We start from the raw sequence: 64,427 nt of genomic DNA on the forward strand, positions 1-64,427 counted from the left end.
AGTGAGAACATGTAAGAGAAGCCTGTGGACACCAAGGTCAGTGAAGAAGGAGGGGGAGGAGATGCTCCAGGCACCGGAGTGAAGATTCCCCTGCAGCCCGTGGTGAAGACCCTGGTGAGGCAGGCTGTCCCCCTGCAGCCCAGGGAGGTCCACGGTGGAGCAGATATCCACCTGTAGCCCATGGAGGACCCCACGCCGGAGCAGGTGGGTTCCCAAAGGAGGCTGTGACCCTGTGGGAACCCTGCGCTGGAGCAGGTTCCTGGCAGGACCTGCGGATCTGTGGAGAGAGGAGCCCACGCTGGAGCAGGTTTTCTGGCAGGACTTGTGACCCCATGGGGGACTCACGGTGGAGCAGTGTGCTGCTGAAGGACTGCACACCGTGGAATGGACCCATGCTGGAGCAGTTCGTGAAGAACTGCAGCCCGTGGGAATGGCCCACGTTGGAGGAGTTCGTGGAGGACTGTCTCCCGTGGGTGGGACCCCACACTGGAGCAGGGGAAGAGTGTGATCAGCCTTCGCCCTGAGGAGGTGAAGTGGCAGAAAATAACGTGTGATGACCATAAACCCCCATCCCTGTCCCCCTGTGCCGCTGGGGGGGCTTGGTGGTGAAATCCGGGACTGTAGTTGTGCCCGGGAAGAAGGGAGGGGTGGTGGGAAGGTGTTCTGAGATTTCGTTTTATTTCTCATTACCTTGCTCTGGTTGATTCGTAATAAATTGAGTTAATTTTCCCAAATTGAGTCTGTTTTGCCCGTGACGGTAATAGTGAATGATCTCTCCTGTCCTTATCTCGACCCGCAAGCCTTTTGTTATATTTTCTCTCCCCTGTCCAGCTGAGGATGGGGAAGTGATAGAACAGCTTTGGTGGGCACCTGGTGTTCAGCCAGGGTTAACCCATCACAATGTCCAAAGTCTTCTGACTATAGAATCATAAAATGGTTGGAGTTGGAAAGGACCTCTGGAGGTCATCTGGTCCAACACCTATGTTCAACCAGGACCACCTGACTTTGTGTGGCTTTAGACAAGTTATTCATTCTCTATGCATCACATACTCCACATCTTTTGCTTAGAAAGCACTCTGAGGTCTAGGTGAGAAGGTATAGTATGAATGTAAACTCTGATGCCCTGTCTCCTCTAGCAAGTCCTCCTCTACACATCTATGCTTCCTCTCCATTTAATTTCTCACCCCTCAATTCAGCTTTATTCTTGTTATTCCCTGCATTTAAGGTACTATCCCTTCTTTCTAGCACAGATGCAACACAGGCAACAGGAGAGCCCATTTTTTTCTCGCCACCATACCTGGTCAGACCTCTCCACTCCTAGTCCATGCTCTGCCGGGCTGGTAATGAGCCACCACGGCCCCTTGGCTGAGGCACACTGGCCTGCCTGAGGCAACTATTGGCAGCTCCAACCATCTCCTGTGGCCTGCCCTGCCCCTTTGGGGAAGCAGAGCCGCGGCCCCCCCCATCAGAGCAAACCCAAGGGCTGTCGGCTCTGCCTCCTTTCACCCCTTGGACAGACAGTCTTGCCTCAATGGCTTCAGTCACCATGGAGCTGATGCTCACCTGCATTTCACTTCTGACCCTGTGAAGACCAGCAGTAGCAATTTGTGTTTTCCCTTTAGCAGTTTAAAAAGGTTGATAACCAGAGCTGCCTGCTGCCAACCTCTCCTCCAGGGGGTCACTTTATCGTGCAAACAATTAGATGTGTGCTCACAGCCAGCTGAATGGAGGAGTCGGCAACATCTGAAGTAGCCCTCACACATCTGCTTGCAATCACCTGATCATACTGTTAATTGGTATGAGCTACATTATTTCCTCTGACGGGCTTATGACAGATTTCTTATACTCCAGACCAGACATGGTAAAGAACAAAATCTAAAGAGAATAGCTAATGCCCCTAGTTTTTAAAGATGCCATTTCTTTTATAAGTGTCCATATTTATCCTTCTATGGACAGTGAGTAAAGATCGCAGCATCAATCAACTCTGAATGCTTAGCGTTTTCTCCCCTCTCTAACAGAACACAGAGAGAGCCAAGCATGAATGCAAGTTACTGTGCCATTAACAGCTGTGCAGCAATATACTGCTGACATGACTGTAGGCAGTTCTAACAACTGGCCAAACACAAAACCACAGTAAAGCCTTATTCACAGGTGATGGTATGAGCATATCTAAATTTCTCCTCTACTCTCTTCTCTCTTTGAAGTTGCAAAGAGCTTCAAATATGGGGTGATAAAACTGGCAAACAACTGATCATCCATGGCAAACGTCCACTGGAGTAAACTGCAAAATGAGGATTTCAACAGGTGGAAGCAGACACTGACTGAAGCAATAAAAACAGTAGTGACACCACTGCCCTACATAGCCTATATATGCCCTCTGCATACTAATGTATACCTATACATACAGACAAATATAGATATTTATAAAACCTCAGAACAGCCCCTTAAATCAATAGGCCTACGAAAGTGACAACAGCAGTAAGCCTTTTACAGTCTAACTTGTCACAATATACACATTAGAACAACATCTATATATTACAATGCTCAGGTCATAGAATTAATAGTAATTGCAAGTAGCACTTGCAAAGATGTTAAAGTGTTTTACAAATGCCAGCAAGCTGAGTTCCAACGTGCCTGAGATGCAGACAGGTACGGTCACACAGCAGATGGTGAAAATAAGATATGGTGCTGAAAACTATTGTCCCTAACTCACATAAAAATGTCTGTGACATAGCCAGGAAAAGACTTTTGATCTCAGAATTTCAATTTGTGATATCCAACACTGATCCAAAGCGCACTGTAATCCGTACAAAGATTTTTATGTATTACAGAAGCTGTTGGGTCAGTCTCTCAAAAATAAGACCACGTTGTCATTATGATACCAGTATATTATGAGTGTAATGGTTGCCAAACATTGTGTTGCAAAAGCCATGACAAGCCAGTGAAATACAATGATTAAAATAAACAGTGGAAAATTGTATTTAGTAAGGAAAATTACCATTTAAAACAACAGAAAAAAATATTTGAAGAGAAAGGATATTTTAAGAGAAAAAAAATTGGAAATAGAGGAAGCTTTTATATTAAAGAGAATTGTAATTCAAAGGAAAGAAATCACTAGGTATAATAAAATTCTGCCAAGTTCAGTTCTCACCAGAAAGTCAATCACGAAAAAAAACCAACAATCACTGGGAAGGATAAAGAAGGTCATAGTGCAGTCCACACTGCCAAACTTATTTCTCTTAGCCTCAAGGAAGCTGTGAGAGCTTTCCAAATACTTACTGTAAATAGCACACTCACTTCCCATCACAGAATATCTAAAGGTCAGTGGTGTCCCCCAGTCTAATCTCCATAAGTTTCCATAAACTAGTTTTGGCTGACTTTTATTTTCTAAATTTCTTTCTGCTACTGGGTGCTCTCTTTACATTCCTCAGGCCTGAACTCTTTAGCAGTAGAAGTGCAGGCTAAGAACAATATATAATTCTCCCTTGATCCTAGTCCAAAGGATCTGCTGCTGAAAGAAAAAATGCTTTATAGTAGTTGGTATCTGTGATAGAGCAATGAGTTCTTATGTTGCTGTAGGTTTTTAAGAAGTGCAGATTTGTTCACTGTAAAATGGATAATGGCCAGCAAGTGTATTTCATATAATCAGATACAAAGATGTAATTGGTAATCACTGTTCTATGCTTGTTCAGGACTGGTGGTCTAACAGTGAAATGTTGATCACTCATCATCAATCTCATCAGCTATCCAGCCCCCTACCCTATTTGCTAAACATGGATGACATCTGTAATAATTAAGGCATATGTGTTTTAAGAAGGCTTTGGCTTTCTCTCAACATACTTTTTCATCATACTTGACCCTGCAGTAAATCTGTAGCAGCAAATCTCATTTTGCAAACATAGAAGACAGGATCACTAAGGAGATACATTTCTATTCAAATACACTTGGCTCCAGAATTTTCAGAGGCAACATGGAAATTGCTTGGCTGAGTGCATCCATTTAAAAAGAATTTTTTTCTGAAGTTCATTCTAGTGCTAATACATGTCTCTCAACTAATGGTGGAATGTCAATCATTAAACGGGGGATAGAATACTTTCAGGATGTCCCAGACAAACTACATTGGCAGTTATGTTAAAACTGAAGAATTTTTTTGCAGTGAAGTCTTTGAAATTTATGAACCTTCAAACTGTTCGTTGGGAACAGCAGGAAATGGCAGAATACTACTAACTTTTATCTTAGATTGTAAGTTTTCTGAGAGAGGTATTGCCTTTTGTGTGTGTGTCTTTGGCTGAATCTTGGCAGAACAGAGGCCTGCTCCCTACCTGGCCCTCATCTGTGGCCACTGGGTCAGTCAAGGGAGAATTTGCCATTGGCTTCAATGGACAATGAACCAGACTCCTCAATAATATATGATAAGAATAATAATGCTCAGGGAGTAATAACTGAAGTGAGGGTCTCATAGGTTCTACATGTTTATTGCAAGGATAAAAATGATTGAAAGTGTCTCTCTTGCCAATCTAGATCCTAGAAGGATGGAGAGGTCAATCAGCCAACCCAGAAACCTGCTGTTTTGCACTTGTGTATGTGAACTGTTGGAAGCACAGGCCTGTCATTTTTCCTTTTCAAGTAACAGGGAAACTCAATTTTTTTCAGCAAATGAAATGGCATAACCAAGCCATATTTTTAAACTGAACTTTTCTTGGACAGTATAAGTGAAAAGTAATACCATCCTGACAGTACATTTTGTAACCTTAAATTGAGAGAATTCCTTTTCAAGGAAGATCAGGAATTCATTCTGCCAAGTAGTATCAGCAATAGGGTGGAAGGCAAGGCACTGTTTTCACAGCCTTCTTGGCTAATGGGGTGAGTCTGATCTAGACTAACGCAGTCTGTCTGTGTATCTCTTCTAGGAAGGTAAGCTGGGCTGGTAAGGAAAAACACTTCACAGCCTCTGTCCATTCTGAGGTGGGTCAGAGTTGTGGTAAAATCTGTATGTTTCCAGCTCATCAGACAAAAGCATCAGATGGCTCCTTACTTCAGTATGCTCCTTACCAAAGAATCTCTGAACACCATAAATCCAGTTCTGTGAATTATGAATCAAAAGAGGCTCCCTGCTAGCAGCTTATTCATACCTTCTGCAATGAAGAAAGCAGCAGGTTCCCTCACCTGACTGAAGACAGCAACATGTGCTGAAATTGCCAAACCAATTTGAGAAGACATATTTCCCTTCAAATCAGTTAGTTATAAGAGGATATAGGGCTACTTCCTTACCTACTGGAATTGCTTTTGTTGATCTACAACTCCCTAATAGTGGTTCTCTCTGGTTTCAAATTTGGCAGCACCTAAAGCGGTGCCTGTAAGATTCAGAGGAGTTCCTCACTTAAGAGGCTGCAGCTAATGAGCAATTTGGTGTGTCTACACAGCCCAGTGCTGCTCAGCACCAGTGTGAGACATCAGCTCAGATCCCAGGGAGACACATAACCCCTGTGAGCGTGGAGGTGGGTTAAACTGTCCTGCTGCACTGCGCGTTTCTGTGGCGATACCTGGTCCTGGCACCGCAGAACGGCATCGGCACCGGGACGTCCGTACAGCCGGCTGCGCAGAGCTCCGCAGATACCAGTACGGCTCCTACCCCGTTTTCAGATGATCCGTTTACGAGACGGAGCTGGTTGGACTAAGTCAAACGCATTGCTCTCCGTGTTTACTTTTTCCCCCTAAAAAGGAAGGAAGAGCTGAGGAGCTCGGGAAGAGCGTGGGAGAAGGCTCGGGCGGTGCTGATGTGCGAGCGTGAGTGTGCGAGCACAGGGACGGAGCCGGGGCTGAGGAAGGGGGCGGTTAGTTGCACTTCGAACTGACCAAAACGGAGGGGAGGGCGGGAATTAAATCTCCCGATTTATCAGAGGTCTGCCATGTGGTTTTCGGGCAGTTCTCCACAGTAGCCACTGCGTGGCAGAAGAGATCAAGATTCTGATTTTCGGAAGGCAGCGGCAGGGGCAGGGGCAGCGTGCAGCCTGCGGCCGCCGGCGTCAGGCAGGCGCCATCTTGTCTGCCTGCTGTGGGCGGGCGGCTTGTGGGGACCTACGGGGCCGGGGGCAGGCACCGCTGGAGGAATAACAAGCGCTAGCCGAGCAAGTGTGCCATTAGCTGGCAGTTAATTACTTGTAAAGGTGCGAAGGAACCCAGGTGAAGGCGGTTCGTTCCGCTGATGGGCAGAGCCAATGGCTGGCGGGCGTTTTACTGCCGAGGAGAGTGCGCCGCGGCCTGGGCTGCCCGTCGCAGGCCGGTTTGGAGGAGGGGCGGTTTCCGGAGGAGCCGCCGAGGTGGCGGGTGTGAGGGGCGGCTGTGGGCCCTGGTGGAGCTGGTTCTGAGCAGAAGGAGCTGCCGGGACGTGGATGGGCAGGACAGCCAGGCAAAAGAATCAAAACTGAATTTAAAAATAATCCCCTCAACAGACGACAATAAGTAGAACTCCAGGGAGTTCCTGTTGGCGCGACGAGAAAAATTAGATGGCTTTTCCCCTCTTAGAATCCAGCGTTCCTTAAAAGAAACAGAAAACTTGTTGACCCATATTCACAGCATAGTAGGGAGCCCTATTTTTAGCAAAAACTAGATTTTCTGAAAAACATGCTTTCGGAACATCACAATTAGTAACAAAAGTCAGATGCCACCTAATAAAGTTTTTTCAAGACCTGAAAATAATAGAGAAAGTTCAATGCGTTTTGTTGCTGCAAACTCTGGACAAAATTATAGTCTTAAAATTACATTTTCATTTTAAATTTGATTTTCCAGGCGACGCATAACAAGAAATCAAAATAAACCCTTTTGTTTTGGGTTGACTAAAATGTTTTCAGTTCTACCCAAACCAAAATCATTTTCCATTTGCTTAGTTTGGCCACCAAACTGAGAAGCTGGTATGTCATTATCCACACATAACAGCAAAAAAGACATCTTAAGGACAACCAGGCTTTTAATTAGCTCCTCTTCAGTATTTAAGATCAGTGCTGAATGGAACTACTGGCAGAATATATATATCCTTATCGGGAGTTTAAATTAAAAATGCAAATTTTTTTTTCATGTTAATTTTGAATTGGCTACTAAAAGCTTCAGAAGTCGGGGCCTCTTTCAAGTAATCATCACATACATAAAGAGAAAAGATGGCGCAGGCTCAGTGTGCTTGTGGACAACAGAAACAGATTTGGGTAATACAAAATAGAGACGAGTATGATTGTCTATGATGTACTGTGCATAATAAGCTACAGTCGCAGCACATTTGCTTAAGTATTGACAAACTAAAAGGCAAAACCAAACCAAAACAATCCAACCTACATCTCTTAATTAAAGACATCATTGTGTCAAAACACACTTCAGGCGATACCAGACTGTGTTTAGAGAACAGTGTTGAACATAACCATGGGAACAGTTAATGTTGAAATCCAAGACTACAAAAAAAAGCAAAAGCACAAAACCACCCATATGGATTTGCGAAAGTTTCAGGAAACATGATCCAAATTTTAGGCAAATGTTTTTGATAGAAACTCATGAAAATTAAAAATTTAAAGAATGCAAATATAACTATTCACTTCTTATTTGCTCATTGTGGGAATGTTTAGGAATTCTGTAGTGGATCTGTGCCTTATACCTTGTTTGGAGAAGACCTCTCTGTCTTACAAACCTGTGCTACATTTCAGTGGCTGAAACGTTTGTCTTCCATTTCTCATTGTACAGTGTTTTACTGAATATTAGTTCTGAAAGGCAATAGGCACACAGCCTGGCTTTTATAAAACATGTAGAATGTATTTCTAGCAGATGAATGTGAGCATTAGTCTCAATGGGGCTACTTGCTAAAAAATTTGATTAAGCGGGCCTGATAGGATGACTGCCTGCATAAGACTGTAAGTCCCTCACTTCTACAGGCAACAACTTTGCACTGGTTACAGGTTAAACAGGTTTGCAACTAAACAGGAAAGAAGAACTGTGAGAAAGCTTAAATGTTGGTCAACTGAAGACACTATTGCTGCAAAAAATAACTATGACAAGACTGATCCTGCTTCTTGGACATATGATCGATCCTCTGGCTAAACTTCAAGAGAGAATTTTGGGTGTACATGGAATGAGGAACCAGAATCCATCTGTCAGTGGCCAAAGAAGTCATAAACAGCCAAATGGAACAAACAAAAAGATCCTAGAGTAAGAAAAAACCCTGAAGTTATTCAAATTTACTGAGTTCACAAAGACCTATTCATTCATGTGATCTTTTTACATGGTCCTATTAAATTGCTAGTCCTTTGAGACTGGTTTTCATTGTGCACTGCAAAGTGAAAAACAGAGAAGCTCTTGATACAGTCATCGGTCTGTACCAAACTTCTGCTATTCAGCTATCTCTCAATTTTGATGCAGTAGAATTTGACACAGAATCTATGAACTACTGTAAGATCTACTAGGGTTTTAAAAAAAAAAAGGGGGGGGTGGGGTGGAATAAATGCTATTTTTAAGTCTGCAAAGACAATAATGGAAATATGAACCAAGTGTGTCAGCTTCCTGAGTCCATAGCCCGCCAAAACCAGTACCACTAGGAAGGTGAACTTTACCTCTGTATCTCAGTGGATTGTTTACACTTTTCCCTCTGGGTTTCAAAGTCAGTATTCATTGCTTGTCTGTCTCCACTGTTGGGTCATTCAAAGAGATGTGTCTTTCAGGATTTGGCATCCCAGGTCAACCTGCTTGCTTTGATGAACTACTTCTTTTGATTAACTACTCACGTTGCTCTTCAAAAGGCAGAATTGACAAAGCTTGATTTTATTTATGTTGTTGATCATTAGGTTGTTTCCTAATTTCCATATTTTTCAGTAGCACCAGTTGAAATGTTGCTTCAGGTTAGCACTTTGAGCAGAGGCTCCAGGATCCGGTCTACATACTGAGCGGTTTTTTCCTGCAGACTCATATATAAACATATTACCCAGTAGATTATGTTTCAGTCCATTGGCATGGTAGGCCTTCCCACCGTTTTCTCATAGAAATACCTTCCAACTTACGTATAGTACAGGTTGTACGTGTTGCTGCCTTGTCAGCAGTAACATCTGTCAGTTTCCCATTGCATATCTGAGACATTGAGTTTATGGCTGATTAGAGCTACATTTAAATGGGTTGGTTGTAAAATCTGTAGTTTGATGTGAATTGTAGAACAGTCATCAGCACCTTCAGGTGAAATTCTCAATCTTGATCATGGATGACACACTAACTAAGTGGGAAGCAATATAAGGGCTCATACAGATAAGAAATAAGCAATTTTCTCCTGAGAAATAGCTGCAGCTCTGTCTAGGCTGAATGGAAGTAAAGTCAAAGTACATTATTACAGCACTTGTCATATCAGTCAGTCACAAAAGGAACAGGCCAATATCACTTGGGAAAGTGAGGTGTTTTCAGGTGCCTTGCCTTCCCTAGCCATTCCAGCACTTCATCGGCCTAAACCATGACACCAGATTGGGATACAGTATTTACTTGTCGGGATTTGAGGGAGAAATGTTCATTCCATCATACCTGGATATCCAAATGTCTCCACTGTTAGTTAAAGCTTTGATTTGGGGACATAAAAGAAAAAAACTTTCAGTGCCTTTATGAACCCATGCCAAAACCAGCAACAGTGGCAATTACACAGGGAATTGTTTGTTTCCCAAGAGGCTGGAATAGCCCCGAATGCAGCATTTCTTTGGAATATAGCTTCAGGATCAGCATTTGCATTGTGACCTCATCTGCCTGAGAGTGTTGCAAAGTGTACCTGTTTTTAATAATGCAGTAAGGTTGATGAAAAGCTTGGTCAGGGTTCGGCTCTTTCCTTTGCCAAATGATCCAGGACTTGCTATCATGAGGCATAGGTCATTGCATCCAACACCAAGGGTGGGCTGATGATTTCTGCTAGACTTGACATTCTGTACTACTCAGGGAAGGGGTGCCTGGATTTTCTCGTCCCATTTTCTCCTGCCTTACATCTGTTACATCTGCAGAATCTGTCTTTGCCAGCTTCCCTGTCTGTGAGAGCAGAACTTGGAAATTTCTGGCTCTAGGCACTACTAGTGGCCCCTTTGCGTGCTTTTCTGACGGGAGCAAGTTTGCATTTCAAATGGGATGATTAACTTAGTCATAAACCTCCTGCGTCAGCATGTTGATATGACCTTAATCCTTTCCCATGTTTACAGGTTATGGCAGTGCTTTACCAGGCAGACTCCAAGTCCTACAATGTCATTAGTCTTCATACTGCTCTATATATGTCTTACATGACCAGATTCTTCTGGGAGCATTTCTTTGCAGACTGGAGTCTACAAGAACAAAGCACTGGGCATTGACCTGCACTAGCCTTGCTATTTTAAGGGTGTGCATGGTTTGCCTCCATTTGGGGCTGTGTAGATGCATCCACAGTTACCACATACAGAGAAATTGTCTCAATGCAGTTTCACTGCACAGGGCAAAAGACACTGATGGTTCAAGTGGGAACTGGCTTCCTCACCTGTTAATCATGTATGTGTTCTGGTGATGTCCAGCTTTGCTGCTTCACAAAAGGAAGAAAGAAAAAAAAAGTCACAAGGAGCCTCAAAAACCTCAAGGACCTCTGCATCTCAGCTGAACCACAAGCAAAATGTTTCATAAAGGCAGGCCCAAGTCTTCATCTGGGCCAGTAGGTTTTCAGAAACCTTCCAGATCCCAGCGTGGGACCTGCTGATCCCATCACACTTGCACTGTGAAATGTAATTTACGCTACTCAGAACTTCTAACATGCCACATTACAAGAGCAGCAAACCCAGGTGCACCAAGGTAGAATTAAGATCCCATTTGCCTCTTACGAACAAAGGATCTTGAGGTTAGCATCTGTGTTAAGTATTCCAACACTAGCATCTACTTGTAAAATAAATGAAAAGCTAAAATCCTTGGAGAGGTGGGCAAGAACCGTAATTTCTTTTCCTATATACAGTACTCAGTGTTGAAATATAAAAGAAAGTTGGTATTTTAGAAAGCCATTAAGCATTCACTAGGCATGGGAAATCTTCCTCAAACAGACGCACTGTTATGAATTACAGCATTTATCAGCCTACTGATGATACAGTTTACTGTAAGTCTGCTCTTTCAAAGTGAAACCATATGTTGAATGGGAAAGAGTGGAAGCATAATGTAAATGTAGATAAGGCTGTTTATTAAGCTAAGCTGATGGATATTTTGTGGGTGAACTTTCTTTTACAATATTATTAAGAGTTATATAAATTCTAATTCATATACACAAACAAATTTACAGATGCTGGGTATAACATGACTTAGTTAACTGTCAGATGACAGTTCTGGAAGATGGTGGGACCAGTACTACCAAGTGCCACACCCCCACAACATCAAAACCTTGTATAGTTCCCATGTTCAGATATATGAATAATGCTAGTTTCTAATGAACAAGGAGGAAGACAAACTGATAGTAAATTTTTTCCATTGCTTTTGGAAATTTTATGTTGCAGAAAAGGTGTTGAATCTTGGAACACAAGAGGAAGTCACATTTCCAGCTATTCCCTAAGAGTTCCAAAAGTTTGAGTCTAGAAAATATCATCCTGCTGAGTCCTTGGAGCTGTAACTGAGGGTGCAGGTTTGGCTTGTGACTATGTCTGTCAGTCTCCTGTAGTGTCAGTTGCCTGCAGTGCCTCCTTGGAGTTGCAGTCTCCTTAGAGAGAGCAACTCCTAATAGAGGACAATGAGGCATTTGAGCTACAACTCCCATGGGGAGAGATGGGAGTATTTCCAAAGTGAGACTTTTCAGCTTTTGGCTAAAAGACTAGTTCTGAGTATTTAATTAGTTAATTTAAAAGAAAACAAGGTTTTCCCCAGAAAGCGGGCTTTTTGTTTAAAAATGTGCATTTAATAAAGATCTAATTTTCCGCCAAAACTGTTTCAACCAATGCTGGGAATTCTATTCCCTGACAAAACTACTTGAAAATGGATTTCATAATGTAGAGTAAAAACCAGACAATTTTTTCCAGATGACTTTAAAGTGATGTTGTTATTAGTCCTAAACTAAACATGATAAACCTAGGAAACTCAGAATTAAGGTTAATGAAAACCTAGCACATTAAAGATACTGAAAACACATCATTTGAGCATGAAAATTACTTTAGTCTCCGCCATCTCATGCTTTAACTTGATAGTTATGAAAAAAAGTTATATTTGGTTTGATTTACTCCAGAGCATCTTAAAGCAGCCAGAGCACACTGAATAATCAAATCGTTTTCACAAATACTTGGTATTGCCAGAGTAGCACAAGCATCTGGCCAAGCTCAGCTCTACTGCTCGTGTGTCAGCTGCCTGTTACCTTTGGGGCTTCTCTGTTCTTCCCTGGGCCTTACTCTGCACACAACTATCTTGCGGTCCTTCTACCAGTTTCTTCTACAGCTCCTTCTACAGGTACCTCTATATAGGTATGGATACACATAAACCAAATGTGTAAACTCACACAGACAGAGAAGCACACATCAGCTTTCTACTACCCCATATTCACTTGGGCACGGCTTATTCTTACATCTTCTGCTTCTTTCTTATTCCGTCCTTGTGGAATGTACCTGGTGCAATGAATAGTTTATCAAGAAAATACATAAAACTAACGATGATTCTGTAATTTCATAATACAAAATATATTTTCCTTCAGAATAGCATAGCATTAGAAGTTACTTTTCAAAAGTAACTCCATTGGTTTCAAAGGGCCATTATCCCCACAGAAAAGGTGCTGTCTTAAAATGGCGCCTGCTCAGCATTTCAAGGGAGTGTAAGGACCACCTTCCTCTGTCTCATTGACAGAGTAAGACAAACATCTCCCTACAGCAGTTACTCAGCTGAAGTTAATTTCAACCACAACTCTGTCCTCCGTCACTGGAGGTGGAAGCTGTTTTCAAAGAGGGCAGTTCTACTACAAGAGTTTTGATTTACTGTGAAATGCAAAAAATAAACATTCAATTACAGTGTGGTTTTGGTCTGTCTTTTGACCTCTCTAGCCCTGTCTCCACTGACTGAATTTGGTGAGATGTAGTTGGTCCTTTCTGTCCCACTCCCCATAGTATATTTTCAGTTCCATCAGTTCCATCATTAAAATTCTTTTTGTTTTGGTTTGTTTGAATAGGATATACTATTTTAAAACCAAAGACTTGGAAGTTTGGGTGCAATTCTCTTTCTTCCCCTCAGCTATGCACAAAGAAGCACTTAGAGGAAATCTGTGCAATAATGACTGGATGGAAAGGCAGAGCTTTTCACATTGAGACCTTACCTTAAGACCTAAGCCTTTTACAAAAAAATTAGTAGTGGAGGTGAATAATAATGTTTTGTTTTGTCTATTCCACAAGAAAACAGCCTCTGAAGAGAACATGACAATAAGTACTCGAATAAGTCACTTAATTCTGTTCCATTTTTCAGGCAGCACTTCACATGCAAACCTTGGAACTGCTCGTGGCCATTGACTTTTTTATTTAAATAAATACTCGTTCCAAGGCAGAAGGTCTAAGTAATTAGAAAATATACTTAAATAAGATCTTCTGCATATTCATTTTCACCTGTAAAAATCTCTGTTCATGATTTCTTCTGTGATGTTTTTATTGCTGTAACACAACCTATGCATTCGCAAAGATTTCTGTGCCCAGAGGAAAACTCACAAAATCAGCTGAGCAGAGCTGAATTACAGGTGGTGTAAGAACACCTAGCAATGCTGCATAAGTGGAGATGGGAAATTGATAACCACATTAAATAACTTACGAAATTAATTAGAAGCTTACTAAGGCAAAGTATGGTTATCATTTTTGGCCTTTGTCCAGAGCATACAGTTTACAGTAATTAGGTATTTGGTATCAGCTACAAATTCTTTGTTCATCAAACAAGAACGAACCTTTTACTTAAGTTAGAAGCTAAAGGCAGAAAGGACACATGGGATTTTATGGCAGAATTCTTACTGAAATAGATTTTAAACAGTTTCGATTCTATTCTACTCTGCATCTGTGAGAGTATCCGGGGTTATTTATGAGGCAGGTGCTGAAACGATGTTACAGTTAATGTTTAGCATCATTTTCTCATCAGACAAATCCTTTTCCCACCCTTTTTAAACAAGAAGTTGGCATTAGACCATAGGATATTGCAAAAGGAGTCAAGATTATATGCCATTCACACAATGTCACATTGCCAACAGGAAGCTCTGTAAGAGAAAAAAAAAATTGTTTCAGTGTGTAAATTAAGTGTAATAAAATACCATAATCAGAAAATCAACATAAGACATAGTAGGCCCAGTCCTGTTATACCTGGACACTCATTCAGGAATCAGCAAAGAGCTGCTTGTGCGTCAAACTTTTAGCAAATATGAGTGAACACAGAAGGGCTTTGAAATTCAAAATGTGCTTAATCAATTTCATCTGGAAATACAGACTATACTATAAATGCGAATAGCTTGGGACTGAAATATAAACAAATTCATTTTAAAAGTCTCCAGTGGTGCTGCTTGAGTTTCCAACTATGCATTATAGTAACATTAGAGAAAATCAAGCAACAGCTACCTTAAACTTTACCTCATGCATGTGTCCCATTAATATAGAATGTGGGGTTTTTTAATAATTACCTTTTACATGTTAATAAGTCAAAACACCTTTAAGTTCGAAGTAGCCACCAGTTCACCTAGTTAAGGCAAATTCAGCTTTAAACCAAGAACAGAATATATTTTATTGCCGCCAGTGTTTTGTTCCGCGTTATTAGCATAGCTCTTCACTCTGACTAAATCCTTGCTATCCCCATAGACAGTAATATCAGATTCCAACTGTAAGTCAAAAAGAAACTGATGGTATCATGGGATGAGACTTGAAAAGAAAAGAAACAAATTAAAAGCATTTTCTCTGATTTCAGTATGGTCCTGCTTGTATCCAGGAGAGAGAACTGGAACAAATTCCACCCCAGTTGTATACCACCATGATTTTATTGCAGGCATCTTCATCCTGTTTCATTAAATGTCGGTGTTAACAACTAAACTGATGAAAGTGGACTGAGACAGTGGAAATCACTAAGGGAGCTTCCAAAATGAGATAAAAAACTAGCACTTCCTAAACCTTTTCAACAGTACTTTTTAAACCCATGTTTCTGGCTGGTGGCCTGACCAGGAGCCCTGTGCGTACTTGACACACCCCTTGCAATGAAAGGCACCTAAGGAAAGCGTGATGAGGCCCCTGACTGAGGAATTCAATGAACCTTTGTTTTAGCTTTTTGCTCATACCTGATGTAATGGAAAGCTTTTACAAAGCAATGTTTATGGGCTAGAAGAGACAATAAGGAATTAATGGATTAAACAAAAGTAGAGATGCTGTGTTTGCTGAAAGTTGTGCTTTATGGTAATACTAACATTATATTTACCATGTGGACCATTACTGTATCAGAAATATGTATCTACCCAATGGGTGAATTATATAAGGTTATTTCCTCATCATCAGTGAGGTCAGTTCTTCACATTCCCTTTGCAATATTAACTTTTTGTCAGTTTTAATTCTGAGAACTGCCAAACTTTCATGAAAGGATTAAAAAGCCAGATGAAAAGAGGTATTATTTTAATTTCACTGAAAACTTTTCATAGATAATTTTTAGACTGCTGTTAAGAACTGTTTTTTAAAGACTGTTCTGCAGGCCAGCAAACTAAAGAACTAAAAACCCCCCATCTTTTCATTCATCTTCAGCAATAATCAGACTTTTAAGATAAGCAGGTTATAACTGAGCACATTCTTGCTTCAATGTTTTATAAAGATGTTAACATGTTGCTGGGCAGTCTAAAAAATTGAAGCAGATATTTTCTAGCTGAAACTTCCTTGTCACCTGTGATGACGTGAGTATTCAGTGCATCCCTAGCAGACACAGAGAACAGTCATTCTCTGTCCATTTCAACAAACTACTGCATATTAGTATATTAGAATTTTATCTCCATGCTTTCTCTTTTCCAGCTTAAACAACCCAGTACCTTTGCTCCTTACTCACAGGTCAGATTTGCTTGTTCTTAATCTTGTTATTTCCTCTAAACTTTCTCCATTTTGTCTGTATCTGTCTTGAAAGATGATGACTACAGCTCGACACCGTTTGTCAGCTGGGGCTTTCCCAGCACTAAGTGAAGCAATGGACAGCTCTGTGTCATCTGTGCAAAACGCTTAACTATGGTCTCAGGATGGTATTTGCCATTTTTGCAACAGTACTATATTGCCAGTTCAAATATCTTTATACTGAAGCACGAAATACCAGCTTCACCTTCTGAAAATATGTACTGTTCCCCTTTCTGCTTTCAGTATGAATCTCCAGAAATTACCGTGCTATAGTTTTGCCTTTACTACCTCCTTCCTGTAAATTCCAGCAGCAGGCTAATTTATTACAGACATCAGGAGATGTTTCAATGTTTTTAAAGTAAATGTAATTTGGGAAGCCTGCAATCAGCTTGGATAAACAGCAATTTAGCAATTAAACTCAACACCATGGAATATTATCCCTGACATGATTGCACACTCAAAATTGAATGGAATATGAAGAATCAATGCCATCGTATCATACCCCAGTGGCTGGGATGGTGGTACCACGATGTGCCTTTCTTTCCATCTGATAGTTGGCTGAGTCTGTAGTGTTCGCATACCTGACCTTACAAACATGATACTGAGCTATGCCCCCTTTGCAGTTTGTGTTATTTTGCACCTGCTTTCTACATTTACAAGCAATGTAACAAAAAGATCTGCTGCCAAAGCACTGGACAGCCTTTTCTATGGAAGTACTCAGTATAGGCTTGTGTGGCCTATGTGTCTGGAACTGAATGACTGCCAGCTTGATATTTATAGAGAAAGATGCCAACTTCACTGAGGGAGGTGATATGAATTCTGGCCCCCTAGGCAAAATTTGCTGTTTAGCTGTGTGGGATTTGAAGAAAGTGACACCTTTTTTTGCTGGTTTTTTTCCTACTCACAGTAGCAAACTCACTGAACAACAGGATCACCTCTTATGATGCTGCTGCCAAGACCATTTGTCTCCCAGTCGATGTGTATGTCTCTCTCTGTATGTGCGTGTGTGTATGTAAATGCACGTATGATGCCAATTAAGTGACAGGTCCCAGAACTCCAAAATATCAGGGTTTTTCCTCTTTGCCATCTCTGGCTGTAACCGATGTGCAGGCAGTGGGATGCCAGTTTCCAACATGAACATAGTGCCATTAGTTTCTCAGCTTTCACTCTGTGATTGTTTAATAGCAGTCAGTAGCCTGTGTGCTTTCATGAGGACCATGTACTTTACCTGTCACAAAATGCCCCCCCTGATCCCCATGAAGAATTTCTTTGTGGTAGCAATGCCACTGTCTTCATCTGTGCACAGGGTGCTGGCATGAGGAAACTCCTGTGTGGCTGTCTGATCTACTGCAGGTTTTGTGTCTTCATCAAAATGCTGAGCATTGTCTTAGCTCGTGCCATTTGCTGCAGCATGGGGAATCAGCTTGGGTTTTTCCTGACCTCTTCATTAGTGTTGCATGCCTTTATTCTTTAACCTTCTTTTCTTCTTGTATTTTGGATCGCCTATTACATACATTCTGTTATAGCCTTAGTAATTCTGCAGGAACTTTTATGAGCTGGATGTCTGTCACTGTTTTTCAAAGTAAGTCCAATGGTTTTATCACAAATTAATTGTAGAGTTTGTAGTGTCACAGTTTCTTATCTTAGTTTCCAGGTATGATCTGGTCTCTTCTTGGGGCCTCAATGAACTCCTCCAACTTGAAAGATTGTAATATACTTCACCTTCTCTTTCTAAAAATGTGAATTCAGTAATTTTCACTTTTACATGTAGTGCAGTCCTTATATATCTGTAGGATGGTTTCATAGATAGCCTAAGTTAATCTCCATTAATTAGAAAATAGATCTCTACTAAGAAGTAGTAAAAGCCTCAAGCACCTTGTTCTCAGGTGTGCTCTCAGGAGGCTGTGGCACCCAAATGTCAGGCTTCCCCCATTTTCAAACTCCTACTTCCCTCGGCGTGCTTTGAAATGACTGCAACCTTTATGTGTTGCAGATTCAGAACCTTTCAAATTCTTGTTAGTGAAATACTTCTTAATGTTCCAAATTTTCAAAATTTTATCCTTGGAACTAAGATTTGCTGCATAGCTCTACTTGACGATGTGCTTGTCGTACCTGTAAGTCTGGGCACTACAGAACTCTTAAATCCCAGGGAGGGGGTTCCTGGGCTAATTGTTTAGCAGATGCATTTCCAAGCATGTGTTGTTGGCTCCCCTGTAAAAGACTGAGGATCACAGAAACTAGAAATCACTCTACTGCACAAAAGCAGTTCATCAGAACATTTGCAAGCTTATTATTAGATAATATGTATTATGATTTAATTTCCATGACTGGCAACAGAGCTGGAGAACAAAGTCTTTTGGTTTGGCACAAAATTCATGCAGCATGGGTAGCAGCCGTTCACCATTTGATGCATCTCTGCATCTACTTCCAGGGATAATCAGCTAGGGTTGTATTTGAACTTGTTAGAACTACAACTCGGTAATCAGTTCTGCATCCTTCAAGACCTACCCTTCCTGTAAATGCTTTGCCACCTTTGCTTCTGACAACCTATATAATTTTTATTTGGCATACTGCAGATAAACAGGCAATATAATATTAAAATGAAACCAAATTTCAGATTTTGGATCAAATTCAGTCAACAAAAGAAGTTATTAAACCTTTACAGAAAACCAGTTATTGAATGAATACTGCATGAAGGAGATTCAGTCTCACTCAAAGTAAATATGGCCAGTTTATTTGCATTGCCCAAAGAAAATATAGGAGCTCAAACGAAGAAAAAGCAAACGTCTGAAAAAATCATTGCTGTTTTAACTCTTTGATGTATTTAGTAACATAGGTAAGGACATATAATACTATATTTTAATTAATAAGCAGTACATACTTTATAATACTGTATTTTAATAAGCAATACATTTTATGTATTTATTGATTTGGGTCTCTTCTGTAAGGTAAAAGAATTATCTCTGTTGCATCATATGAAGAAACAGACTTGGTGTCAAAGGCTTGAACTAGGCCATATTTTTCTGAGTTCAGTATGTTAACCATTTCTATTAGAGTAAAATGGCTTCCCACTTGCAGCTCACAGACAACTAGTGTTGACAAGGATCACAGTAAATATTCTTCCCCTCTACCTCCCTCTTTCCTGCCACATTAAATCCTGTCTTATTTAGTAAGACAGATACAAATGGATAAGGCTTATTAGTTGATCATGAAGCCATATTTTAATCGGGAAACACTAAAACTGAGAAAGCAAATCATGGATCTCCAGGGATACGAAAGGCCATGCAGAATAACTCTGCATCAATCCAGACTATAGGTTAGAGTTCTTCTTTCCCATTTTTGCGTGACCTGCTGAAAGTGGATTTCCAGCCCTGAACACTTGCTTCTGAGACCCTGATGCGGCCTGCTGAAGCTTTCCAAGGGATGAACAGTAACAGTCACAATCTTGCTTTTTAGCAGAAGATTGTAGTTTCTGTGGCTTGCACGTCCAAACCCCCAGCTAAGATGAGCTGGCTCAGGCCTATCAATGCACAGTCTAGTTTATGTTGCAGCAGCTGAGGATCTGCACCTGAATATTGGATTCATGGCTTGTTCTGACAAAATTCCTCCTGAAGTATTGATGCAGTTTGCATGGCTGATACGCTCGTTGGTTTGTTGACCACGCTAGTGCTTTGATCTGTTCATACAGAGGGACATTTGCAAACAGATTTGACACGTTTCTAAAGCACAGGAGAAACTTGTCATTCCGATGACCTTCCAGGGGCTGATTAAAGGAAGTAAAACAGCTGGATGTGTTTGAGTACACTTTGTCTCTTAGGCAACTAAGAGAGGTGCAGGCAGGGAAAGGGAACGAAGTGCTGATGAAATAAAGTAGCTGAGAACAAGTGGATGCCATAAATACCACTCAGTTTGACTAGAGTATCAGCACCTGATGTATTTCTCAGAAAGGATATTTGTAGGATTTTTACTCTTACAGCCAGGAACAGTGTTGCTAGACAGAGAATACTGAATCCACACTGATGTTACATTTCCTTCTCTATGAATTTTGGCGTTACATGCAGAGTTAGTACCAGAAATCCCATTGTAATATACTTCTGAATCCATCACACGTAAGGTTTTAATTTGTACACACAATGCAGTTTGTCTACACCAAAGAAGAGTTGTATTTGGTCTACAAAATGCGTAATGTGGAGACACAGGAAAGTGTAACAAATCACAGCAAAGGACTAGAGCCTCAGAGATCCTCTTCTACTCCCAAGATCTACTTCACCTTAGCACAAGCGCTTGGTTAAAGTGCCCCTAACATTACAAACACTCTACTTCCTTGCCTTTGACAATAGTGGAGTGTATTAATCCTGATTTTTGCAGCCCTTTCTCTCTCTATCCACTTTTCCCTGCTTTTCTTTCATGGGCATTCTGACCCACTTTATTCCCTACACAGGCTTATCAGCTTGAGCGAGTCATGTTAATCACAAATGCAGATTTGATTGTCACAATTAAATCCAGAATTCCTTGGGCTTATCTGTCCTGCTCTTAAAAAAACCCTCCAAAACTTTTGATTTGAGTCATCATCCAATCATCCAGTTCCTTGGGGATGTTTGTGCAGTAAATCTAGATCCACAGACTCACAACTTTCAATAAGGTATGTGCTCCAAAAGCAAGTCAGACTACCTGAAACTAAGGTGATTCCATTGGCAAATTTTTCTGATGTTCTGCACAAGTCACAGGGTAGATCTGAAAACAATGGTTAGAAATCTCAGATCCTGCTCCCAAGGTTCAGCACAGTTTGTAGCTGCCAGAGTCAGCGCTGTGCCAGTGGAACACTGAGCTTTTCAGCCTCAGTGCCGAGTTAAATGTAGCAAGGCTAATGGTTTAAAAAAGACATTATTATTGCCTGTGAGCTTTAATGGAGTCCTAATTAGTTGTACATGCTGGACATTAGAAGGGGACTTGATGTCTGCTGCTACTGGTTATTCTATTATCTAAAAATGAAGCTTTTAAAGCATTTCTTCATACTAACCTTAATTAAACCTCAGCTTCTGCTTTTAGTCAATGGTAATTTCAAGGTACATTAAAACTCTCTTCACCCAGATCTTCAAAACTGCATTACTGTGAAACACCAGCAAATGGCCAGCTCCATAGCATACTGCTCCAAAATATCCATGCTTTAACAAATATGTCTTCTTGAGCTGCCTTGAAAACTAGTATTGCTGAAGTCATGATCAGCAATGATCTGAAAAGCTCCTTTGGCCTGTGGCAGAACAAAGGAAAACACAGCTGAGCCCCAGGGTCCTGAAGCAGCATAGCTTGTTTTCTCTCATTCTCTCCAAGGCTCACAATAATTTTTTTTTAGCCCATTAGTCATTGCAGCCAAATCTGACTGATGGTAGAGATGTCACAGATAATTCTGTTTCCAAAGGTTTCAAGAAAACCCAACAACATTCAGGTACACAAGGGAGAGCCAGCTCCCAGTTTCCCAGGTGAAGGAATAGCTGTCATGAGCTCACCTCTTACTAGAAATCAGAGAATCCATCTGGGAGAGAAACTCTGCAACTACCTGATGTGCAGCAAAAAGATTCAAGGTCTACCCTGATTTGCACACCGAAGTCAATCAACTGCAAGGGATGAATCCATAGGAAAACAGGCACAATTAGGTCTAGAGCTCAAAGGTCGATGAACACAGCAGAACAAAGTATTATTTAAATATAAAGAGGATTAATTCATTCTCAGGCCAGGGAAGTATTGAAAGAACCTAAGCAAATATCTAAATACGTAATCATCTATCTTAAGTCACGTCAAATAAAAGCTTTGTCAATAGTTACAGGAACGTTACATTGCTTTGAAAAACAATGTTTTTTCAAAACAGAAGTGCTGCTTTTATTTTACTTCCTTCACTACCTGCCCTTAACCATTCCCACCCAATCCGTCCTTACTACAGGAAAGGGGCAGATTAGCATGTGTAGTTCCACCTCAGTGTTCGAAGGACTAACGAATACCAATGCAGAGGAGACCCAGCCCTGTTTTGGGTGTGCATGCCATTTTCTTCTTCTGCTATGTATCACAAGTTAAGAATTCACTCCTCTCCTATGACAAGTGACAAAGCTTGGCTATATTTAAAACTAACAAGTACATTCCTATGACTGGGTTTTTTTTCCAAAGACTCCCAAGATCTTTTGAGTCAGTGCTCTGCTTCATAGAAATCTGTGAACCATACCATTCCTCCTATGCAAAATTTCCCTAGTTAGTTGCTCCATAGCTCCAGAGAGTTTTACAAGATAACCTTAAAAAGTACAATATGATGACCCCTCCCTTTGGGCATCTGGCAAGGGATTCCAGTCCACAGGCTAGTAAGTGTTTCCCAGATCATATATACAGGAGGTACAAGCCTCCCTCCACCCAGCAATGCAGCTTTTCATGACTCTTGCTTGAGTCTTCCTTTTTGTCTCACAGCACAGACAATGGCAGTCCAACATCCATACTGTCCTTGAAGGTCAGAAGCACAAACAGCTTGCTCCTTCTCATCACCCAAAATGATTTCCTAAGGTAATTTTGGGGGGAGAAAGGCAAGTGAAGATACCCAGGTACGCATAATAAGTTACAACTTATTTGTCCCATTGTTGTATTCAGTGGTGGTAGACAACACAGAAATTTGGGGCGATCCAGAAGAACCATACCATCAAAGCTGTGAGCAAAGGTAGCTCAGAAATGCAGAGCAACAGACATGATCCAAGGATTGAAAGCCTTATGCTTGTAGCTAGTTCTTTAAACAGCAGAAGTAGAACATGTAAAATGCTGGTCCCAGTACTAGATAAGGAAGAAGGGAAACATTACTAGGAAAGCAGAAAGTTAATTGCAAAAAGCAGGCATCATTTAAATGTTTATGCTGAGGGAGCACGGAGAGAAGTCTACAGGCAAATAAAAGGAAGGAAAAAGTTGCACAGTCAGAAATACGGGGAAAAAAAATCAGCATAGAGGATTTGTTTCAAAGCCATTGAAATCTATGGGAAGACTTGCATTATGTTTAAGAGATGTAGATCAACTTTCAATGAAATTCAGTTTCTACAGAAACATTACTGTCAACAGATTTTTATCTATTTTAAAAATATAAAAAAATTTAAGCTGTGTGTAACCTTTTGTTAGATAAATCACACCGTCACAATGCTGAAATAACTAAAACAGCTTTGAAGGCTGGTTGCTTCTGCTGACCACGATGGGAGTTTTGCTATAGATTGCGAGAGATGATGGCCTGTCCCTCAGTGCAAGCTAGAGAAAAGAATGTAAATCTGCTGGAGCAGTGTTTGTGGAACATGGTGCTGATTTTAGTAATGGCTTTTTCCATGCACCAAGCATGAGATCATGTACAGGGCTGTATTTACATGGTGATGTAATTTTACAGCAGAAGCTGGAAAAACAAGGAGGGTATATCATGTCCAGCATGATTTATGCCAAGCTTTCCACAACTATGCAGCCTCCCTCCCATGTCATACATATGTTGGCAGGAGGAAAGTAAGAAGTGGGACAACCCTGCCCCCAATTGCTAGACAACCTTATTCTTTGGCTGCAAAATCAACTCATAACTCAAAAAGCAACCTCCATCAGGCAGACAGTTTTCAAGTCAAACAGCATATGTGCCTAATTGAACACTTACAAAATTACCTTTTGTTTTATACAAATGTCCTGCCAAGAAAAGAACAAACCAGGGATGTCTGATGGATTTAGCAACATGGCACTATTTATGTTATGATCACAAAAGATCAGATATTCAAATACAATTATTTTCCAAGTAATGTTTTATGATAATGTGATTTACAAACTGTTACACCCCCTCATCTTTTGAGGTAGAATCTTGCATATTTTTCCTTAAAAGGAATGCCATGCCGTGCCATTGAGATGTAAAGACTTGAAAAATAAATGTTGGCCTCATTTACATACAGAATGCTATTAGTCATAAATAAATAAACTTAAACCAGAATTGTTTGATTAACCAGTGAAATTATATACACACATTCTGGAAAATCTGATTAAGTTTAGTTTATGGTTGGTTTCTAACTAAGCAGGCACAGATCTCTGTATGAGTAACATTTAATGTAAGATTGTAACTGTTGTGCCAGTTCACCTGCATCCATTTTGGAGTCCACTGAAATAAAACTGGTGCAGCTTCTGAAACTTTGCTGCTTTCATCAAAACTGTTATAAGTTAAGAAGCTGAGTGAGTCACTAACTACAAGCAAATCAAACTATAAACCATGTGTGCATTATATCTACAAATTAAGTGAACTGACAAAACAGATTTCATAACAGTATTTTCAATGGCAGTAAACTTGGATGTAACAATCAAAATAGTGGCTGAGCATGCATTATTAAAGGCACAACATTCAGCTGTCACCATTAGAAGAGTGCTTTGGGACACCTCTTCTCCTTCTTGCTCGTGTCCTGGAGTACCTAAAGTTCCTTGCTAATTTATATTGTGGATTGGTTGATGCATCATTTTCTTTTTCTGGAAAACTGTGTTAGTCTCAAATAAGCCAGGAGCTGAATTTGGAGGAGCCAAAGTCTCACACGCATTTACAGTGAAGCAGTCACTAAGCAGTAAAGTAAAATATTCTGCACTTAAAAGGCAAGACATCCCATGTGATTTCTAGCTGGCCTTTTAAGACATTCAAATTGAAATAACACCTGCTGGAACACCGCATTTTAAAGCCAGCTGTACCCTGGGACTGGTGCTAGAAATACGCATGTATCCCCTTGCCTCCTGTTTTTTCTTCAGAACTGTTGTCCAACATAAAAAACATATTGATAAGCTCTAGACCCAATGAATCATCAATGAAAAATGGTTTATGTGACAGCTAGTAAGTTTGTCTAACTGGTTGATTCTACTACACCACAAATTATCTTCCATCTTTCAGAATTCTGTTCAAGAGTTAGTGTGTATGCACACCAGTGTCTTCTCAACATGCACTTGGAAGAAAATAATCTACAAAGACTTTTCCTTCCAGCCATTTTCCATTCCCATACATTCTCTGCAACACCTCTTATACAGATAACCTCACATAATTAACTCACTGGCAGCACCCATCCTCCAAAAGAGTTTCATTTTCCAACCCACTGTAAGCAATCCTCTGGACAAGCATTCACCTGGCAGGCAACCTCAGAAGCACCAAAAGAGGCATTATTGTGAGGACTGGACTGTTACTTCAGGTGATGATGGGTTGTTTGAGGCATAGCTTTGGTCTACTTGCACGCTAAATACTCATGTGATGAATGGGCACTTTTTGGTTCTTGAGCTGGGCAGGTCCCTCTCCATCTCTGGATGATTTTCCTCAGTAGTGAAAGCAAAGAGAATTCCTGGTTTCCTCCCAAGATCTTGGGAGCCAGTACTTAGGACGGAAGTAGGACACAACAGTTAAAAAAAAAAAAAAGCCACCAAAACAGTGCAATGTAAGTTTCTTTTTCTGCAGCCAAGTATTGCCTGTTTCACTCTCGTGCACACAGAAACGGACATCCCAATGCTCTGCTGCCATGCTCTCAGTAATGGAGTGTGCATTGAGTCAGCCGAGACTAGTAACAAGCAGAGCCAAATTTTGTGTGGTGCGACAAATAAAGGACCTTCTGCTTTCTAAACCTGAAATACAGTTTCCTCACGAACACTGTAGTGCTCTGGACAAATTGAGGAATAAATCTGGGCAACAAGCAACTTAAATGCTCCAACTTTGTAGAAAAAAAGCACAGTGTCTTTAGCCAACTATTAAGAATTCATTAAATTCTTACACGAATGTACACACAAATGCAGAAAACCCCAAAGCCTGGGAATAAGCACAGGATGAAGCAGTGCCTCAGAGTACATTCTCTACTACCTGTGTGCATCTTGCAAAAAGAGGCCTTATATACCTCCTCAATGTGTTAGCAGTCAACTCCCCTACATTCAACGCTACATGAAATATAGTTCCTTAGCTGGCATTTCCTCAGAGAAAAAGGTAGGACTTGAACATCAGTTTGATATGCTGGTAGACACTGGTATAAACAACTGAAAAAAAAAAAAAATAAAAAATTGAATATTTGAGTGTTAGTCTTATGAGGAGCAGCTGAGGGAGCTGGGGCTGTTTTGTCTGGAGAAGAGGAGGCTGAGGGGAGACCTTATCACTCTCTACAACTACCTGAAAGGAGGGTGTAGTGAGGGGGGTGCCGGTCTCTTCTGTCAGGTGGCTGGTGATAGGACGAGAGGAAATGGCCTCAAGTTGCGGCAAGGGAGATTTAGGTTGGATATTAGGAAAAATTTCTTTACTGAGAGGGTTATCAGACATTGGAATAGGCTGCCCAGGGAAGTGGTTGAGTCACCATCCCTGGAGGAATTCAAAAAGCGCATAGACAAGGTACTCCAGAACATGGTTTAGTGGGCATGGATGATGATTAGACTCAATGATCTTGAAGGTCTTTTCCAACCTAAATGATTCTATTATTTTCTGTTCATAACTTTTATTATAAACACATAGATTAAATATTAACATAGGAAAAAGGAGACATTACTAGTTAAGCCCTTAAAAGGCTAGGTGTCCTAAACCAGCCCCAACAGTCCATTTTACACAGTATCCACTGAGTTGGCAATCTCTCTAGAACCACTGCTGTGGTAATCGAAGCTTCCAAAACACTGGGATACTCTCTGTCGTCTCTTTCAAATAGAGCAGTGTTCTGCATAAGGAAACAGTTTGCAATTTTGTTTACTGCAGTTCAGCCACAATGAATAAAAAAAGATCCAGGTATTCAAGTAAAGATAGTCCAAGAACATCAGCTCGGTCCAGCTCCTTTTCATCATTTTACCCAACAGGCCAGGCTCATTCCAAGTGTTGTAATGTAACTGGCTAGAAGTTAACGCTGTCAGTCAAGATCCTCTGGGGCTCCTGGGAGCTTTGCAATGACTGTCAGTAAGAGCTAGAACTGATGTTTGTTCTCTGAGTAACATGCATTAAACTTTTTCAGTTCATTTATAAAAACTGCTCAAAAAGCAGAACATATAAGAGCCTGGGAAAATCCTTTTCTTTGCCCATTTTCAAAATATTAAATTTCAACAACAAAAATCTGGATAGTTGAAGTTTTAAAAGCTTCAATATCAGCTGATAAAAAATAATCTGCAAGATTCCATTTTTTCTTGGCCCTTAAAGTCAAAAAAGTTAAAATAAAGGTGCTCTGAGCTCTATGCTTAAATACAATCCTATGCTTTCCTGTTACAGTGTTTTCTCTGTTCCCCACTGTTCCTTTGCCTTCCAGCAGCAAGTACTCTCACTGCCACTCTAGCTAATGTCAGATGTTTGAATGGGATCCAAGTTATAAAAAAGATACAATTATTCAGCATCTATATGAGCAACACATATTTGTACAGTCCAGACAGCCAACAATAAATATGTAAGCAGTGGATTTAATGGAAAATATACATTCTTTAAATCCAGTAGTTAAAGTAGTGCAAAGAGGTCTGTGCTTTTAGATGTATGTATTATCGATCATATATATACATGGCATTTTCCTGCCTTAAAAATAACTGTGAATAAACCCCTGAAAATATGGGGACTAATAGAAAAAATAATCTTAGGATTTTAGAGGAAAAATAATTCACAATAAAAATATGGTAATTTCTTCTTGCTAGAAACAAGTAACAAAAATATACTCCCACACATAATTTTTCAGCATCCTAGACATATAACAAATACTTCTGCAGTAGCAGCCCGTCTTTTAAACAAAGACGGAGTCCCTTACTGTGCTGCATTTTAATGAATATCAAAAAGCACTTATGTCAGTAAATATTTGCTTACTCCTTCATTCATGTTAGTCTGAGTTTTAGCAATGTAAGCAAATGCTAGAACATTGTTGATTAGATAGGAAGTGGTTTACATGTAAGAATTCTATATAAGAAAGTAATTTATCTAAAAGTATTGGCCCTGATCCTAGGCAGGGCTGTTGCCTCTTTGTATTATTCCATTGATTCCAGACAGAATTCAACCAAACAGAGCAAGTCTGGAGGGCTCCACTTGCAAAGATCACAGTTAGAGAAACTCTTATCTTTCCATCTCTCTGTTTAGAGAGAAGGATAGGAGAACAGCCAAGCTACAGGCATGTCAGGGTGCTGAACATCTTCATCAAAGATGGAGATTAGAAAAGCCTTTGGGAACTCCCTTATTGTGTAGTTCTCTTTATACCTCCTCCTACTGCCGCAGCTTTCCCACTTGCTCAGGCACACGTTACTCTGATCAAGTCCTGTGAACACAGGTGCAACCCCAGAGGTTCAGAGATACCTAGGATCAAGCCACTGACTGGACTGATTCCCATGGACTCTGGAGTCTGCCGAAGACAAGACTGCTGATGAGGATGACATCAGTGACTAGTGAAGAAGATGCCGATTCAAGCTGCTTCTCTCCAAGATTGGATTTCTGTGCTCTTGTGGAGTCTGAAAGGGGCAAAAATATATTTTTCAAGGTGGACTTTTTTAAAATCAAATGAGCACTTTCCCCAGTTCCTATGTCCTCCTTTTAATAATATTTAGCCAGTATTTGTCTCGGTGAAACTGAATTTTCCTAGTTACCATAGAGATGTTATGCAGTGGAGGACTTCTGAAGACCCTGTGTAGACAATATTTTTCTTTTTATTTGTACTATTTTAAACAGCGTAGGAGTATCTTTGTAAAAAAAAAAAATCAGTCCCGAGTTTCATCTCCAGTCTTCAGGATGGACCAATGCTGTACCATTTAACAACAACTTTTTCAGGGTTGGCAATAGTATCTTTCCACTGCTCTACTGCTTCACTGTTACTGCTATCAGAACTTATCCAGATCTGCAGTAAGAAACAAAAAGAAAAATAAAATTGAGTTTACCTGATAAAACACAGAGGCCCAGCCTGTATCAGTTCCAAATAAATACCACAGAAGCACAGAATGAGATACAACATGTAGACTGCAACCAAAGCACAACAGCAGCAAATACAGTTCTGTTAGGACGAACATATTTTGGCTTTCAGCTGGGAACACAGGGAGTCTGGGTTTAAATTTACCCTCTAAAATAGCTTAGAGAACTCACTACATACTAGTATTTCTCTACTTAATATGATGTTCTGAGTTAAGCGTTCCTTGCTCCATTCAAACGCATGTGCTGGGGTCAAGGGCTCATCAGGGCCAGTGATGGCTCTATGCATTCAAACTCCAGTTGGCTGCAAGCCATCTGGCATTCTGAGCTAGCTGTCCAGCATTTTCATGAGCATTTAAAATCACACACTCCAACAGACAGGGCCAAACCTGCATTCCACAGAGGTTACTAACATGCCCATACCATACATAGTCACGCAGTAAGAGACCGTTTCTTCTCAGTATTCAATTAATGGATAGTGGCCATTAAATGAGGAAGTGAGGTACAAGTAGGAAATTTTCCCCCTGAACATTATCACCAGCCTCCACTGCCAAAAGAATTCTGCTTATGTAAGTAGGTATCATTATTTACAGGACTCTATTTCCTCAAGTCTTCCAAGAATGAGTCCTTTTAAGACTTCTCAGAAACCTTCACCATGAAGTACATTTAGCTTACACTGCTGAGGCATAAGTCCTCAAGAAGTGAGAATAATGTCTTCCAGAATACCACAGACAGCTGATGTTTCATCCACAGAGACTCAATATACATCTTGCTCATGATTAAAGACATGCCTGTAAAAGCAGCCTAATCTAAGTATTGTCTGCTTAGAACAGCATCCAATTAAACATCATTCTCTGAAGAACAAAGTTAATAGATCCAGCTATATTCGTCTTTTTCCAGCTACACAGCCAATTGCTCAAAGTTCATTTTTCCCTGAGCCATATTTTATGTCTTCATGTGTTATGTGGCAATGTCTGCCTGCATGAGCTGAAACAACCTTTTCCAAATAACCTCTGCAGAGCAGAAGTAGCTCATTTCCCTTCCCTAAAAATAAGATCCATGATTAAATGTAACTCGTCAGATTGAGATGACCTCACATATTGCTAAGTGACTGCAAAATCATACCCTCTTATTTTTGCCCCAACATAGCACAACTAAAAAGAACAATTTTTTTCTTTTCCTATTCCAAATCCAGTTCCACCAACAGGAATCACAAAAGGATGGAACACGTGTGACATGAGGCTCCATAAAATGGAGGAACTTCACATAACTCTTGCTGGCACATCATTTCTATAGCACATCAGCATCTCCTAAAACCGCATGTCTTCAGCAGGCACAGGAAACATCACCAGAATGGGACAGTACCATTTTCTGTACCTAAGGATAGCACAGTTCTTCATCTGACAAGGGACGTTACAGTTAGGGTCTCAAAATCAATTCTACATTATTAATTTATGCATATATTAAAATTCTGCTACTAAATCTAGCTGGGTCAGGGAAAGCACAGTGCATTAAGAACAGCTATGGCTCACTATACCAAGAAGAAAAGGAGAGAAAAAAGGGACAGGATGATGGTAAATTAGAACAACCAGGGGAAGAGGACAGAGAGAATAAGAGACCAGACTACAAAGTTTTATGGTGGTTAAATATGATCACACAAATGCTTTCAAAGAGATACTACTGAAGTTTCAGCTGTTAAGGAAAAGAGGAACAGGGGAGAGGGGAAGAAAGGAAAGAGGGGAAGAAAGAGCACTCATTTAAAAAATAATTTTGTTTAGTCACCTATGTTATCTCTTGATCATACGTATTTAGAATATTGTGCTGATTTCAGCATTGTTTTACCCAGGAAGGCAATCTGATATTGTAGCTGTTGCTACTTCCTTTTACACACACCTCTTTGGAAGTGTATTGGTATGGTAAGCCAACACACCCCCTTTCTGTACAGTACATTGTAGATTGTGGAGCTCCTGTGAGTGCCATGTTTGTCTTCTTTAGAAAGCCTAGAGCCAAGAAGGACATCTTATGTCTCTCTGTAGGAAGGAATCTTCCACATACTCCACACAAAAATGACTTAAGGATTTCTTTTTAAAAGAAAAATCAAACGTCAGCTCCCATTCTGATGTTAGTGTATGTTTAAGAGCCCAGTACTATTCCTTCTTGGGTTACATCCGGAAGAGTTTATTAGAATTTACTATTTTACTATATGCCACCTTATTTAAAGTATTTTAAAACTCATACCAAAAAACCTGTGGAACTGGATTTTAAGTAAAGGATATCATGCTAGTTAGCAGAAACCAACCTGTCCTAAGAATTGTTTTCTTCTCACTGAGCTTCTGCTGTAGAGCTTGATGAGAAACCTAATTCCTTGTTCAGCTTGGCTAACTGGAAAAATCATAATTTCTCCCCACTTCACTTGGCCATTAGTGGACTTCAGAAGACGAGTCTTCTTCTTATAAATCATCCCTTCTGGACTAAACATTCCAACTTTCACGAAGAAATCTAGCACAAAAGGGAAGGAAAAAGGCATAGCACAACAAAGGGTTATTCACAAACACACCCAAAAAGGAACTGACAAGATCCACATGTACGGTTCAAATTGCAACAATTTCCCAAAAGTCTAGCCAAAAGAACTGTACAATAGCTTTCCTGACTAGTCACACAGAGTACGTTCAATAATACTGAATTTATTAACACAGTATCCAAACAGCAAGTGGAAGCTAATGCTCTTGTATGTCAGGATTAATACTGGGATAAAAAATCTTCCAAAATACATAAACACATAGCTTCAAACCAAACAAAAAGTAATCAAGTAAGACATCTGTGGAAACAAGCCTTGGCAATGGAAACCTACTGCACAGTATGTTAGTCTGAGGTTTGCAAGGAATGTTATGAATTGCCAACCCATTTGAGCAGCAATTTACCTGTTACAAATACTTTTAGACAGGAGGCGTGAGACAGCTGATGTAACTTACTTGAAGACAGCGGTGTAGATGAAACTGGAAGGTTTTGTGCTTCAAGAATCTGTAACTGAATCCTCCTGTTTATTGCCTGAAAACAAGTTCCTATTTGAAGTTCTGCACGGCACACCTACAAGCAGAAGAATGTTGCCATAACATCTGGATTAAGTTGCTTATAAACTCAGGAAACACAGGAATTCTGTCATATGTTGGGCTCCCACATTTCTATCTGGGATTTCCTGGACAGAAATGTAAGCATATGTTGTATACACAACCTGCAGATGCACAGTAAGTGCATCTTGCACTTGTCATAGCTGTAGTACATGTGCTCCGCTGACAGACTGCTTACGTGCAGCGCACATATGGCCCTCATGGGCTGCAGCCAGAGATACTGGACAAATAAACGAGTCCTCAATTTTCATCTGGGAAAGACTCCGCAATGGTAAGAGCAGACACATACAGGGAAAACTGGACATGCAGTTGTAGCTCTATTAAACCTGGGTGTGGAAGTAAGAGACCAGATATGCTCCACTAACACAAAAACCTTCAGAATTCTCCTCCCACACTTTTGAATTTTGCAATATAGAGATATAAGCAATGCTTTCCATAGATACAGGGCCTCGTCACTTGATGTCATGAATGTTCAGGGTGAGTGCATGCTGTGGAGTCTCCTATGTTATGGAAGTACTTATGTTTTACATGCCTACACACATACACCGTCCCCCCGCCCCCATGAATGTACTGAGATTTCCAGCCTGAATTTTTTTTAGAATTTTTGCTAGTGGGAAAGTTGCATTGAAGCACCCTCATTACTCTCCTGTCAGATGCTAATGTACTCTGAACGCTATAAGAACAGCAGTAGAAGGTCAGTGGAGACCCAGCTTTCCCGTCAGCCTCCATTTAAAAGGACAATGTTAGTCCTGGTTCCCTTCCAAGTTTTAACACACTTCAGTGAAGCAAAATGCACCAAGCAGGAGCGCAACAGGTCAGATAAAGAGAAGTCAGGCTCCAGTTCATCAAAGAGACCCAAATTCTCTTTGCAGCTCAGCCACAAAATTTCTGTGTAACCCTGAGAGGAAGCCACTTACTCGACTCCAAGCTTTGGCTCTCTATTGGCAAGTAGGGTAGTTTGCTGCCTCACAGGGTAATACAGGGATGAATTCCAGCAACGTCTGGAGGGCTCTTGGATACATTGGTGAGGAAAGCCAACGCAGAGAGAGAAACTATGAGATGATTCGGGAATTTATATTGGGATGAAGCAGTTTCTAAAACAGCTTCCTCTTTCACTTAATCTTACTGCTTTTGAAGCAATATGCTTATTCTTGTTAGAACTAAAAAAGTCAAGTGTAACTTATGTTAGAAATCAAGAGTATCACGCATATTACTCAGACACACTTAGATAAAATTTGCTTTTGAATTGCTAATTCAAGTTTAATTTGTTGAAAATACAAATGTCTAGACACAATCTGAAAAAGAAACAAAGTGAGGGTAGGGGGAAAGGAAATCCCACTGTGAAAACCACCTGCGTCTTATTACACTACTGGAAATGAACTGTCTGAATTATTACTTCACAGCATGCAATCTGAATATGAAATATATAGCTATCTCTGCAGTTTCAAGCCACTGAAGACCTTGGCACTTTTCTTCCATAACAAAAGCAGATTTCATTTGCTCTGAGCTCTTGCTGTGAGTCCTAAGGATCTTCTGATGCTTTTTTGGCTGGAAAAGGCAATTACCCAGTGTCCTCTGCTGAACATTTCCCCAGAATGCCCCTCCCTCAAGCTGTGGGCCATGGTATGGAAGAGCTTGCTCTAGCTCTTTTCCCAGAAACAGCTGTAGTTTATGACCAGAACAGCTATGTGCAGAGTTGAAAAGTCTGCATTTTTTCCCCCCATCAAAATGCCTTTCCCCAATAAAAGGGGGGGGGGGGGGGGGGGGGAAGAAGGGGCAAAAGAAAAAAAAAAGAAAGAAAAAGAAAAAACCCGTTTGTTGTTAACATTGAATTAGTACCGAATTATTTTACTTAGATTTCCAGCAACATTTTCTAAGTGATCTCACAACATACTTTTGCAGTATTGGCACTTACAGGTGCTTTGGAAGGAGGAGATATATCCAGCCAATGACTTGACTCCTCTGAGCTGAGTTCCCGCAGTGCCAAGGAGCACTCTCCAATTGTTTTTTTCCTGGGAGTCTGCATCTGGATTTTAAATACCAATCTGACAGCCTGCAGGCTTTGCAGTTTAATAGCAAATACAAAAGTTTCCATAAATTCAATGTCCTAGAAAGAAAATCAGAGGGGTAGCATCACCATTGTAGGAGAGTCGCACCGAGCCTAAAACCTAGAAACCAAGGCTTGCTGGTCCTATAGCCAGCGCTCCTGGCTACCGTTTTAGGTTGCCATGGAAAAGTGTGCTTTTACAGTTCTAAGCACCCATTGACACACCCTGGCAGGGACAAAGCTCTGAATTATTTTTCACTACCTTAACGAGTTGAGGACATCATCTACCTTCTATGGGGTGAATATGCACCTACAGGTATGCCCAGTCTTCCCCCAGTTCTCCACCACTGAGTTGCCAAAGCCAGCAGCTCATGGTTCAGTCCCCTGTGAGGACAGTCCTGCAGACTTGGGAAAGAAGGAGGACAACAGTACAATGCAAGAGAGGATATAGGCGGAGGAAGTGGAACAAGGCTTTTAATAGGATTTTAAGAAGTTGGGGGGCAGGGCAGGGAAGGAAGCAACCTGAACTTGGGCAACTACCGCAGCAAATACGGCATAGGAGTATTGGAGTCCTATGGAGTTTGGTCCATTTTAAAAAATCCGTTTACATTTCAGTTTAATTTTTTTGGGGAAAAAGATTTCTTGGTGTTACCCCTGCCTCTACTTACATTGCACCCTTCCTTGGCAGAAGATTTGAAATGCACTGGTTTGGGCAGTGTGAGAATTCCCTTGACGTAGATACGAGGATTTTCCCCATAGCTAGAAGGCCAGCTCAGATCTTTGCACTGCAACATTGAAAACACAGTCAGATTAGACAGTGTAAGACTCTGGCCTTCAGACAACTTAGAAACAGACTCTTCTACACTCTTCTAGAATTATGCATAATTCCTGTAATATTGAATATAAATCAGAACCAGTGTAATGATTGCGTCACTTCAGATCATTTAATAATTAATTTTCACAACCAGAGGGCAAAAAGTTATTCGGTAGACTTTAATGATTTCACTATTTGGCAATTTGACAACAGATAAATCATGAAATCCCTTACGTAGTATTTATCACTTGATGTAGTTACAAGGTTTCTGACTACTCAAAGTTCCATTGCCTAAAAATTATTCATAGTTCCTGGAAGCATATAAAACAGCCAGCATAGCAGTATCACATTAGCTAACAAAAAAGCCACAAGAAGCTACATGTCCTCAAAGTGCTATTATGGTTCTGCCCTGAAGGAACTGTTAGATTTAAAGGCAGTTAAATGCTGCATCCAAAGTTGCTCCAATTTGCTGCCTCCACATTTCCACAGGAAAAGTTCCATAGCAGGACCAGCCTATGACCAGCTCAGCTTTCTTATCTATGCAGAACAGTTCCTCAGTCCACAATCAGAACATATGTATAGTAACATAGAGTTATATACTACTTTTTACTATTGACTGCACCAGAACAGAGGTTGCAACAGGGGGGGAGAAAAAGGGGGGAAGGGGGTGGGGAAGAGGAAGATACTTTGAATGAAGCTCAGTATTACATTTGACTGAACTTTGTTTATATTAATACTTAAAAGTAATTTTTTTTTCTCCTAAAAGTATTCCTTAAAGTAACAGAACCCAATTCAAAGAGAATGAACACTAAGTATAGTAAAATAGCCATTTGAGTAAATAATAAATTTATCTATATTTTCTTACATGTAAAACTGTGATCCAAATCTGTTCTACAGAAGAAACATAACACAACTTCACATTCAGTCTTCCAAAGTCTCTTTCATCACCTGATAATGTAATAGTATCTATGGAAGAAAACCAATTAGTGTTTTTAGAAGTAATGCAGTATCTTAAAAGTTCATTCCAAGAATAAGGGAACTCACTAGTAGGTAGCCTATCTTTGAAAACTCTCAACATAAGTTTGAAATACTTAACAACTACATTTTAAGGACAAAATATCCATGAAGTCCTACAGCCTGACCTTCTGCATAGCTAAAAGCCTTCACATTTACCTGAGTTATCTCTACTGAATTTAATAATTTGTGCTGTACTCGAACAACTTTTAGAAAGGAAAAAAAGCATGTGCTTGAAACACCCAGAACACATTTATAATCTATTACCTCCCTCAGATTAATTACTTTCACTGTTTAGTTTATAAATTGGCCTCCTTTTTATCTTTCTCAGATTTCAATTCCAGCCTAGTAAACATTTTACTGTTATGCTCTTCTCCAAGTCAGAAGAGCCCTTTCATATCCAGCATTTCTCTGTCATGACTGAATCTAGGTCATTGCACCCCAGTCTTCCTTCTGAGGAGACTGGGTGAAATTCTGACTTCCAGCAGGGTGACTTTCATGGGGACTTAACTTATTTTTTGGTGTTTATTTTGCAGTATCTCCACTTCTTCAGCATTCTTTCATAAATAAGGATACTAGGTTTGCATGCAATATTCTTGCCCAATTCTCAGAGTAATATGGGTATTGGATTACAGGAACTTCCTATAGAGAAATACTGATACATGAAAAAGGACTAGAGCTGTGACCAAGGTGCTGCATTCTATCCTAACAGAACATCTGTAACATCTTAGTTCACAGGGATAGTAAATCCAGGGATGAATTTTTCAAAACTCCTCAAAGGCTCAATCTCTTGACAACAGGAAGGTGCAAATCCAAAACTCTTAATTTCAAATTGCAAAGTAATCTCAAAATGACTTGCTAATTGGATTCATCTAAAAAGAAAAAACCCAAAACCCCAAACAAAAAAAATCATCAACAGTAGAGACAGCTTAATGTTTCAAGTGCAAAGGGAAATATTTCATTACAAGGTAAACAAACAAAACATTACCCAGACTCCTGTTACTGCCTTGCGAATCCTTCCTGGAAGAGGTACTGCTAGGTACACTGGAGAATGAATCGTATCTCTGGGGGGAAGAAAATAAAAATAAATCACTTCATTCAGAGCAACAGACGCAAAAAGCCAGAGAGATTCTACCATCAGACAAGACAAGATGAAAACAAAACAACACTGAATTTCAAATAATTGTCTCATTCCCTGCTAATCTTTTGATCCAGCAGCATGGAATTATTACTTTGATGCAGAGAGCTAATACAGGACACATATGGCCAGCACAGATTTTTTTTTTCTCACTGATATATATGCAACTTCATCTCTATGTAAAAGATGATTATTTTGAGAAAAAAAAAAAAAAGGCAGTGTTTTTTGCATCAATGGAAACTTCTAGTGTTCCACTTTTCAACTGATGGGAGAAATCACAAGATGACAAACCACAGCCTCTTGTCTGTCTTGTCCTGCCTGACAGCCTACTCAGGTTCTCAATAGCCCCACTAGGCCAGAACAGCAGTAGTCAGAAGAGACATCAGAAAGAGCCTCTTGAAATTGGTCGACGTTGAACTTTGCCCTCTAGTCCTTCCAGTGCATAGTACAATGCCCTTCACTGTTTACTTTGAAAACAGAATGCAACAGGAACAGATACACCAAGTAAGCTGAGGTTTCAGTATAACCTAAATTACAAGGGGAACTCACCTTCATGAATCGATGAGGTGGGCTTCTGAGATCAAACATTGAACGACTTACATCAAATGATGCAGGCAAAGCACTAGGTCTTAAATCACAAACTAAAAAGACAAAGAGAACAATACAAATCATGTAAGCATCATTGCTAGGAAAAAAAAAAAAAAGATATTTTTTAAATTTAAGTAGACCTATGGTAGAATTGAAACCTAGCTAAATAACATCTAAGGAAGGATGTCAGCACCTTTCCCAAAACACTTCCCTGAAATGAGCACATGGAGAAAACAAGCCATGAAAATATCTTAATCAATGCCATCTTTGAAATAGTTCAATCTTACTCGGTCACATTGGTAGCACTGGTAGAACGGGGATCCCACCTCAAAGTTAATTCCTCAAGAGAAATGGTTCTTTTAGTAGATGCTTTAGCAAAACATAAAAGCCTTGTCTTTAAATCTAGTCAGGGAGAACTGGGGCTTAGCCTGGTCTCCTTTTTTAAATTTTTCCACAGTAAAGATGCCAGTGGCGAAAACATGCTGCCTGCTGAACTTGGCCTCATCTCCCTGGCTTCTTTACTGATCACAGTGTCAAAGCACCATACTCTGCACCCTTACTAAATCTCAGACAAAGCAAGTCTTAACTCTAAGATGACACATACTTGCTATAGCATAAAAGCAAGATCTTTATTTTATAGAAGGGTAGTTTCCTCAGCAGTTGGAGGTGTTTAAGTAGATCCTATCAGTTTTCTTTAGACCTCAAAGCAATACAGAGCTAAAGCACATTGTCTATGCATATTATACAGCAACAGTAGAAAAGGAGAGCTGAACTAATGCCACTGTTTCAGCAATCTTTGCTAAGTCCAGTTACGTTCAAGAGGTTTTTAAAGCCTCTCAACTTCAAAACTGACCCATACTGAAATGAATGAAAGCAGTATGGTTTAACTTATAGGACTATCTGATACAATGAATTGCTTTTTGTTGCAATGCTGTGTTATGGTATTTGAGAACATTTCCATTACAATTCACTGATGATAGCTTAATAGAATTACATCACTCATTACTGAATATTTATTTCCCTTTTATTGCTATCAAATGAAATAACCAATTCTGCTTCTCGTGAAATGTGACAATAAAGAACATTTTTTTCTTTTCCCAAGGAAGAAAAAGAGAACAAAAGATAAAGAAAGTTTTGACAACCCATGGGAGGAAAAGGAAAGTAACATAATTTAGATAAAATTTAATGAAGGTCTGTGTGTCTGGCATGAGTTCCAAATTCTCTCTTGCACATGACACAAAAGGGCCAAGTTGTTCACCGAGTCCAGTGTAGAAATAGCATTACAATACAAGGCCTAGAAACCTTGTTTGATATAATAGAAGCAAAGGAGAGACCAGCCCATTACTTGATTTGAAATTGATTATGGTTATGGAAATTAATTCCGTATTCAGTACTCATGACTTTCACAAACTACTGGAAAAACACACACTTGAATCTACCCGTTACAAATCACTGAAATGCTTTAAAGACAGTATGATCTGCTGTTTCTAGTAAAGCTGGTTAAAGTTTTCGAAGAACATGGAGGGGGGGACAGGGGGAAAGAGATGGTGCCTTTTTCAAAAACAAGTTTTTAATGGAAAAAAAGACAATTTTTACACTGAGAAAGCTGCCTGTGAAATATAAAAAAGCAGAAAAATTTTAACCATAAACATATCTTGTTTACCAATAATAACTAGAAATTTGGAAAAATATTAATGAATTTATTATTCAGTTTGTTTGTTGTTGCTGGGGGTTTTTTTGTTTGTTTTTAAGATGTAGAGGAGGGACTTCACATGAAAATTCAAGAATTTCACTTCATACGTTCCAAATAAACACATTCTGTAGTTCTAAGCCTTGACACATGAAAAGTATCACAGCACTTGCTGCAACAGAACAGGCTTAGAATTTTGCTTAAATAGTCTATAGATGTACATGAAGAGAATCATCTAGTTTTTGAAACAGCTGTCAAAAAACTCTGGAGGAAGAAGTTATTTTAGAGCTGTACTCTAGACACACTTAAGTGACCTTTCTTGTGTTTAAGCTTACTAAGACAAAACTAGTGAAGTGTTTACTTAGCTTGAAGAAAAATGGAAAAAGAGATGATGAACTGAAGGGAAGATGTTCAAGACAGTTTTACAGAACCTATTTGGCTCCCACTACAGGTGCTTACAAAGCCTAGCAAAACCATATGCATTAAAGGCTGCTAAAATTCTGCATGTGTTTTGTTCTCTTAAAAAAATATATGGACTAGTCTTTTCATGTAGTGTCTATGGTGATTGAGAATTATTTTTAAAACAGGACACAGACTGAGCCATTTCCCCAGTTGTAAAATAAGCATGCTATACCATTCTAAATAAAACATTTTTAAAAATGCGTGCTGTTGCCAGCTTCCGATGCGATACAGAAGTGTGTATGTTTCTTTGAGTGTGCGAGTTCTGTGAATGCATTTGCCTTAGCAGCCACTTACACCAAGCAACACTTAGTCATCTACTTCCCTCTAAACAGCATTCATGATAGGATACACATACCAATGAACAGCACAGAAGAAAATTTTTACCTAGGTAGCCAAACACTTTTTATCTAAACTTTTATTATCTCACAGCCCTCCCCATTCTTAAACACACATGCAATGAGAGTTGGGACATTTCTGCACCTTCAAAAGCAAACTACAAAAAAGCTGGCACATAGCATCACTTCCCATTTTGCACCTGTTCTTATCATCTGCTCCCGAATGTTTTTTGGTGCTTGTTCCTCTCTCCATACATATACTCCACAGGCATTCCTCCACTCAGCATATTGCCCAGCTTCCTTTTTCCATCTCCCTCAAACACTCCTATCACTGGTAGCTGGAATCTCCAGTACTGCATCCTGTTCTGGATCGGAGGCAGCTATACTAGCTTGCTTTGCCAATTTGTCTACCTTTGTGTGATGCATGCAAACCTTCTCAAGCCCCCAAAGGACAGAAAGTAACAGCGCAGCTGGAAGTCAAGCAGAGCTGGCTCCACAGATTCATTCACCAACCAAGAAGTGTCTGTAGCATACAGACCAGTTTGAGAACTGCTATAATCAAACACATCTTCTGTAGACAAATGGCTTTTTTCTCTTACCTATAAACTTTGGGAAAGGGAGGAAGACAGAAAAGTAAGGGTGTGGTCTTTCTCACCTGATCCATATAATTTCCTATTATCTGATTTTGCTTGGAAGCGCCTAATCAGATCTGGCGAAACCCGATGCTCCAAATAGAATGGGTTGTACACGTCATAGCGGGGCCATTGGTACATGCCGTGCAGTTCTGCTTTCCGGTCACCAAGTGAGGCTCTGGCAGATTCTGCAGAGCACAAGTAAACATCAAATGCAAGAGTTCCAGACAGAACACATGCTGCCTGGCTTCATAAGGCAGGCAGAGTGCCTTCAGGGCAAAGGACAAAATATTTCAGTATTATCTACTTTGGGGGGAAAAAAAAAAAGAAAGTAAAGAAAACACACATACACATTATGTCAGATTTCCACAGTGTGCTAGCAAACACTGGAATTAAATTGGCCATATAAAGCTATGCATACCCTGCCTTGAAGTTCCACAATAGATGTCTAACTATTTAATATACAGAAGGCTCCAAAGATAGACAGCAAGACAGAAATTAACATGAAAAGTAGGGCCATGTGTACAGAAAACCTCTGACTTATTTGGCTACCTACCCCTCGGACATTCTCACTTGGCTAACGGATCCCAGACCTTCAGGAGGGTCTTGTATGGAAAGATAATGCAACTTATGACTGCAGTCTCCTTGTCATCCAATTTCCATAGGAAGTCTGTCAGTGGTAAAATCACTGGTCCAAAATGACTTGAATTGTTGGCTGAGGCACAAGTAGACAAATCTGAGAATGCTTGAATCCCAGCCCTTTACTCAGCCCATTATAGCACAGCTGCTCTATTTTTCTTTCCTTTATTTATAATCATTTCAGAAAAAACATGCATGTCTTGGTCAGCAGAACAGTAAAGAACACTGCTGTAGTGCTTCATTTTGTCTGTCTGGAGTGAAAATAAGCCACATGTAACAGTACAGTAGAGAACAGGGATGGGGTGACCTGGACTCTGCCAAGCTCTGACATTTCTTTCCTTCATTTCACCTCCCTGGACTTCAACCTATCTGTTAAAAAGTTCTTTACCCCATTGTAAAGTGCCTTCAATTCTGCAAGTGTGTTGCACCATAAGAGGCAAACTATTATTGATGTAAAATCCTTTCCTCCAGGTGTTAGCAGAGTAAGTAAAAAAGAGTAACTAAAACAGTGAGATGGAGCACGAGAGATGATAAAGCAAGAATTCAAGTATAATGGGCTTGAGCGTGATGTAAATTAGGATGAACGCTGGAAGTGAGGCCATAAAGAACTGCTACAGAGCAGATGACGGAAAAGCCAGTGTTCCAGACCAGGAGCACACTTCTTCCTTCTAGCTTACTTCTGTGAGAGCATGAGACATGCTTTAGTGAGTATTGAAAAGAAAGGCTGCCAGAACTCAATTGCTTTCAGAAGGGATGCCAAGAGCTAACACTGAACATGTCCTGTTTCACTAAAGGAAAATGGTCAGACATGGACAGAAAATGGAGTGGAACTGAGAGTAGAACTTGGACTTCTACAGATATTTAACAACGGTCTAAGAAACAAATACTCTAAATACATTTTTTGAATATGCTGGTGCTTTGGCTAATGTGAAGAAGGAATGACAGCACACTTCACTGTATTTAGTAAATCTCCCTAAAAAGTAAACTTTGCATTTTTAAACACAAATTTAATGAGGCTTAAAAAATAAGTATTTATATTTAGAAAGAGAAATGGAAGTTGCCTACTTGACATAAGAGCCACTTTTCAAATATTTGTTCTAGAATTTAAAATATTTGCTCAAAAGAGACAATTACGAAGAGTCAGGTCATCCTGCCAGAAGATCTACCGGCTTTATAGCTTAAGGGTCACACTGTTCACCAGGTCCTTCAAAAATTATGATGAAGCAGAATTCCCAATGAAGACAAGTCACTGGTTTATAAGTCACTGAGTGTTAAGATTGTGTAGAACAGCATGAATAAAGAAAACATTTATCTAAATGTTGTTAAACACATCTTCCTTCTCCCTGGAAAACACTTGTGCTTCAGAGTCCTTGATGGACTTGTCTGTACAGTATCTTGAGGATGAGGTAGGACAAAGCAAGGCAGAGCATGAACCCAGACCCAGTAAGAAAGGGGATTACCAGAATCATGTCCTGCATTTCCATACCTTGTCCAAGTATAGACTTACAAGAACTAGCTACTGAAGTAGCAGGCAAGTGGGGAGGCTGAAGGAGATCAGGCTCAGAGATGAGGAAGGCCTCACATGTTCTACCTCCAGCTATTAGGTTGCCTGTCCATGTCTGGTGAGGCAGACATCACAAATGAAGCCCACTAAAAAGATTGGGCACAGAATGGCCAATCTATACCAAAAAGCTCTGCTAGGCTGATTAGCTTGGCTGTGGTGCCAGTGTCACAATCAGGGGTGGGTGAGGAGGAAGTTTGGTAATAGGCGTGCAGGAGGAGGAAAGAAGCAACAGCAAGGACCTAGGGAGAAGAGAAGAAGGGTGGGAGTAAAACCACACAAACACAAAAAAGCTAGGTAATACTGCATTAGTTATTATGCAATATGTGGTTGACTTTTTTCAGTTATTAAGGTTTCCACTCTTAGAAAAGAAATATCATCACATGGGACTAAAAGCATATTACCACTTATCACGTCCTTGAGACAAAGCAACTCCAGAGAAAACAACCATTCAGGTATCTCCCTGTGCCAAAATTTTCTCTTACCTAACTCTAGCCATCTCCTGGCAGGACCAAGAGCCTAGCAATAGCATATGCCCTGTAACTCATGTTACTGGGCCAGGCTTCTATTCTTTTAAAATGCCACTGTGCCTAAATTGCATCTACATCATTTTGGCAGTCTAAGCATGGGACTAACTGGCAGAGGTTGAAGCACAAGATTGTTGTGAAGCAAAGAATCACAGTATCATGCGCAACCTTATACCACTGAGATCTGTGACCCCTGGCCTCCCAAAGAGCAGCAAAAATATCAGGAATAGTAGGGGCAAAAAATTCTGCAATGTAGTAACACATGTTATCTATTGGCAAAATCTGAAAAGGAAGATATGTTAGTATGTTAAAACATATCAGTACATTCAAGATGAAAGCCAGACCACTCTCCTTTACTTGAGTGATCTGGACACTGGGGCTGCGTTAGGTCTTTCCTTGCCTCCAATAGATTCTTTACTAAAGCTGTTTCCTTCAAGTGTCTTCCATGGCTTTGAGTATGAGCACTGGTGTGCAATCCTCCCTTTCAGTTTTATTCATGCAACATCACAGAGATTCATAGTGAGATGACATCCTTCCCAAAAACTCTCTGGGTGTCCACAGAGAAAAGTAACAAGACCAGGCTTCTAGAAAAGTTCTGCAAACATATGTTTTCAGTAGGAATACTTGACAACTTTCAAGGAGTAGCAGAAGCTAAACAACTATTTCAGCTATGCTGTTTATATTTTACCTTGAATCCTTCCAGCATGTGAGATACTAGTAAGGTTCTTCGGCTGTACATAAGCCAATTTGAATGGAGGGACCACAAATGGTACCTCCTGACCATCCAGGGGCAGTTTAGAAAGAAGATAATCCTCTGAACAGCCAACTTGACGCTTCACTGACACAGAAGACAATGGAGGCTCCTCTATAATAGTTGGCTTGCTTGCGGCTACTGCTTCAGATTCCTGCACCATGGAAACTGCTAAAAATAAAGAGCAAGAAAACCAGACGGTCCACATGTGCATTGTTTTGAACAATACTGTGAACAGATCTCTTTTATTTAATAGGATCTGTGCTTGGTACATTACTTAGCTGCTAGTATTCAGTTTTACCAGCATTCAGGACTAGCACCTGGAAAAGATATTCATCCTCATGACACCTGTACTGATCCAAACTCTTTGTTGCCCAAGCTTCTATATTTATAGGTACCTTGCTCTTAAGTGAATTTTTGCAAGAGGTACACTTGTTCTTCAAACAACTAAGACATCAAAATATCCTAACAGCCAATCCACAGGGAGTTAAAAAAAAAAAAAAAAAAGTGTTCACTCTTAGAGTTTGAAAGATATAAGACCTTTACACAATCTTAGGTAGAAAAGCTGGCTTTTCTGACAGCATCCTAGGCTGCAAGGAGCAGACTTCAAAGAAGTGTTATTTTTCAGTTACAGTTCCAATTCATAACACTAACAACCACATGTTCAATCTCCAAGTGGAGGTATGGAAAGAATTTTGGATGTTGTAAAAGAATTCAAGTTTATCAGGGATGACACAGCCATTTTACTAATGGGAAGTCTCATCATTAATGAAGCCAGAAGACCAAAACCCTTAGTCAATGTCAGAACTCACGATCATTTTTTTCTTTTTCCATGCAGAAACACCATTTACAGCAGTTTTTTATACATTCTGTTGCCATTGTTTTCAGTGTTGCAATTTGGAGGAGACCACAATCAAAGATCCAGTGTAGCTATCAAACCTGAAAAACACAATAAAACAAATGGTAGTAGATAGGAATAACTGAAATCAAAATGAAATCAGTATTATCAGTTATTTAATACGTGATTTCTTACTGAACATAGTCCCAGGGTCAATGAGAAAGTTACTTCAGTCGTAAAAGGATCAGAGCCATCAGATTTCTCTCACTGAGACAAATTATTTTTTATATAAAAGCACAAGGAAAGAGATAATAATTTTAACATATGGCATCCAAGTACTTTCAGTGAGCCACTCAGGTCCCTGTCTTTCAGGAACACTAAAATTCTCCTCATATTTGTGTGTGCCACTGGGCTTTGGCATTTACTCAGCTTTACAGCTATTTTGATGTGGTCTTGTCAAGTCATTTGCAAGATGTGTTTTTTATTCTGTTTCCCTTGTTCATGTTTTTCTTACCCTCTTTCACTCATGTACTATTTTCACATACATCCATACGTGTTTACATTTTTTGTTCAACATGCTCCATACTTTACATTTGAAAACACTCTTTATGTATGATGCCAAAATTGCCTTCTTTGAGGAGCTACTGCTTCCTCATAATTGTATACACATGAAACTGAAGACCTGTTTTATTATATAATTGTCTGCTATGCATACAGAAATAGAGCGCGCTGACTTCCAGCAAAATAAGAGGCATGTAATCTATTAAAGAATGAGAACAAGTCTATAACAGCTGGTTAGCATTAAAAGAACTTTATGACAATACTAACTGGCCTCATTTAAATGTCTTTATTCATATCCTTACATTCTCTTTGCAGAGGGACAGACAGCTGCATTGCTTCTTGTCCAAAACTTTAGCTGTCTAAGCCTAGTCCTTTTACATGTACCTAAAGTACACAAGGTTCTTTGTAGAACATACCCAAGACATGATTCCAACTCCACAGAGGTTAGAAGACACCAAACAGAACATGAACATAAGCTGAAGGGATGGGGAAGACAACAAATAAGAGAAAGGGGGAAAGCACAAAGAGAAAGTGACAATTACACAAAAATGGACATGTTTGCTCAGTTATCTCCATCACAAGTAATTGCTGGAAGCTTCTGTGCTCCAGCACAGAAGTCATTCCCACCTGCAGCTTGAACAGTGCTGCCATTTTCTTTTTATGTGTATACAAAGACAGCTAGGGAACCATACAAATACTGTGGAAATAACACTAACATCCCCAAAACTTTTCTTTCATTAAAAGCCCCTCAAAATTCTGATGGATGCCAAGTGGAGATACTAAGCTACAGACACTTCATCTAACTTAGAAAACACGTGATTTCTTGTCTTAATATTATTTATTTCCATGGGTAGGGTGCAGCTGAAAGTTATGGATAGATGTATCAATTTGCAAACACTGACCAAACACAGCATATACTTACTGACCTGCTCTTTTGTGCTCTACAGTACCTCAGCACTGCTATTTATGTTTTAACTCATGGGTTTTGCAAAGTCACTGAGAGCACTTGGCTTCACGAGGAAGCCTTGAATTAACTTACCTTTAAAATACTAGTGTGAAATATACCGAAGGTTTATTATTACAGCTATGTAACCGTTCCAGAATTACTCTTAATCATGAACTATCACAAAGTACCGATTAGAAGGAACTTCTTAAAATATATTACCATTAGACTTAAACCTAAGTAAACCATTAGTCTACTGCAACAAGGACCTAAGGGAATATTTGGTTTAATACAGTTTCTCTGAATAATTTTTTCTGGTTTTACCACTAAGTGACATTAATTATTTCCTCAATAGACCAAAATGAACAAAATGCAAGTGACCCGAATATAAAAACCTCAGAAGTAGCCTGAATACTGGTACATGTTATTCTGGAAAATGGAACGCTACTGAAGAGATTACAGCATAGTCTCTAAACAAACAGGGCAGGGGTGCAATATCCTGCTTTAAAAGGGACACCATTACTCTGCACAGAATCCATCACTTAGTACTCATCGGGATCTCAAAACTGCCCATGAGCATAAATACAGTATGAGATCTGCTTCAAAAATCTTCAGACACGACGCCACCGACTTCAGAACCTGGTCTGCATCTTTACAGAAGCACAAAAAGTAGCACAGGAGTTTCTCATTAAATTCTTCACATTTCTAAGGATCAAATTTTCACTGCTGCTCCTCCCTCAGAGGCGCACTCATGATAGCTAAGCCTGCTAGAATTCAAAGTTTACTTTAAGGTTCCCTTGCAGTGATTTTCCTTCCCAGCTGTTATCAGTACACAGCTGGAGTTAATATGCTTTACTCTTGTTCACCATGTTTAAACTGGGCTGAAACAGCTGCTTCGTTTGCTCTAAGCTTTGCAACAATGGTATCTAAGCCTCAGTGGCAGTTTGCACAGTCAAAACAGTCTTTTATCTCAAAACATCCAGATTGAATTTATTCGCTACTGCTGGTGAAGAAACCAAAATGTTAGTAATAGCCCTGCTTTCCAGCTACATAAAGTGGAAAAATTCAGTTCACGGTAGTAATTTCTTTACCCAAATTGTTTAGCTGGAACCATTAACATGAGCAGATAAACAAATGTAAATCATCTGTCACAAGCAATTGCCTTTCCATCAAGTGGTTGAGTGCCTTACCTAGAAAGAAAGGGTTATATACGGGTATTGAGGATATAACAGTAATAATGCAATTCTACATCTTGTGTACTTCCATCATTAGAAAAAGGCCATGTTCTTCACAGTAAGACCAAGTAACCTGTGATAGTCTTTGACCATTATCTTTTCTTCCCCATTTGTCAATATGCAAACATTTTTTTCCTATCTGAAGACAAATATAAAGCAATTCAACACTACCTATTGTACGGAAGAGAGTACACTATTTACAGATTACTGTTTTGTAGGCAAGGTAATATCAGTAGCCAATGCCAAAGTATGTAGACACATAGCTTAGAGTTTCCAATTCAGTTTCAGCTTAAATACAGTATTTTGAAAATAAAGTTCCAAGAGTAAGAGACTAGAACACTGTTTTCACTTCTTTAAGCTTAAAAATGTAATGGTTTCAGTGACAAAATTTGCACTTGTGTTCCTAGACTTATACCACAGCCACATTACAAAAAAATGACAGCATTTGCTGAGGGACAAATCATCCAGATACAGTGCTCCCTCATTCTGTTCAGAGCACTTTGCTTTGTTCATGAAATCACAACATGGATGATCTCAAATTACTTTATTAAAGTTTTAATTCACTTAATTAAGCTACAGACATAAATATATTTTTGTTTGTTTGTTTAGTTCAGAAGAGCAATCCTGGCAGTAAATTAGATGGCTTGCTCCCAGTTCATTTATTTTCTCGTATCTGTAATTCCCAAGTTGCCTACGGTTAGTTATACAGCTTTCACTACATGCAAAAGTTTTGTCTTAGCCATCTGGGACAGACAGAAATTTAGCAGGTTCTGTTGTGTATTTTATTAACTGAAAACAAAGAAAAATCTTGTAGAAGATTAAAAAAGTATTTTATGATCTTCACAGAAGTTGACATTTCTATCAAAGGTTAAACTTCTCCCACATGCCAGAACCTTTTGCTGGTGTCAGCTACCCCAAAATCCTCAGCATATCATTTAACAGTTGTTAAAAGGTTGTACTAACATGCAGTTGTCTGGGACTAAATTTACCAAATAAACCTGAACTGTAGAGACATTTGTTAGGTGCACCACCAAATTCCAATGCAGTACTGACTTCCCAGAAATGCCATCCATCTTAACAAAAAGTTAGGACACCATGACCCTATTACTAAGTTTTGGGGTCCATTTTTGTTAGGCAATATGCATATGTCAAAGACATCCTCCATTTTGGAGACATTAGACTTAGAAAATGACAGGAGGAAAAGGAGAATTATCCCTGATTTTCAGACAAAAAACTGAGATAGAGAAATTAGATCACTTGCAGCAGAAGAGGGAACTGAACCCAGACCTTGTCACTGTCTCAAATTTTCTCTCTTTCTTGGTGTTTACTACCAATTTCAGTAAGCTTTTTCATTTCTTTCTTTCCAGTATCAAGCCAAAATAAGATAATCAAATATAACTCAGCAATAGTCCTTCCACACTAAGGCAGAAGGAGAGCCAAGGTTATTAGAACATCCTGGAAACAACAAAGCTCAAAAAACCAACCACACACATACACAGAGCCTAGAGAATTACAATCACTACTATTTTAATGGGTTTAGATGGAGAACATAAATTATCTTAATGATTTCCAGATTTCTCTGATAGAAATTTTGAATGAGCTAAAATCAGATAAACAGAGACTTCAAAAATCAAAGACTTCAGTTCCAGATGCCTCCAGAATGATTACAAGACAGAGATATTTGGAGAAGAAAGTAAATATTTTCAACAACTCATTAAATAAAAAGAACATGATCGAAAACGGATGATCGCAATATTAAATATTAAAAGCTGAAAGCAGTCTGAAAAGAAATGTCAGGTCTTTGCTGCCTTATGATGAAAGGGCGTGTTTTGCAACAAATTTGTAGGCTGATGTATTTTACTGCATGTAGTCACAGCACTGCTCCATAGGAGTTGATCAGGTAACACATTTGAAACTATGCAATAGACACAAAGGTGAAATAGCTGATCTCAAACTGGGAAAGCTGGCTAAACCAGAGGTTTCCAACATTGTGAGATTTATTGCCAGCCATAAATGTATAAAACACATTCTCAGATCTGCATTCCAGAAACACGTCATGGCAAGATTTCTAGTAGCAGTAAGCCCTCACAAAGTGGGAGGTGTAAAAGAAAACACCTGGAAACAGGGATGATCAGTTGTTATTAAGCATTTAGGACAGATCCTTGAATGACATATGTGTCTACAGGTCCAGTAGGCCCAGCAGAGCCACGACGCTTTGCAACATCTGAGGATCTGCCCTGGTGAGAAAGTGAGCTCAAGCTTGCCAGTTCACACCTCAGCCAAACACCATGTTTATGCTACCTCTGTGCCTTTCTGCTTTTCAGATCCAGGAGATGCAGTCAATCCCAGTCACATAAATCTTTCAAAAAGCATAACAATACCACTGCAGGTCTCCAGATGATTAACAAAAACAAAGCACAGCAAAAGCTGCTTCTGCTGCAGGTCAGATGGATTCTCTTTTGACGGTGCAGGTGCTGCAAAAGGTTTAAAACTTCCACAGCCAGCTGTTTTGTAGTTTTGTTTCTGGGGGAAAGCATCTGGAGCTGTGCACTGGTCTGAGCACAGCATTTCGTCTGAAGAGTGTGGCTTGTGACCACTGCATCTCAAAACCAGTCAACACTAGTAAAACAGGTTAAAGGGTTTTGAGAAATTTGTCTCCAGGTACTTTGCTACTGTAGCAGCAAGGACAGCACAAGCACTCACTTGCTCACATAGTGCCACACACAAGCATACACTTGCCAAGGCATAAACCCCACAGTTTAAAAAACAGGCCTTAGTTTTTTGGGGACTGTAGGCAGGTCTGATTTGTACCAGACACAGGAGAGAGAGGCACTTCAAGTGGGTCTGAGCATGTGAAAAGACAGAACACAACCTTTTGCTGCTATTCATTATGAAACTAGGCAGCAGTAGGTTGTCTGGAGGAAGAGGGAAAAAAAGAAAAAGGGAAACAAAAAAATGTCACGCCAACACACACCTACCAGGTGCATGATAAAAGGTTCCTATCTCTGCCTGTTTCAGGAGAACCCCACAACAGTGATATCTGCAGTAAGTAGTGGGTGTGGGTGTGTGTACATACACCTTCCTTCTCTGTTTGTAACTGCAATTCAGGGAAAAGCATGAAAGCTCTGGAAATCTGCACACAGAGATTATTCCAGTTCTCCTGTCTTCCAAGGAAATGAAGAAAAGGTGAGGCTTTCCTTTCTTCTGTGCCTGGAAAGAGAAAGGGATTTCACCCTGAAAGCAGTGGATCACAAAGGAAATGCTGAAATAACACAACAGAAAAAGAGAAGTTATGAGAAAGCTTTTGAAGGACACAACCAGAAAGGCATTCTGGCGAGAGACATCTTACAAACAGTTTGACAGAAACACAATGAAGAGATGCAAAGCTCTGCCAGTGCAGCAAATAAATGAAGAAATGTAATTACGTATTTAAAACTGAAAAAAAAAGACTATGCATCATTAACCTAGTTTAGATGATGGGGATTTTATGATGGACCGTTGCACAGCTCTCCTGGGGCAAAGAGCCTAGTGGCATTGTTTGAGTGCTTACACAATTAAATCTGGTAACAGAAACAGATGGTAAAAAGTTGCTAGGAAAAGTGTCATGTTCCATGATGCAAACAAACCACTAACTGCCTAGGCACGGGAAGCACCTTCCCAGGCTGGTAAATGATGGCTCAACAGCCCATGGGGGAAGCTTTACAGGTTCCTCTTGCTGATCCCAGAAACAGGAAACTGAACTGAACAGACCACTAGTCCGAACCAGCACAGTCCTGTCCTGCAAATTCCTCTCATTACTTACACTTTAGTAAAGCAGAATCTTACATTTGAAGATCAGAAGGTCCATTATGCGCCCTTGTCCCACCCTCCTCAGTTACTGACGCCACTAGATTTCAACCAGTAACTCCTGCACTACACTGACCAACTTCAGCAGGAAGACATTTGGGTTTTATTTCAGAAAATATTCCAACAGCTAATCACCTTTACTGTTACTATTTTAACCCTATTTCTAGTTTAAATTTTTTCCCCAGTTTTTATGTCTTTGCTATATTAAGTGTTAATTACCAGTAGTATCTCCTTTCTTCATTCAGATCTTAAAAGATTAGGATCTAACCTTCTATTTCTCTTCAGTAAATTAAGCAGACCAAAGCAAGCCATGTAGACAAGTTTAAACCTGTAGGTTTTACAGCATTCAAGTCTGTTTTGTATGGTTCTTCTCAAAACATTATCCCGCTTCTTTGACCAGTTTTATTCAGGCTGATACCACAACTGAACTATGCACCTCAGACTCAACAATGTCACAGGACAATCTAAGGTAAGAATATATTTCATTAATTAATACTTGCAAGAGGAGGATTGCTCTCATTCCCACAGCATTGTATTGAGATCCCAAACTGTTACAGGTCCACCATTGCCTCTTCATCCTCCTAACTATATTCTGAGCAAGTGGAGAAGAGGAGGAGGATGGGAGCCTGCAGAGAACATCTCCACAGTCCCTCTGGTGACTGCTGTGGCATTCAGGTAAGATATTGTTTGCTGGGCTCTCCTAGAGATAACAGTTGCACGTATAGTTTAAAACCCTAGTAATCAGTGGGAGTGCTCAATACTTCACTGCTATCAGTCAGGATGTGCCAATTGTACAAAAATATTACTTATTCAGCTTTAGCAGGCTTCTCCTGAGGCAAAGAAAACCATCTCAGAAGTCAATTCTTGGCTGAGCTGTTGTCATAGCAGTAAAAGCAGAGCTCTCTGCCATCCCACAAGCTGCTTTATATGTTCTTCTGCCGAGGAGGTCTAGCTCTAACTGAACCAGGGCAGAAGCTTTGCCTGGAACAGCCATGTCTTCCAACATGCAGTTGTGAGAAACCATGCCGTGTTCCACTGTAACTTTCCCTTATCCCTCCAGCCTCTCTGCCCAGACAAAGATGATCTAATACATGTCTCCCTTCATGCAGGCCCTGAGCTGAACCCTACAGAAAGAGCACTTGTGCAATCTAGCTTGTGGTCTCCTTTAGCTCAGCAGCTGCTTCTTCCCGGGGCTCGACTGGGGGAGGCCAAATGGCCTTCAGCGCATCTGCACACGCAGCCCAGGCACAGACCACCAAACGGAGTACGTCACGAAGAAGAACTAATTGCTCTTGCCTACTTCCCTGAAGAAAAATAAAGCTGAGCAGGTGCGTGTGCTCAAGCTATTGTGCTACAGGGACAACTGCCTCTGCTTTCCAGGCACCCCCTGGAGAAGGGGAACAAGCCCTGGCACGAGTACACAACCCAAAGTAGTCCTTCTGACATGGCCCCCAGGGACACCCTGACTCTGGCTTAGCATTATGTCTTGCACCTGCAGCCCTTAAATGCAGACTTAATCCAAGCCTGCCCCAGTATGCAGAAGATTAATAATATCATTTACAAGGGCCAAAAGAACAATTTTCATAAATCTGAGCCAATTCTTCTCATGCAAGATTTGTATTTGAATTAAGAAGGGACTATTATAAATCTATCCCACGATAAAGCTTAAAACTTGGGATTTTAATATGCTGAATCCCCTATGCTCTGGGCTGTAAAAGTGATAGAGATAGTGTTTCTTCCTAATGCTGCATTAGGCAAGTAACCAATTCATCCAATTACTGAACTGACAACACTGTTCCTGTGAACTGTAGATAAATGCACTGACTTGGACAAAGATGTACAATATGGTATGTATTCGGGCAATAAACACAAAAGAATAAATCCATGATGTTGGACTGCAGATCATTTTGGACTCAGATGCAAAACAGCAAAGCAAGAGTTGAAGTCAGGACACCAGAAAACTTAAGAGACTGAAATCTCTGTAAAAAGAACTTGGCTTTTGATGAGAACATGGAAAGAATTCAACATAAGATAAGTCCTTCACTCTAAGCAGATTAGGAAAAAAATCATGACAATCAACGATGGTTACTTTATAATCTAAGTTAAAACTTAAGACTTTCTTTATGTATTCCGTGTCAGGTTTTAATCCATTTTTTTTCTCCTTCTACAGTAATGCCGGGAAGCCACAAAAATAGAACCGTCAGCAGTCCCTCTATAGCCCTGATACCGAAGAGAACTGGAAACATCTGGATGCATTTTTCAACAGGACAGCCCAGAAGGTGGTATTTTAGGCAAGTGCATCTGCCTGTGCAGTGGAGTTCCCTAACGTGGCTAAACATGTCCAGCTTTGAAAAGAGGGCCCTTGGAAACCAACTCAATACAACACTGAAAGAAAGCACAGAATGGCATCCAGGACTCCTCAGCCTCTGCCATGACCACAGAGCCACACAGAAAACACATGGATACACATATAATATCCAGACAGCTAATGAAAAATAGCTCCTCCTGTATATATGAAAAAAGAAGAAAACCCAAACAGTTTTGCATGGAAAAAACCAGTTTCATTACCATTAAAATTATTTTAAGGGAACCCTGTTGACCCACAAGAGTCAAGATGGAATATTTCTTTTTATATATATATACATGTACACACACATCTACTGCTTTAAGTGAAGCAGTTTTTTATTAGTTATTTTACATTAATTATTTAATAGTTATTTTGCATATAATTATTATCCTGTTTCATGACAAAACCAAAAAAATTTAAATTACAGAGTTTCCACAGGATGAGGATTCCCTGTTCAGCAGTTCTGCTCCGCAGTGTCACTCTATAACCAGTTATGGCATTGTAGTGAGAGGAAGGAAATATGTACATTGTACAAATGAAGGCTAAAAGACTACGGCCGAGATTAAGAGAGGCAACAGGTGACTGCAGTACATCTCATATATGAAAACAGATTAAATGAATTGCTCTAGAACAGGAAATGGGAGCTGATCTTAATTAATTCAAATCCAAACTGGACTGGGAGTATGGCTCTGCAGGGCATGTGCACTGAGCTCAGGAAGCTGCCTGAACACACTTTACAATAAAGTCCAGGAGGATCCTGTCTTTATCAGGTACAACTATTTATTACTTTTTGCTTTAAATCCACTCACACCAGGGGTCCACAACCAGTTTTAACAGCCCCAACCTCTCAGAGAGCTGTACTCTCTGGAGTAGATGGCAGCTGCCCAGGCAGATGAATGGCAACCAGGCACTGCATAAAAGAGGTATTTTTAAAGAATTCTGCATAAACATTGGGAGAAACCAGCGGAAGTCAGAGCTGTCTCAATTTTATGGGAGCATCTAACATCCTAATTATTATTGGCCAAATGCTGCTACAACTATGGGGCACAGTGGTGGGGCTCCGCTCCCTTCAGAGAAGACAGAGGTCCTGAGAGCAGAAGTCAGCAACATGAACTTACCATTCCCTTTTTCCCCTCAGGACAGATTTGCTTAGCAACAAAGTGAACAATAGCTACACCACAAATGGGGGGGGGGGGGGAGGTTATCCTGTTGAGTTTAAATCAACAAACACTCTTCACGAGATTTTTGACCCATGATTTCACACATTGGTGAAACTAGATCTGGAAGTACACGTACCACTGAACTGAACAAAAGCCAGGATGATTCAGGGAGATGTTCTGTGCTTAATCAAGGTTTCATGGAGGAGACTTTTTAGCTACTCTAGTCACTGCTGAGCAGACGAAGAACCTGAATGGGAGACTGACAGAGAGTTCCCAGTCTAGAAGCCAACAGTCCCATTTTGCAGAAGTAAATTGGGGAAAAAAACAAACCAAACCACCCACAAAAAAAACAAAAACAACCCAGAACTATAAAGTTTTGAATTTTCCTGTACTGTGAAATGAAACTGGTCTTGCAAATGTTTTGTTGTCACCTAGAAGATGAGTACTAATCATTTTCTGAATCTCTCAGAAACAGGAAACACAACTTGTTTTTCTACCAGTTCACTGCTAACCACAGAAGCACTGCTGGCTCTAGCTACTTTTAAACCTCCTCTCTGTACAGCAGGTGCTTTCCTCATCAGAGCACGTACACACAGAGGAAACTGGATGCCTGAATTTTGTAAAGAGAACCCACCCTTAGCCCTCTTTATCTGCCCCCTCTAGCCCCTGCCAAGCCCTAGTCAAGGTTTGGGCCATCTTCTGGCCACATGAACCACCTGACACTGCACGTGCTGGCCCAGCTTCAGCAAGCAGGGTGGACAGGGCCACATCTAGCCCCCTCGGCCCGGAGGCATCAGGGCTCTGTGGGAGCGAGGGATTGAATTCCTGCAGGTGGAAGACACCCTCCCACAGCTCTGATGACGAGGCTGTCCCACAAAAGCCAAGCAGCCTTCTAGCTCTCCATGGACTTCAGATGAAGCTGAGGTGCTGCACGTGTGTATTAACGTATCCCAAGCACGTGCTGCCGATGAGGCCGCAGGGGCTCCGGGGCCCAGCACACCTCCCTCTGCCTTGCCCGGTGCCCAGCAGAGCTGGGCAGGGAGCCAGGCACCCACTTGTCCGGGCTGGAGCACGCTGTACAAGTCCACATTCAGGTTCCAGGCTCCAAAGCACAGGTGCCAAATTAATTTAAGTGCCTAACAGGTTTTGAGGCCACTGGGTCATGGTCCTTGTTGATTGTTTTTTTGGACTTCAAAGCTGGTTTAATTGCCAAAGCAGTATCTCCAGAACTTGCTCTTCAGGCCAGACCCACAGCTCATTGCAATGGCCACAAGAACCCCCCCCCCAAACACCAAGGGCCTTCATTTGGGGCCTAATTATCTGTTCTCTCCAGTTTAAGTGTGGCTATTAGATCACTGAAAAACAAAGCTTCAAAACAAAATCACCAGGGTACAATTTACAGGAAAGATAAGCATCAGATTGCTGACATAATTTTTTTTTGGCACTGAATTAATGTAAACTTCAGCTGCGATGACAGGCAAACAAACACTCATACTAAGCTTAAGAGAAGTGTCCTCGCTAATTCTGCACAGTTTGATGTATTAACATGAGTAAGAGATATGCAACACAGATGAGCTCAAACCAGACCCAGGATTTGAACCTCTTCCCACATGAGGCTCCTCAGTTTAGGTCTGAAGATTCATCCTGGCTGCAAAAGGCTATGAACATAATTTTTCTCTGCATAAGCAATCTTTCTGATGGAACCCGAATGCATTACTAACCAGAATGACAACATGGCTTAACCCAAACTCAGCCTGTCCTACTTAAAGTCAAACCCTGCCTTGCCTTTCACTTTAAAGAGACAAACTCTTAAGTTCTCTGCTGACAGAGATTGGGTGTTGTCCTACTTAGGTTAGAGAGAGCGTATTTACCAGATTTAAGGTATCTTGGGAGATAGCAATTCAGAGTAATCAAAGTCATTCTTTTATAAAATTAAACAAGAGTCCAAAGAGAGGAGCAATAGGTCAGGATATGCATCATGCAAAATTCACTAACTTAAGTAAATAGCATTTTAATCAAGCAAACGAGTTTAATAAATGTTTCCAGAAAGACAAAGGGTACTTCCCGTTTAAGCCAAAGCAGTTAGGATTCACGAGAAGACAGCAGGCCTAAGCTAGCCAAAGCCTGGCTTCCTAGTGGAAGCTGCCCTTCTAAGGCAGGTCCTCTGGCTCTGTCCACCACACATGGGGGCTGCGTCCGTCTGTCCTGAACTTGTCTAAAGGGCTTGCTACTGGACGGGCAGTTCCGCTCTCCCTCGCCAACAATCCTTCCTGTTGGATCTAGTAAACACGCAGCTGCACGATGAGTCGGTCCAGCTCACTGATGAGATGCAAAACTAAACCACCAAAATAAACAAACATGGTTTTTTGTTAAAAAGTAGTTTTCCAACACCCCCTGTGGTTGACTGCACAAGGTGGGGTCAGCATGCACAGTGCGGAAAACGAGGGGCCAGAGCAGGACTGCCCTTTTCACAGCTAACCTACAACCCTGGGGAGTGCATTTAGAGTAACATACATCTGTAACTAAAACACCTACGAGTGTGGTGAACGAAGGCTGAGCAAAAAGCAAACCAGCTGATACAAAACACGTGACAGAACAAACACGTAAAAAGACTGAGCCTAACAATTAGGACAAAGAAAAAGAGACCAGAGACTGAGCTTTCTTGGCAACATTGTAAATTAATAGCCTACACACACATGAGTGACTCAACAATCCTGCCCACATTCACTCTTTCCACAGCATAAGAAGAAAGAGGACTTAATCGCCTGGGGATCCATCACCTAAATTAAGTGCAGGGAACGGCAGTGGAATTGATGGGACTTCTGTGGAGTCCAACATACCCTTTGGGTGCAGTGTTTTTAGTAGGTGTGATTTTTATAAGTATTTGCAAGAATTAAGGGACTCTCTAATAATAAATATATTTTTCTTGAAATTCAATATTACTTAACTACATGTATTCTGCAAACATATTTTAAATATTTAACATACAGCTGGGAAAAGGACTAGAAATCAAACTTCCCCATTCCTGAATTCATGCCCTAGCCACAGAGTTGTAGGATCATAGGTCACCTAATGAATATTTCTGTATTCAAAGCAAGGCAAAACAGTTTCATAAGTAAGGAGTCAGAGACCACCAGCCCACAACAACACACAGGTTTATGGTTCTAGCACTATCTTGAGAAATGAAAGATGCAAATTCAGAACTTTGCTCTTCACATCTGGGTAACAGCTCTAGACAAAGCCTAGTAAGAAGGAGGGGGAAAAAAAAAAAGAAAAAGAAAAAAAAAGCATGGTAATATACTCCCCTGCATGTTTTTTAATTGGTCCTGATTATCTATATGTAATCTGAAGACACTTGGGCTCTCCAAGAGGAACTTGTCAAGGAACACCTCACTTGTAGATCCTTGGACAGTTTGGGCTCCTAAATAATCAACATTGTCAAAACTAAAGGCACATCAAGCAGCAGACCTCAATGCATTCAGAGAATATTACTGGGAAAGGCCTGTACAGATCAGAGACTGAGGGTTAGGACTGCAAGGATCTAGCTCTGAGGAGCCAGTGCCCACAGGATCATTTAGATGCCCAAGCACTTGACAGCTGTGGCCCAGCATATGTCTCTTGAGATCTAGTTCTCTTCCTGCACAATTACAACAGCGCTGACTGGAAGTGTACATTGTAGGAACAGCCATGATATTGACCTTTCCATTCTTATCTAGAGAAATGCATCACACAAGACATGGGACATGTTTCCGCACCTAAGGGAAGTTTCAAGACCAGCTTAATTTAAGATGATATTTATTTCAGACTGCTGTTTAATAACCAGTGATCTGAACGACCCAGCAATCCAGCTGTATGGTACGCATTAAAAAAAGTACACTGTGGCTTTTGAACAGGACAGTTTGAAACTGCTTACAATCATGACTGCTGCTTTAACAGTGCTCTTGGATACAGCAGGTTGTAACTTCAGTAAATATCATGTATTTTCTGATGCTAATTTCATCTAGTACAGAAGGGAAACTCTCTCTAGCTATATTCACAACTTACTTCTGAGTTTTGGCTAAACCGTATCTCTAATGACCTGAAGAAGGTGATCTAATTAGTTATTTCTTGCCTAGATGATGCTTAGATGTTAATTCACACAGATTATTTGGATTTTATAATACCAGTTTGAGACTGTTTTAAGTACAATTTAATCTCAGACCTAATTCATATGAAGATTTAATTCTGTAGTAGTTCAATATAGCTACTATTTTTCTACCTGCCTCCATTTCTCAAGATCTGTCACTTGATAGAAAATATAGTCCCAAGCCGAATCTTGGAGGCACACTGTCAAATTAACACTTATGCAGCCATAAACAAACAAGGCCTGGGCACTGAAAGGTCTTCACTCCAAGACCCCCACTGATACTGTAGCGTGGTGGCAAGGCACTACCAATGTACAGCATCACCCGTAACACAAACTGTCCAGTAACACTGCCTTTTGTAATTCACGTTCTGCAAGTTGAATTAGCATGTCAAGTTTCAGCCTACTCAAAAAAACACAAACATTAATATGCTGACTTCCTTAAAGAATTCTGACTTTAAAAATATGCTGTCCCATTCAATATACCTATCAGTATGCATCAGGTGAAATACATCAGGGTTTGTAAAAAAGATCATTAGTTTCTGTTTCTCAGGAGCCCTACAGGCACAGTGAGAAAATAATAATTTACAAATTGCAAAAGTATCACTGTATATTCACATTTAAATACTCTAAGCAATACACAAGGCAGTTATGTTATATTCAAAGACATCAGCGATACATACGGAACAGTCACTTTAGCAAGACAGCCCAACCAAAGGCAACCTTCCGCGCTAGTCTTGTTCCCATTTACTCTCACGCACGGCCCACGTTGCTATACTGAGGTGTGCCACGAGATACAGAGGCTGCTGGAGATCGGCAATCAAATGGTTCTGCTGGAAATAGGAAGCCCAACTTTACATTTCCGACGAGCGACTAGGCAAGGAAAGCAAACCATCACCTCCACCGTCCGCCGCGGTGCTCGAGGAGGTCCCGCCCGCAGAGGACACCCACGCCGCCTCGGTGCGGTACGCCCGGCTCCGGGCTCCGCCGGCGGCCGCCACCGCGGGGCCTCGGGCTGCCCGCGGCCGCCGGGGCAGCTCCCCCGGCCCGGCCCGGCCCGGCCCGGCGCTCGGCCTCCCCGGCGGCCCCCGCCCGCACCTGCCGCCCGCCCCCCCCCCCGCTGCCTCGGCCGCGCTCCACCGCCCCCCACCTCCTCAGAGAGCCGGCGGCGGGCAGCGCCGCCGCCGCCGCCCCCCCGGGCGGGGGCTCCGGCCCTCGCTCCCCGCTCCCGCCCAGCTCCCCCGGCCCGGTACCTGCTGGGAGAGCGGCCAGCCGCCCCTCCGCCCGCTGCCGCCGGCCGCCTCCTGCCCACCGCTCCCGCGGGCCTGCCCTGCCCCGGGGCCGCGCCCTGCCCCGCGGCTCCTGCCCGGCCGCTCGCTGCCTCTCCCCCCGCCCGGCGGCTGCCGGCCCCCGCCTGCCCTTCCCAGCCAGGCACTGCCGGGCTCGCCGCCCGCACGGCCCTTCAGGTGCGCTCCCGCAGAGCTTACTCACCGCTCCCCGTCGCGGAGGGGGAGTTTCCCCGCCGACTTGGGACTCACCCGCCTCACCGAAGCCACTCAACAGGGGCAGATTTCCCTCCAAATAGGTGCCAGTAACTTCTCCTTGTCGCTCTCTGGACCGTTACACTGGTGAAGTCGGTGCCAAAGCTGCCTCTTGCTTTGCTAGAAGCAAAACCAGGCCTATATTTTAGAGAGGAAAAGTGAATTTTTTATGTTTTAGAATGTTCTTAGTAAATGGCGTGTCCAGCTGGAATATGGATCCCTGTCAAGTTAGGCCTTACGGAGAGACGTGAGAGAAAGCCCCTGCCACAGAGCGTGTAATCTGTAGGATAATTTATGGATCACACACAGTGCCTTGGTTCAGAAATCACCTTGCAGGAAGGAAAATTTTGTGACACTCAAGGTGGTCTCCTCTTCCTCTCCCCCTTCCTCTCCTCTCCTCAATTCCAGTTTCTGATAACTAGAAGTGCTAAAATACCCCAGGAGGCAAATATGAGCAAGAAGTGGGGTTGCATTAGCAGGAAAAAGGGAGTAGTTCCTCAAGGAAATGCTGTTTACACTCTAAGAGCATTAAGATTTCCAGTCTGAAGTTTCACACAGTCGCCCTAATAGCTCTTGAATTGCAGCCTTTAGTGGATTCCCCATCCACCAAGACCATAGTTTTTCTATGATGATTTTTTTTTTTAATTTAATACCACCACACACCACGGACCTGCTGCTAACTATGAATTTCATGCCTGTCATCATGCAGTATAACGCAGTCTTCAAGCTCCAGAGCCACTGTAAGGGGAGACCCTTTGCCAAAAGCACAGACTCATAATATTTGAGCTAACGAAGCATCTCTGTTAATCTCTGCGCAGAGGCAGTCGCACAATACTGGAGTATCACATAGCAGAGTGGCTCTGATTTGTGTTAACGGAGCTCATAAGATTATGTGTGGTCACTATTGAAAAAAAATAACCACTAACCTGGTATGCTTCAAAAGTGATCTGAGTCCCCCTGAGATGCACATTAAGCACACATTTCGAGGCATCTCACTGAATTAATTTACGTGATCGAACAGCTTTCTTTTCACTGTTCATAGAGGTGTGTTGTTTAACTACTGATTAGGTCCCTGTATGCATCTTACTGCTATCAGGTTATGTCAGCATTTTCATGCTCAAGGGTTTTTCAGGCTCTTCATTGAATTCCAGTCCTGCCTGAGCGGCTCTCCAGCAGCTGGAGTCAGCAGTGTGGTAGCAGCCAGCCTTTGGGACTGCAGATTGTCTCTCTGATGAAGGAAAGGACATTAAAAATGGTATTTTTGACAAGGCAGTTAAAAGAAAAAACACTTTGCAAGACTACCTTCCATTTTTCTCAAGGCAAGGCTGTCCTCTGTAATTTGAGGGGGCCTCTTCTCACATCCCCCAGGGCTCATTTGATAGTTTGGGACACACCTCCCATTCTGCTTTCAGCTGCTTGAAAATTGGGAGGCTTGTTTCAATAAGCACAAAATTCAGCTGTGCATAGTCAGGGATGTGGCTGAGTGATTTTGCATGGAGGTGGAGAACATTACTGTTCTGTGATATTTTTTTTAGCTGGGATGGGAAACAAACCTCCCATTTCCCTTAGAAGATTTTTGTCCCAAACAAATCTAGTCTGAAGATCAGCAGTGAAACCAATTTACCTCTGTTCTTTGCTCCCTAGACCTCTCCGGTGGCTGCAAATACGATCTTCCTTCCCTGCCAGCCTCCTGGCAGCATAGACAGTGCCCCATGCTCTGCTCTAGCACTTGCTAATCTTTCTGTAACCAAACCTCACTTGAGAAACCTGGTGATATTCCCATGCCTCACTGATGCCTGCTCTTGGCCCCTCTCTCCTCCATGTCCATCCCAGACCACCATTGCAACCACTCCGTCTTCACTAGTTCCTCCACAGCTGCTCTTGCCTCCTCATGTTGCCTTCTCATGCTGCCTCCACCCAGACCACCCCCCCGCCAGGTACTAACACCAAGCTAATAAACTTGGCTGTTTTTGGCTGGCTGTGCCAAACCACGCACTCTCAGCTCCAGAAAAGCAGGGCTGAAACACTTGAGCAGACCCATGCAGAGCCAACAGGGGAGAATTTATTAGTCTGGTCTATGCTTCACCTCTTATATCCCCCAGCGAGGCCCGTCTCATCTGTTTTGAACCTCTGCACAGCACACTTTTTCACTTGTTGCTGAGGCTGTTTATGCTATTGGATTACATCTTCCCAGTGTTTTTTTCTCCATGAAAAAGGAGTAGCCATTCTCTTTGACTACTGCAGAAAGTAGCCACAAGCATATTATTGTCTTTGGGCCTCAAACCTTTAGGAAGTAGACCTGAAACAATAAAACCCCCATATATAAACACTGTCCCAAATGCTTTTGAGTAATTCTTTATATCTGCAAAAGCTTTCAAACAGACCCTTTCTCTTCACTTTGTGCAAATACTCCAGTGAACAGTTTTAAGCAGGAATGTTGACGGAGGCTGCAGCTTTCTATAAATCAAGCCTGAATTCTCCCATGCGATCCTTTGCATCAGAAACCTGATCCCACCACTTGTGCACACTTACTGCATCATGCCAACTTCCGTGTTAAAAATCAAGCGGTTCATAGGTTGAATCATGTTTGCACAGAGCACACTCAAAGCTTTCAAGCAAAAAAGTGGAAAATATCGTTGCTTAGTAGTTCTCTAGTTTGCAAAAGATTAAATGCAATTAAGCAGTTAGTGATTGCAAATAACTTCCCCAGCTCTGCTGAGAATCCTTCAGAGCAAGCAAGCATCTAACACTACTGCTTGTGAAATATTTTAGTTTGAGAAACTAACATGAAGTGATGTACTTATGATCAGAGTTAAAATCCAGTGTATACTGCAATGGCCAAGTGATGAGCTCAGCTGTCGGGACCTAAAAGCAGGGTGTTATCAGGACAAGTCCAGCACACAGCATACACCGTCTCACAGCCAAACTCTATGTGTAGCCACTGACACCGAGGCTTTTTGAGAGAGAAAAAAGGATTTTGCAACTTAGATTTCAGTGAAATAGCATGGTCCTTTTCAGCTGAAGTCTCCGAGCGGTTAATACACCTTCGTTATAAACAACTTCTGCAGCCAGAGGCTTTTACTACCATTACAGTTTTTGCAGCAGTAATCCTTATCCCCTGAGGTTTTGCTGGGAGAAACATGAAACTGTTTCCTCATCCTCCCTGTCCTACTCTCAGCTGGAGCCTGGCTTTTTCCATTCCCATCATAACCTTTGGGTTTAGCAGACACCTTCCCTCCTCTGCCACAGATGCTGGGTGGAGTCCACACACTTCATTATAGAAAGCTGCTATAATTCAGTGTGTGACTATTATTTTGGGTTTTTTTTTTCCTTTTTTCAAATGCACATTTAACATCATGCTTTCCTACACATGACCCGTTGTAATTCTGTCCACCACCTGAGACTGCAGCCAGTTGCCTCTTCCACAGCACTGCAGAAGAACAGCTTTATTGCACAGTCTATGTCCAGCATCTTTTGAAAATGTTGCTAGGATGCCTAGAGGAGGATCCTAGTCCCCCCTAGAGGGGGGACTTTCTTGTCCAAATTGCACCCTCTCT

At 41.0% G+C, this 64,427-nt stretch overlaps 1 protein-coding gene across 3 annotated transcripts; it reads right to left on the reverse strand.

Moving 5' to 3' along the window:
* Positions 1 to 26,596: 26,596 nt before the first annotated feature.
* TC2N (tandem C2 domains, nuclear) lies at positions 26,597 to 60,697 on the reverse strand. 3 transcript variants are annotated; one of them, XM_049828393.1, is made up of 13 exons: positions 60,583 to 60,668; positions 60,013 to 60,162; positions 45,089 to 45,215; positions 44,214 to 44,444; positions 40,822 to 40,986; positions 37,641 to 37,732; positions 36,942 to 37,017; positions 35,805 to 35,905; positions 34,794 to 34,910; positions 33,994 to 34,185; positions 31,923 to 32,037; positions 31,250 to 31,449; positions 26,597 to 28,882 (listed from the first exon to the last, which is right to left on the reverse strand). In XM_049828393.1, the coding sequence occupies exons 3-13, from the start codon at positions 45,153 to 45,155 to the stop codon at positions 28,772 to 28,774; spliced, it is 1,467 nt and encodes a 488-aa protein (XP_049684350.1). In that variant the 5' UTR covers positions 45,156 to 45,215; positions 60,013 to 60,162; positions 60,583 to 60,668; the 3' UTR covers positions 26,597 to 28,771. The 3 variants fall into 3 exon arrangements, with proteins under 3 accessions (XP_049684350.1, XP_049684347.1, XP_049684349.1); XM_049828390.1 differs by having other exon boundaries at positions 44,214 to 44,447; XM_049828392.1 differs by lacking the exon at positions 60,013 to 60,162 and having other exon boundaries at positions 44,214 to 44,447; positions 60,583 to 60,697.
* Positions 60,698 to 64,427: the final 3,730 nt, after the last annotated feature.

The sequence above is a fragment of the Accipiter gentilis genome, chromosome 25, assembly GCF_929443795.1.
Source record: "Accipiter gentilis chromosome 25, bAccGen1.1, whole genome shotgun sequence".
Classification (NCBI taxonomy): Eukaryota; Metazoa; Chordata; class Aves; order Accipitriformes; family Accipitridae; genus Astur; species Astur gentilis.

What these genes read in the sequence shown, in the direction of transcription:
- TC2N (XM_049828392.1), bottom strand. Translation starts at nt 45,155, where the DNA reads ATGGCAACAGAATGTATAAAAAACTGCTGTAAATGGTGTTTCTGCATG. An exon ending in TTTGGATCACAGTTTTACAT is followed by an intron (nt 34,911 to 35,804) that starts GTAAGAAAATAT and finishes TCAATGTTGCAG; the next exon opens with TGCAAAGATCTGAGCTGGCC. An exon ending in GAAAACAATTCTTAGGACAG is followed by an intron (nt 28,883 to 31,249) that starts GTTGGTTTCTGC and finishes TTCTTACTGCAG; the next exon opens with ATCTGGATAAGTTCTGATAG.